Source organism: Chiloscyllium punctatum, chromosome 44 (assembly GCF_047496795.1).
Source record: "Chiloscyllium punctatum isolate Juve2018m chromosome 44, sChiPun1.3, whole genome shotgun sequence".
NCBI classification, from domain to species: domain Eukaryota; kingdom Metazoa; phylum Chordata; class Chondrichthyes; order Orectolobiformes; family Hemiscylliidae; genus Chiloscyllium; species Chiloscyllium punctatum.
This window is the reverse complement of record NC_092782.1, coordinates 31,760,797-31,832,885: the sequence shown is the minus strand read 5'-3', so window position 1 is coordinate 31,832,885 and position 72,089 is coordinate 31,760,797. Positions and strand designations below refer to the sequence as shown.

Below are 72,089 nucleotides of genomic sequence, written 5' to 3'. Positions count from 1 at the left end.
AAATGCAAAAAGCAGCTTCAATTTGGCTAACCTGGTCATACTGTTGCATCCGAATCAGATGATTGTGAATTGATAATGTAGGCTCTGTGTTTTACCAAGGCAATCTGTATAGTCAGAGACGCTGCCTTTTGAATGAGATGTCAGATCAAGCCTAGTGTATTAGTTCAAAAAAGTCTTCTGAAAGTAGTCAAAGAGAACAGGCAGTTCTAGTGTCTTGGCCAAAATTTATTACTGAACCAAGCTCATCAAGAACAGATCAATGGTTATTCATCGAATTTGCTACAGGTAAAATGTTGCTGTGTGCAAATTTGTTGCCACATTGTCCAATCAAAATAATGTGCTGCATTAGCACTGTTAAGACCACTGTTCACATGTTGTGTCTACAAACTGATCTTGCTCAAGATGATTTTGCTGAGTAACATGAATTTAAATATCTGAACTCCATTTCCAATACAGGGGTTCAGGTGCATAATTCTTTGAAAATTGCATCACAAGTAGACAGGGTGGTTAAGAAGGCATTTAGCACACTTGCCTTCAATGCTCCGACCACTGAGTATAGGCATTGGAATGTTATGTTGAGGTTGCACAGAACGGTGGAGAGGCCACATTTGGACTGCTATGTACATTTCTGGTCACCCTGCTATAGGAAAGGCATTATTAAATTGGAGAGGCTGCAGAAAAGACTTACAAGAATATTGCAGGGATTAGAGGGTTTGAGTTATAAGGGGAGGCTGGATAAGCTGAGGCTTTTTTCACTGAAGTGTACAAGGTTGAAGGGTGATCTTATAAAATCATGAGGAGTATAGATAATGTAAATAACAAAAGGTCTTTCCCTAGGGTGGGGAAGTTCAAAATTCAGGGGCATATTTTTAAGGTGAGAGGAGAAAGAATTAAATGGTACCTGAGAGGCAGCCTTTTCACACAGTGGGTGATCTGTATGTGGAATAAACTGCCAGAGGAAGTGATAGATGCAGGTACATTTACAACATTTAAAAAAATATTGCACAAGTACATGAATAGGAAAGGTTTAGAGGGATATGGGCCAAATGCAGGCAAGTGGCATACTTGGTTGCATGGATGAGTTAGACCAAAGGGTCTGTTTCCATTGCTATATGAATCTATGATATAGCACGTAATGTTGAAAAGGGCTCATCTCATCGTGAACTTACTGCTGTTAATGGCTGTGGTAGGCATTAAAATTTTGCATTCTTTACCAAATTACAGCCAGCTAAGGTTAAATGGCTTAGTTTATGGATTGGAAACTGGAGGACATGATGCAGCAAGGAAGGTTGCTCCTAGCTGGAGGAAAGATCCGCTTACATAGAAACAGAGAATATTCAACCACAATTCACTTGAAGCACTCTTTCAAACAAGCACACAATCTGTTTGGAGGCTTGGTCAAAGAGTAAGTAAAATTGAAACTTTATTTTTGCTCAAAGAGCTTCTGACACATTTTCTCATTAGATGAAATGTAGCCTTCTATTATATCACTAGCCCCAGTCATCACATCAGAATCAACTTTTGCCTTTCTTTTGCTGTAGTTACCTCAAACTTCAGTTGAGTAGTAAAAGGATTAATTACTTGTTTACATTAAGAATCAAAATTATCACATTGAAAGAAACAACCATTGTAATGAGTTGAATGCATCTTTGTGATTTATACCTCTCAGTCCTGGCTGAAAATGGCAAGAGAATGTAGGTTTGAGAAGGTCCATAGTGCAGGTTCAGTTGGTAGCTCCAAAGCTGGGACAGGTTTGGGTGGCATTGTGGCACAGTGCTGGGCAGCACGGTGGCACAGTGGTTAGCACTGCTGCCTCACAGCGCCAGAGACCCTGGTTCAATTCCCGCCTCAGGCGACTGACTGTGTGGAGTTTGCACATTCTCCCCGTGTCTGCGTGGGTTTCCTCCGAGTGCTCCGGTTTCCTCCCACAGTCCAAAAAATGTGCAGGTTAGGTGAATTGGCCATGCTAAATTGCCCGTAGTGTTAGGTGCAGTGGTAAATGTAGGGGAATGGGTCTGGGTGGGTGCGCTTCGGTGGGTCGGTGTGGACTTGTTGGGCCGAAGGGCCTGTTTCCACACTGTAAGTAATCTCATCTAAAAAAGGTTAAGTCGTGAACCTACAGGAAATCCTCCCTTAATTCAAATATATTTCTGTTAAATGAAAAGCTTCCACAGAGGGCAAGGCTTGTCACAGTCTTTGATACAACTTGAAACTTATAAACCATCTCTCATAGTTAAAGGTGTGAGTGTGAGTGTGAGTGTGAGTGTGAGTGGGTGAGTGTGAGTGTGAGTGTGAGTGATGCAAACCCATTGTTCACAAAGATATTGGGTAGAAATATAGGCAACATAGCTTTCTCTGATGTTGAAGATTTGAAGGTCTTTCTGGAAGCACTTAGCAGATTTGGCAGCATTTGTGGAGACAACAGACAATTTAATGTTCCAATTCTGACATCCAGATCCATGTGCAGTGACCTGTAAAGGTGGGTTTTGCATCGTGACTGAAAGTTGGCAAGTTGCATCCTAGAGTTTGTGCATATTTTTGATGATTTCTTTGAGACAGTATTTTTGAATGATTGTATGAGCAAGGTGCATATCCCCAGTCTTAAAACTTATATGTGGGAGCTGAATGTGAGTTTCCATCCCCAATGAACAAGATTCAAACTGAGTTCACAAATATGCAGGAGGATATTTGCCCTCAAGTCAACCTGCCTTTCAGTAGCTCTCACACTCTTTTATAACATTTGTTGAAATTGACAAAAAGTTTCTCATGTTTTTAGATAAAAATCATGGATCACACTATTACCACATTGCTGGTCCATACACAAAACAAAGGTCTAAAATTAATTAGGATCTTGCTAACTCACAGTATGCTTCAAAAAACTATTTTTTCTAATGAGAATTTCAGAGACAGCATGGACAGTATATGAACCAGCCACTTAGAGCAAAAGCATGACCTGTGTTCCTTAGTCACTGCAGGAGTTTAGTGCAGACATACACTTTTTTGTAAAAGTGGAGTTCTACACATCTGTCTTGTGAGTGACTTTTATATAGACATCTGTTTTCCTTTGCATGTCCATTTTCAATGGAAGTCTATTGATGGGTTACAGTCCATTCCCTTTAGCTATGCATGACTCAGTGGTGGTCCCTGTAGTTACAGTACAGTTTAGATTTTGACTCTATAATTCAGACCAGATTCAGAATTGATGAAATTTCTTATTTAGCAAATAGAGGTAAGTTGTATTGCTGGATGTAAGGCAAGGCTACCACCATGTGGTAATCAATAAACACTGCAGGCTTGCTAAAATTAGTAGTTCCTGAAGATATGTTCTACTTTCATCTTCCCAGATTAAAATATTAATAACTTTTTTCTTAGCAGCTAGAACAATTACTCATTTCTACCAGTACCTCACAGATGAATATTTTTACGATTGAAGGCATTCCAAAGAGCAACATTCCGAAGGGTCTGTTTCCGTGCTGTACATCTCTATGACGCCATAACTCTATAAATGCTAAAAGCTGCCAGTATGGATAATTTGGAGGCACTTTGTGCCACTGAGTGTTGATTGCAGGCCTTGCCTTAATGCAAAAATGGATAGCGTACATGAACATTGCTTAGAAAAGAAAGTTCAAAGAATGTATATTGATGTTAGCAGCAGTTCAGTGAAAACTCTTACACACTTGGCCTGGAATCTCCAGGAATTGAAGATCCAGCTGCAGGGCACTGGTGTATGCAACACTGGAGGAAAATCACAGAGACTTTTGATTTAAAAAAACCCTTTAGCAGTGTTGAAAATGGAGTTAAAGAAATGGGGGTGTGGATGGACAGAGGCTATTTGAATGATAGCCCATTCGCATAATGAGCTATTTGGCTTTCCAGTTGGCATAGTGTGTCAACAGGATGGACGTGTTGACTGGCTAATGGCTGGCACATAGGCCACCACCCTCAGTGTAGCACCTTTACCTGCACACCGGACACTGGAGCACATAATTCTCCACTGACATTGAGGGAAAGCTTCTGCATAAGTACATGTCTTTATAGAAGATAATGATTGAATTACATTCAATCACTTTTCATTCAATCATGGATTCATCTTTAAAAAAAAACGACTGAAGTGCCTAGGTTTCTGGTTACATACACAGGCACAGTTGCATAAACATTAAGCAGCAGCATTTCTCAGACCTGGCACAATGACCTTAAATAAGTCATCAAGGTTGGTAAATCAAGTCTCAAATACCATACCTCATCAGCTGCACCACTAACTTCAATGTGCCACATCCTTATCACTCACCTAACAACATTGTCTGTCAATCATGATCCATAGCTAATATTCATAATTCATCTCACCCTCATTCTCTTAGATCTGCTGTAAACAATATATCCAGAACTCAGTCTGTACACTGAAGACAGATATTTAACCATGGAGGAAACCATGACCATCATCAGTGAAATGGCCAAGAGAAGGCCGGTGTAGTCTGGTCCTTGCTACTTACATGCACCCAAACTCTACATTTTACTGTTGTGAGTCAGGATCCATTTTTACCAACATTCTCATCCCATCCTTTATAACATTTATTTCTTCTTTTTCACTTTGTCTGTCCATTTGAAATGCCAAGTACGCAAGAATATTTAGCCCTGAATCTTAGTCACCATACAGCCACATCTCAGATTAGATCAAACCCATTTACCTCTACTTGTGTGATTAATGTGGATGCCTAATTTCATGTTTTAGCACCTGTTGGTGAAAAACAACTTTGGCTGCTAGGATTAGTGACATGATCATTTTAAATAGACTGTCAACGAGGTGTAATGATTCCTCATTAGTCCTCAAGATGTTTTACAACAACAGTCTTGCATTTAATCTAATACAAAGTCTAAAAACAAAAATGGATATCATGCTAAAAATAATTTAGTTCTTCAGATATAATTGGAAACACAGTTTTGTCTTCTTGTCGCATCACAGCCATTTGAGCTTACTAATGGATCTTGCTAGAACTTCACTATGGCAACAGTGTCCTTTTAATGAACCCCTATTTGAGGGTCACTAACTATGCAACTTGATTTCTACAGTGCTTTAATGTCCACACACTTTATTGATTTTTCATGAAATCTGAGACATTAGCTTCACATTTATGGCAATCCAAGAATTTCCACAGAAATGGATACGAAAGCTAGAGCACAAGTCAAAAGAGGAGTTGTAATTGTATCTTCCACGTTTTCGACAGAGTTCAATAAAGTGGAATGATTTTACATCTTCTTATCAGGAGTCACACTGTCTGATTTGTAAACTTGCCCACCCTGAAATCAATATCCAGAGAACAGACAAGTACTCAACCACTAGAATGGGGAAGTTACTTCTGTCCGACAGACAAGCCTGACCCCATCGACACAGACATTACCCAGTGAACTGGGTAAAGAAGTGCCATCTGTCAAGAGAATATGGTCGAATGTGTATAACCTCAACCAACAACATTGACGAAGCATAACATTTCATCACTGTGCTTTTAGTCTTGATAGTACAATTTTGCAAGCTTGTCTTTAGCTAAATAATTATTCTGCAGAGCTCCTTCAGACATTGATTGAATTATGGGGTATTTTGCCCCTTCTGTCTTTAATTGAAATTTTAAAAGTGATTAATAAGTTTGGCAAGATCAGGATAATGGAGTTTTTCTTTTCCTCTGTAAGTATCATCAGTTTTTGATCTTATCCAAAAATAGAGAAAAATAAATTAGAGACAAAAGTTGCTTTCTGATGACTCTTAGTGAGCCTTCCACATCCATCAAAGTTTTACCTGCACATCCACCAATATCATTTATTGTATCTGTTGCTCCCGATGCGGTCTCCTCTACATTGGGGAGACTGGACGCCTCCTAGTAGAGCGCTTTAGGGAACATATCTGGGACACCCACCCTGTGGCCCAACATTTCAACTCCCCCTCCCACTCTGCCGAGGACATGGAGGTCCTGGGCCTCCTTCACTGCCGCTCCCTCACCACCAGACGCCTGGAGGAAGAACGGCTCATCTTCCGCCTCGGAACACTTCAACCCCAGGGCATCAATGTGGACTGCAACATTTTCCCCATTTCCCCTTCCCCCACCTCACCCCAGTTCCAAACTTCCAGCTCAGCACTGTCCCCATGACTTGTCCTACCTGCCTATCTTCTTTTCCACCTATCCACTCCACCCTCCTCCTTGACTTATCACATTCATCCCCTCCCCCAATCACCTATTGTACTCTATGCTACTTTCTCCCCACCCCAACCCTCCTCTAGCTTATCTCTCCACCCTTCAGGCTTTCTGTCTTTATTCTCTCTGCCTAAAAGAAGGATTTTTGCCCGAAACGTCGATTTTACTGCTCCTCGGATGCTGCCTGAACTGCTGTGCTCTTCCAGCACCACTAATCCAGTGCTGTGCTATAGGCCTCTCTTGTAAAGTAACAGCACGACATGGGGAGGAAGGAGAATCAAACAAACTGAAAAATATATAAGAACAAAGTTGGGACATATTGTCACAGTGGCATTCAACTCTTCATTAATAACAAACAATGGGGTAAAGTTTTGGCTCCAATAACATGGCACAGCATTGACCCAAAGAAAAACTAAGCCCATTTACGACTGTTGATTTCAGTCAATACAAGCAAGGAATCCTGTAGGCTTAGTTTGGTGACTTGGATTTTTATCTCGTGCAGACTGAAAATAAAAACACAAGTCAATTTCTGACAGTGTGAGTGCAATAGCATATAAATATTCAATACTTGGACATCTTTTTGAGTTGACACAAGGATGCATTAAAGTGTAGAGGAAAGATATATCTGTATTGGGCAATCACTGTTGCACAGCAAAGCAGTTGACACTTAACTGTCCTCTGGGCAATCAGGGATAGGCAATGAATGCTGGCCCAGCCAGTGAGACTCACATTCTGTGAATGAATTAAAAAAGGTTTTGCCAGTTAGCATCAACATATAGTGCTCTACTCTATTCAATATTCTTCTGTTGTATCTTTTCATACTTTAGCTATCCTTTTGGTCAAACACCTGCAGTAAAATGATGAGGTTAGCACTAATTTCAATAAGGGTTTTAGTTCAGCTTTGGTTGAATTAAACAGGTTGTAAGTCATAGCAAGGATTGAGGTGTATTTGCACCAACGTTTAACCAACAATCAGTGCCAGAAGAAAAAAGGTGTCTGTTTTAATCTTAGTTAACTAAGTTCCAAATCTAGTGTTTCAACTTCATGTCACCAACCATTGCTATTAATGTAACAGAACAGTACACTGTGACTCAGGCTTTCTGAGTGGCTCAACTGAATTCAAGGAAGAGTTGTATTGAACTGTTTCACAAGTGAACAATGTGTAGCTTATCTACGTCACTGGTATGGTCTTTTTGGTGTAAATATCAACCACAGATACATTTTGCTTTACTTTATATTCACTAACAACTTCATTTTTCTGTAGCAGGTCTACTTATATTGTAATCCAAGTTATTTTTCTTAAAGTAATCATGCACAGGCTGTGAGCATTGCTGGGTAACTGTCATCCATCCCTTCTGGACCACCTTAGAAACTTGCTTAACTATTTCAAGGAGCTGTTAAACGTTAATCATATGCTATAGCTCAAGCTTTATACATGCAGGGCTAAAGGTAGATTTTCTTTTATTCAGTCATTGGTTGTTGGCATTACTGGCTAGGCCAGCAACTATTGTCCATTCCTAGTTGTCCATGTCTCCTTTAACCCGGAGACCATTTGCTGTAGGTAGACCTACAATGCCATTATGGGGGAAGTTCCAGCATTTTAACTCAGTGACAGTGAAGGAACAGCAATATATTTCCCAAGTCAGAATGGTGAGTGGCTTAGAGGGGAAGCTGCAAGTGTTGGAGTCCATGTACATAGATCCCTGAAAGTTGCCTCCCAGTTGAGAGTGCTGTTAAGAAGGCATACGATGTGTTAGGTTTTATTGGTAGAGGGATTGAGTTCCAGAACCGTAATGTCATGCTGCAACTATACAAAATCTAGTGCGGCCTCACTTGGAATATTGTGTACAGTTCTGGATGCCTCAGGAAGGATGAGGAAGCACTGGAAAATGTGCAGAGGAGATTTATCAGGACGTTGCCTGGTATGGAGGGAAGCTTTTACCAGGAAAGGCTGTTCTCATTGGAAAGAAGAAGGTTAAGAGGGGATTTGATAAGAGACGTACAACATGATCAGAGGCTTAGATAGACAGTGAAAGTCTTTTTCCTAGGATGACGATGCCAACTTGTACGATAGGCCATAACTACAAACTGAGGGGTGATAGATTTAAGACAGATGTCAGAGGCAGGTTCTTTACTCAGAGAATGGTAAGGGCGTGGAATGCCCTGCCTGCCAATGTAATTAACTCAGCCACTTTAGGGAGATTTAAACAATCCTTGGATAAGCACATGGATGATGATAGGATAGTGAAGGGAGATGAGCTTAGTTCACAGGTCGGCGCAACATCAAGGGCCAAACAGCCTGTTCTGCGTTGTATTGTTCTTTGTATCTTCTGCCCTTGCTGTTCTCAATAGTAGTTGTGGGTTTGCAAAATGCTATCTAATGGAGTCTTGGTGAATTTCTTCACTGCATCTTGTAGATGGTACACACTGCTATAGCTGAGCATCGTGGTGGAGTCAAGTAAGTGTTAATTGATGTGGTGCCAATCAAGCAGGCTGCTTTGTGGTTGGACGGTGTCAACTTTCCTGAATAGGGATTCAGTGACAGCAATGCCATTGAATGAGGAGTGATGATGGTCAGATTCTCATTTTGCACTTGTGTGGCATGAATCTTACTGTCGCTTGTCAGCCCAAAATGGATATTTTCTGGGTCTTGTTGTATTTGGGCACAATGTAGATTTCCTTCCCGAAAAAGACAGTATTTGAGATTTTTACAATAATATAGTGGCAGTGTCTTTTAGTCACTTTTTTTGCAATAGTTTGTTTTGATTCCATTTTTATTTAGTAATAGTTAACTAACTTTGAAATCATTGTTCCAGACCATTAATCTAGGCTTTAGATTACCAACTCATTATCATAACCAAAGGTGACCATTCCAATTAAAACTATCAGTCTCCTATTGAAGCATCCCCATCAAATCTTCTGTAGCCTACTTGAAGTCTATGCACTTTGCTTGCATGAGACACAAGGGAATATCAACCACTTTCAGATAATAAAACCTTCCTTGCCCACAGTTTATTCAGTTGTCTGTGGACCATTTATATTTTGCACTTTTGTTGCTCCTCTTTTTGTTGGAACTTCAGCTGTACTCTCATGATCTAAGGCAGCTGGTACAGGGGTGGGGGGAGGAGATGCTGCTTATGACCAAAGTGGCCATTAACAGGTCTAAGCAGTGGACCATGGACCAGATTGTACTACCCAACTGCTACCCTGTTCTGTGGCTATGTTTGCACCTGGGCATTCACCAACACGCTTGATGTTTTCAGAAAGATGTGGCACCATGGTATTTCAAGTATATTATTTGCCCTCCATTAGAATTACATCCCATCTCAATTTTTTTATTGTTGTTGCACTGACCCTAATGGGAAATATGTATAATTTGCCTTGAGGGTCCCTATTGGTATAATGGTGGTGGTCCCTGCCAATGTCAATGTCAGAAGGTCTGGTTCAAGTCACATGTCTTAAGATTGATTACATAAGATCTAAAACCACCCTTGCATCCTTATGTGGCTCTATGCTTGAAAGCAGAAATAGATAAATTATCAGTGAGAACGTCATTAAGGTCCTATTGGACTATCACAAAATATCTTAGTGGTGATCTTAGGTAAAGAGGAAAATAATAAAAATAAAGCTCAGTAATTCTTTAAAAATTCACTCATGGATGTGGACACTTTTGGCGAGGCCAACATTTATTGTTCATCCCTTTCTCTTTAGAAAGTAAGCTACCTTTTGAACCACTACAGTTCTTAGGGTGTAGGGAAAACATCCACTTCAGTTCAGGAGGGAGTTTTGGGATTTTGATCCAGCAACAGTGAACGAACAGCAGACTGAAGTATGGCTTGGATAGGAATGTTGCAGATAAGAGTTTCCAAGTAACTTCTGCTGTTGTCCTTCTAGGTGGTTGAGGTCATAGTCTTAGATGGTGCTGTCAGAAGAGCCTTGGTGAGTTGCAGGGTGCATGTAGAAGGTTGTATATGCTGCTGTCACAGTGCATCAAAGAAGAAGAAAGTGATTATGCAAAGTGGTGGATAGAGTGCCAATTAAACTGGCAGCTTTGTCCTAGTTGGCATCAATTATCTTGACTGATGTGGGAGTTATTATCATTCAGGCAAATGAAGAGCATTTAATCACCCTTCTGACTTGTGCCTTATAGATAATGACCAGCCTTTCAGAAGAGCATAAGAGGTACAGTTAGTAAGTTTGCAGATGACACCAAAATTGGAGGTGTGATGGACAGCAAAGAGGGTTACCTCAGATTACAACAGGATCTGGACCAGATGGGCCAATGGGCTGAGAAGTGGCAGATGGAGTTTAATTCAGATAAATGCGAGGTGCTGCATTTTGGGAAAGCAAATCTTAGCAGGACTTATACACTTAATGGTAAGGTTCTAGAAAGTGTTGCTGAACAAAGAGACTTTGGAGTGCAGGTTCATAGCTCCTTGAAAGTGGAGTCACAGGTAGATAGGATAGTGAAGAAGGCGTTTGGTATGCTTTCCTTTATTGGTCAGAGTATTGAGTACAGGAGTTGGGAGGTCATGTTGTGGCTGTACAGGACATTGGTTGGGCTACTGTTGGAATATTGCGTGCAATTCTGGTCTCCTTCCTATTGGAAAGATGTTGTGAAACTTGAAAGGGTTCAGAAAAGATTTGCAAGGATGTTGCCAGGGTTGGAGAATCTGAACTACAGGGAGAGGCTGAACAGGCTGGGGCTGTTTTCCCTGGAGTGTCAGAGGCTGAGGGGTGACCTTATAGAGGTTTACAAAATTATGAGGGGCATGGATAGGTTAAATAGGCAAAGTCTTTTCCCTGGGGTTGGGGAGTCCAGAACTAGAGGGCATAGGTGAGAGGGGAAAGATATAAAAGAGACCTAAGGGGCAACCTTTTTCACGCAGAGGGTGGTACGTGTATGGAATGAGCTGCCAGAGAATGTGGTGGAGGCTGGTACAATTGCAACATTTAAGAGGCATTTGTATGGGTACATGAATAGGAAGGGTTTGGAGGGATATGGGCCGGGTGCTGGCAGGTGGGACTAGATTGGGTTGGGATATCTGGTCGGCATGGACGGGTCGGACTGAAGGTTCTGTTTCCATGCTGTACATCTCTATGCTCTAAGACAGGAGGGGAGGTATTCGCCCCAGAATTTCTAGCCTCTGACCAGCTTTTATCACCATTGGAATCTATCTACCTCTCCCTTAAAAATAGTTTAGAACTTTCTTCCTGAAACAGCAGAATGGAAGCAGAGTTCCAAACACTCGCTATGCTCACAGAAACATTTCACTTCAATGCTGCTTTGGTGGATAACCTTTAAACAGTGATTCGAGATTTCCTGCTAAAAGCAAACATCTCTTTCACTTTTACCCTGTCAAGACCCCTCAGAATTGTGTGTATTTTAATTAAATTGCAATAAATGAAAACATTCTATTAGCTTTCCTAAAAAATGGTAGTTCCATTGAATGGCAAGGGGCGATGGTTAAATTGTCTCTTCTTGGAGATGGTCATTAATTACACAACTGCCAGCCAATGTTACTTGCCAATTATCAGCTCAAACCTAAGTGTTGTCCAGGTATTGCTGTGTATGAACAGAAGCTACTTTAGCGCATGGTGCTGAATATTGCGCAATCATTAGCAAAACGTTCCCAATTCTGAACTCATGACAGAACAAAGTTCATTGATACAGCAGCTGTTTGGGCAAGGACATGACCGTGAGGAACTCTTGCAGTGATGTCCATGGGCTTTTGGCAACGACAACCAAGTTCCTATGTATTTGTTACAACTCTAAACCAAATGAGAGTTTTGCCCTGACTCTCATTGATTCCATCTTTGCTTTGACTCCTTGATAACAAACTCATATTTACTGACAACACAGCAGATTTAATAACGGCTCCAATTTCCCAACACAGCAAAGTAGCTTATGATGCTGGATGCCCAGTTTTGTAAAGGTACACAAGTGAAACAGTGCAAAATGGACAGGAATATTTTCTGTTCAACATGTTTGTTTTGTACACAAAGCTATTTACACAAGCCCACAAACTTAATTCTTGCATTAAATATAAATATGGATTAGAGATTTGAAAATGAATATCAATTTTCCAATTAACTGCAACCCCAAGAATTCTCTATTCCAACATACCTACAACATATTTGAGACAATTGACACACATTTAATATTACGTTAAGCCATTTGAATGCAGGAGTGCCACAAACATTATTAAATAAGATTTCACTTTGCAGAATTGTTAATATCAAACACAAGGATCATAGTTCAATATAGACCCATTTTACAAATGCAGGTTGATTACAAACAATACCTTTTTACGTTAGACGGGGAAAAAAGGGAGTGAAAAATACTGGAATTGACCAACAAGTGAGTCAGTATTGAGGAGAATCAGAGATCAAAATGACAATCTGATCATATATAAATTAGTAGTTACAGTGAGAAAACCAGAATTACCACTTTATAATGTTCATTTAAAAACAACTCAACCTGTAGCAAACAAAGGTATAAAAATCACAACAAAAACAAAAGGTACATTCAAAGGTCAACTAAAAACTATTTAGAATTTAAATTTGCAGAAATGAGACTCAGTGCTCTTCGTATAAAGAGCATGTATCAAGGTTATAACTGTTAACCTTCCAGGTAGACATACAGACATCAAAAGCACTACAGTAGTTTTTCTTTCTTTTATTGACAAATTTGTTCCCATTAAAAAAGGACAAAGTGAAACTAAACACTTGTGACACAAAAAAAACCAAGAGCATTTTGACCCAAGTAGTTGAAAATGGAAACAGGCCCGGAACTGGCAGCTTTTGGTAATGTAAACAGATCCCATTGGCAACATGTTCAACTTTCTGGTTGAAAAATAACTTGTTTCTCATTTATCAATAGCAGTCCTTTTCAAAATATAACCACAGATTTCTATATACGAGAATTAATATGTTAAGCAATGCGTCAAAGATCTTCATGAGGATCAACATCTGCAAGAGCTTCAGGTTCGACAACATTCTGATCTTCAGAATCCTTCATTTCTGCTGCAAAATAAGAACAGTTATAAAAGAGAAAAGTTTCCATTGTCAATATTGGTCATAGCTTGGTCTAATAACTGATAGGTTTGTTAAGTCATTGGATGACTTTCTGACTTTGAGAGGGATAGTGTAAATTGTACGATAGCAAGTTGGCAGTCCTCTTTATGTCTCTCCTGATTTTTATTTCAACTGACTTCAAGAGTCAAATTTAAAATTACAAGACCAATAGAAGAAGTGAGCACAGCAGCCATCTTGAAGGAAAAGGTGCCGGAGAAACTGAAACAGTCTGAAAGTGGATAAATTACCCAGACTGGATGGACTACAACCCAGAGTTCTGAAGGAGATAACTGAGGAGAACATGGGGGCATTGGTAGTGATCTTTCAGAGTCACTGGAATCAGGGAAAGTCCCTGAGGACTGGACAATAGCTAATATAATACTGTTGTTTAAGATGAGTGGGAGGTAGAAGGCAGGAAATCATAGGCTGGTTAGCCTGACCTTGGCCACTAGTAAGATTTGAGATTGTGCAGTACTTGGAAGTGCATGATAAAACAGAGCCGAGTCAGTAGGACTTTGTGAAGAGGAGGTCATTACTAAGGGGATCGATGGTTATGGGGAAAAGGCAGGGTAATGAGTTTGCAAAACATTGATGAGCCAAATGGCATTATTCTGCTCCTATATCCTATGGTCTCCACAGAAGCAAAAGTAGGCCACTCAGTCCATTCAGTCTGTATTGCCATTCAATGAGATTATGGTTTATGCAATAATCCTCAAATGCATTTTCCTACCTTTCCCATATACCTTGTTCCTTTATTGTCTGTTCATCTCAGCCTTGAATATACTTCATAACCCAGCATCAACAGCTTTCTGTGGTAAAGAATTCCACAGATTCACAATGCACAGAGAAGAAGTTCCTCCTCATCTCTCTTGTACAACCCCTTATTCTGTGAATATGCGGTTCGGTCCCACACTCTTGCACACGGTGGAACAACCCTTCCATATTTACCCTGTCAAGTGCCCTAAGAATTCTGTGTGTCTCACTAAGGGCGCTTCTCATTCTTCTGTATTCCAATGAGCATAGGCCCAACATACTCAATGTAACAGGCTTCTTCTTTGAAAAAAAAACACACTTGGTGAACTCATCTGAGTTTGCACACAGATTGGAATAAAAATGGAAGTCAGCATTGCTGCTGCTCCCTTTGATGGCTTTATCACTTTCCTGCTGAAAACAAACCAGCAAATTCAATCTACACAACGTGTGCCGCAAATTCATATGAACAGATTTCAATTTATATTTTGCATCCAGTGAATGAACAAATTTAAGCTCACAGTTAATCTCCCTTCTTCCCAGCTCAGGCACATGCATATTATTGAAAAGACTGAGTGCACCACAAATAACTTGAGTGAAAATATCTGACAGTGGTACTGGTTTGGTCAGGCGTCAGAATACAAAAAACATACAAGGTGGTTTAAACCAGTAGAGTTAAACAAGTTAACAATCAAATCCTTTACAGTGCAGCTGAATTTTAGAATAGCAGTATTTTTAAACATTGTTAACACCAGATCGTCTCTGACAGTTAAATCTATTCTACTTACTTCCCTCAGCGGTTTGTCATATTGGTTTCTAAGTTAAATAAAAACACAAGTGAAGGCTTTAAACTTATTAGCCTACCTGATACTTTTATTTCTACACAGATTCCTTCTTGTTCTTTGTAGCCTTCACTGCACACACATTTAAAGCTGCCTTCAGTGTTAATACAGTCTTCATTTTCACGTGTACATACTTTATCATCCATGCTGCATTCATTTACATCTGAAGATAGCAAATATGAACAAAATTCAAAACAATGAAGACTACATTTTTTTTCATTAAAGGAAGTCCAATGCACAATGCCAGCCAGCTTTATGACTAGCCCAGTGTAAGATTCTCTTCTCTCAATTGTCCTTTACAAAGCAATGATCCTGATTGGGGAAAGTGGGTATGCAAAAACATTAAAAAGGCAAATAGGAGTTAAGTGCTTAAACAGTTTCAGTCTTTCTTTAGTGTGTAACACCATGCAACATTTGTGAGAAATTATTTAAACGGAACAGCAGTAAAACAATTTGGTTCTTCAGCATCATTTATGAAAGTTAGCGTTGATAAAATTGTTACTCAACATGCTCTCTTTTCCTTTGGAAAGGGTATATCAAAAACTCTTAAAAAAAACTTTATAGCTCCAATATACTGTACATTGGAGTAGGATGGGACTTACATTCCCATAAGGAGAAATTTCAAATCTACAATGAGTCGATAAGAGATGCAACCAAGGAAATGTCAAATATTTCCCCACAAACAAAGAGGGTCGGAAAGATAAGAGAATCGACCTGGTGCTCTTTTGTATGGCCAGTTGAGAAGCAACATTATACCTACAAACAGGTTTTGTCTCAGCCAAGATAATGCACATCTCCTTGTGGAAACGTATAGAAAAAAAACTGTAGCCAATAACAATAATAATAATAATAATAATAATAATAGTGAATCTTGATATTAATTGTGTGGACAAGCATCTCATCAATCCTATGGATCACCAGGAAGTCACTAACTAACATCTTTCCTCAAGTTTCACATCTGATAGTGCCTGTAACATTTATAGCACTCTCAGGCTAATTTTCATTGAAATGTAAAATTAAATACAATAAATGAACAGAGTTTGAAACTTGAGTTGGAGGAGAAGAAGGAACAAGATTAAGACACTTTTTAAAAACCTACGTTTAGAAATCTCAGAACAGGATGAAGTGATAATGAAAAAAAAAATCTGATATACTAAGTAGCATAATATTACTTAGAATGAAATGGATCATTTGCTCAAATAATAGCTACTAATATGGTCAGACCAGAAATGTAACAGGTGGTTAAGGTAATGCTCAGGCAGCACTGGGCTAACTTAGATCAAGTCTGCATTATTAAATGTACTATTGAATATATTTTGGCTCCATCCATAAATTGTCGGCTGAATATTTTTAAGCAAATCATGGTCTCCTGTATGAGAAGAGTTAACTCTCATGAAATACACACACAAAAAAAAATGGCCCTTTCTTGCTTCCTCTTCAATTTTCAAATTGTCTGCTTGATATAACCAGTTTAAACCAAAATTCAGGAAGTGATTTCTCCATTGAAGAGATATGATCCAAAAAAATCCCCACTGGCCATTAAACATCAGTAGCATGAAGCACATGCTACTCAAATCATTCTACGCTGATCTCATCAGCAATAAGTACATTCCATACCTATGCATTTTTGCTCTTCCAATGTGTACCCAGTTGTACAATTGATGCATTCTTCTGGGCTCCCTCCAGTACATGCATCACAAGCAACATCACAAGCTGAAAAGTATGAAAAATAATGTTAAATTGGCAGAATATTACAACAATAGATCAACTAACTTTAAAAGCTCAAACAACAATTTATGCAACTCCTTACAACTGAAACTTTTATTTCAATTTTAGAATAAATAGCATTGATATTTATACTAATTTCTTTTGGGTTACATTTTAATAACTCTCTGCTGTGTCCACATGATCAATTCATCACAAGCATGAATTAAAATTGCTCCTATTTTTAAAATATATGCTTGCTGTGAGAGTTCACATGCAATAATTTGAAGGATTACTCTCATTTGAATTTTACACTCATATTTTAGGACAGCGTGTCTAACCTATTCCACAGGAACACATTGCAATGCAGAGTTTTCACAAATTGAGCATAATGTTCAATCAGCATTTATATATTTTTCTTAAATTGTGTCTGAAGGTTTGAAAGTCCTGTTCTTTAGTCCATTGCCACACCAATGTTATGCATCTCAGGTATGATGATGGGTATGAATGTGATGTCTCTTGCAGTTTAATTGCTTTTAAACACTTATTTATCACTATTAAGCTGAAATGATCACTTTACTACTTCTCCAGAATTATAGTGGGATAGCTCAAGAATTCTGCACTGTAAATCCCATGACGCACACCTAAGCACCTCTTAAAATGAAAATCTTGGGCACTCTTGAAGTTCTGAGCTGCTGGACACGGCTATAACTTACCTTCATCTGCTGGCAACTAATCAAGAAGGTTTTAAAATCGTTTTCTGGAGGTTACATGTCCTTGATCACTATGTTTAATGTTTACTGATTTCTTAAATAAATATTGTTGCTGCAAGCTCAGCCTGCAATTCAACCAAAACAGACCTAACCAATAGTTTCCCTTAGTTATTTAGCATTATATGCAGAGCTTATCTTTTCTTCAGATATTTATATGGTTGCCTTTCCAGCATGGGTCATTAAATCAAGAATGAGAAATCAAAACAACTCTTTTTTTTCTCCGTTCCAGAGATGCCCTGACCAATTACTGCAAGTCATGTTCCTTAGTCCATTGCCACACCAATATTATGCATCTCCAGTATGATGATGGGTGTGAATGTGATGTCTCTTGCAGTTTAATGGCCTTTAAACACTTATTGATCACTATTAAGCTGAAATGATCACTTAACTACTTCTCCAGAGTTATAGTGGGATAACTGCAAGTAATTGGTTATGTATACAGGTTATTTGTGCACAATTTACATTTGAGAGGTTTAGTGAAACAAAGTTTGAAGTGACTAACATACCTTCACAGGAGTAGGACCCTTCTGTGTTTGAACAGTATGTGTGTTGTTTACAAGGTGTGGTTTCTGCCAAACACTCATCAACATCTACAATAAGTGGAAAGGTTCAATTATACAGTGGATAAGAGAGCAAACAATCTTCAACCTGGAGAACATGCTAAGTGCAAGAGCTGGTCTTTAAAACACTCATGTGCAACAGTAACATTACAAAAAAAAGAACAAAACAACTGAGGATGCTGAACATCAGAAACAAAACCAAACAAATTGCTGGAATATGTCATTAGGTCTGCCAACATCTGTGAAGACAAATCAGCATTAATGTTTCAGGTCTGATGACCCTTCTAAACAAATGATGGTAGCTACGAAACAGTTGTTTATTTATGCTGAAGATAGGGTAGTGGAATGGGTAGGAGTAAATGATACGTAGAAAAGAGTTGGAGTAGATAACTGTCAGCTTAGTAGAATGAATAGTTGCTAATGGGGAGTGTCTAATAGCATACCATGTGATAACAATGTGTATCGGGGTTGGGGAAGGGACATGGAAGAAAGTACCTCAAGCCCTAAATTGTTGAACTCCAATATTGATTTATTAATATTACAAACATTAGAAAGGATAGTCATTTTGCTGAAATGAGTTTGAGCACTTTCAACACAATCCCCATCAGAAGCACATCCACAATAGAACTGCTGCCAAATGCCACTATCTTTTTCAATCTTAGTCAAAGAAGCATAAAAAACTTTCATGTAGAAAGTGCTAAAACCTACACTGATGTAATGGACAAGTTCTGCTAAGTCTAGCTTCATGCCCATTGCTGAATACTCTATTTGGCTAGATTCCAACAATGGGTATGTAGAGTGGAAATAGTTTCTACCTCAACTGGTATATTAAAAACAAAAATTACAAAATAGTTCATTACAGAACCCATTAAAGTAGTTTCAGAGCCTCCTCCATATGTGACAGGTGACCCATTGTCCACTGAATAGTTAAAATGGAATTTTACCAAAGGCTCTATATTTATTATTAATTATTATTATAATAATACAATACAGCACAGGAACAGACCTTTCAGAACACCAAGCCTGCGCGGATTCCTAATCTTCATTTAGTGCGTTCCAAGCACCCACTAGCCTTTGAAATATTTTCCATGCACTTCTCCGCTAAATTTTCCCCCTCTCACCTTGAACGCATGCCTTCTTGTAATTGAGCTATCCACCCTGAGAAAAAGCCTCTGACTATCTACCCTATGTGTACTTCTCGTGACTTTGAAGACCACTATCAGGTCACCCCCTTATACTCCCTCTTTCCAGTGAGAAATAAAAATCAGTTAATCCAAACCCTCCTCATAACTAAAATTTTCCAGATTAGGCAATATCCTGGTGAACCTTCTCTACACCTTCTCCAAAGCATTCACGCCGTTCTGGTCGTGTGGCAACCAGAACTGTATGGAATATTCCAAATCTGGCCTAACTAATGTTTTGAACAGCTGGAACATTACTTTCCAACTTTTATATTCGATGCCCTGGCCATTAAAGTCAAGCATGCAATATGCCTTCTTGACTATCTCATCCACTTGTGTTGTCACTTTCAAGGATCGATGGACATTGACATACTGAGGGATCTGGGTCAATGCTCCTAAGGGCTCTGCCATTTATTCTAAACTTCACACCTGAATTTGATCTTCTGAAATGCATCACCTCGCATTTGTCTGGATTAAACTACATCGACAATCTATCTTTTTCCCATTGTGCCCTATGACAAACCTCCTCACTATCTGCAACTCCACCAATTTTTATTAAATCAGACCACCTACATTCAATAAATCTCACTTGATTTTTTTTGCAAGATGTTGCAGATAAATTGACTACAGTTAGGTTTTTAGGGAGCCTTCTAAGAACCTTCAAATACAAGATTTAGAATTAAGCTAAAACTAGGTTTTACAAGAAAGACCAAGAAACTTGATAAAAATTATTAAACTGGAGGCATTATACGTGCATGTGAACATGATTGGAGGAAGGTTAGAAACAGAAGGCAACCAATGAGAATCAGCACTTGGATAATTGTTTGTAATCGGGTTTTGAGAAGACTTGTAGCTCAGGTTGAGGTTCTGGATGCAGGTTTGCTCACTGAGCTGCAAGGTTCATTTTCAAACATTTCGTCACCCTGCTAGCTAATATGAAGCCTCTGTCCGGGGGCTCACTGAAGACGTTACCTAGTATGGTGATGAAACGTCTGAAAACGAACCTTCCAGCTCAGTGAGCAAACCTACAACCAGAAATTGTTTGTAATCTCGAAATATTATGTGGATAAAGAGAAACTATGGATATTGCAAGCCAATCAAGCTTAGCAAGGATGGCAGTGCAAGAGATACAGCAAAAAACTGTGAAGTGATTTGCATTCGCTATTAAATTGAGCACACATTTGGATCACTAAAAGAGAGGAATAAGTATAATGAATGGAGTCATCACCAATTAACAGAATAAAATAAAGAAATAGAAATATTAAATTGGTGCCCTTCCCTAAACAGAAATCAAAATTAAGAGTAACAATTTATGGCGTAGCAACATATTCTTCTGTTCAGAATTCAATCAAATCAAGACTATGATATGTTTTGAAATGAATGGTTTTCAGATGAGAGAGGAAAGATTTAAAAGGGACCTAAAGGACAACATTTTCACACGCGTGTATGGAATGAGTTGCCAGAGGAAGTGGTTGAGGCTGGTACAATTACAACATTTAAAAGGCATTTTAGATGGGCATATGATTAGGAAAAGGTTTAGAGGGATATGGGCCAAATGCTGACAAATTGGGCTCGTTTAATTTAGGTTATTTGGTCGACGTAGATGAATTGGACTGATGAGTCTGTTTCAGTGCTAGTTATCTCTATGAATATTTAAATGATATGAAAATTACGGTCTGGTATGGTGGAGACACGTTTAATTGAGACATTCAAGATGGTATTGCATGATCATTGAGGTAGAAATATTGTGCATGGGTACAGGAAGAAAGCAGGACATCGGTGCTAGATAATGTGCCCATTTGAAGAGCCGTTGCAGGCATGATGGGATGAATGGCCTCCTTCAGCGCTGTGACATTTATGCAATGTCTACCATTTAGTAAATGCTACATAAATTGAAAGCAAGTACACAATAAACATACTGTGAGCAATTGATCACTGTAATGCGATATTTGGATTGTTTCTGACAATGAATCAAGCAGTTGCAATTTGGTATTTTGTCAATACTTTCACAAAGTACATTCATGTCATCTGCTGGTAGAAAAATGGTATTACAACCATTTCTAATTAAATCTGTCCTGAATGTGTTTTTAATAACAAAATCTTCACTTACAACACTTCAAGACTATTCAATCTTCTACCAGTCCTAAATTATTTCTAAAGTACCATAAAGTTGAAAGGGATTTAAAAAGGTGTAGTAATATTTTAAAATCAATTAAAACAATCCAAGTAACTAAGTCTGTGAAACTATCAATTACAAAGGAACATTTGGAGAAATCTTCAGTCCATGTTAATCACAAAACCAACTGACTGCAACAATTGGAAGTTTAGTGACTGATAAATTGTGCTGTCCTTTAAGTTTATATAAATATTATTACAGTAAAGCTAATTGCATCATCAGCATTGAAGCATTTAGTTTGTTCGTGTCTGTGGTGCTAATGAATTCTAGACTTCTCAGACTTCTAAAAATGGGAGAGAGAAAGTAATATACCACAATGATCTGTACTGGAACAGTAAATGCATGCTTACCTACGCAAGTAACACCACCTTCATTAGTGCCAGTTTCTATCCAGCCACTTGCACATTCAGTGCAATTCTTGCTTGATGGACCAGTACACAGTTTGCAGGCGAGATGACAAGCTGTACAGAGTTCATAATATTTGTTACTTGCTTTGAGGCAGATCTATCCAGCTAATATATTGGTCTTAAACAATAACAAATATAAGGAATGGACTCCACCGCTATGCCAATCATGTTTATTCAACTGCAGCAATTCTAAATTTCATTTTCCTGCCTTTAAGTAAAATAACTTGCATTCATATAGCAGCTTTCACAACAGCAAAAGCATTTTACAGCCAATTGATTTTTTTTTAAAAAGTAGTCAGTGCTGCATTGTGGGAAACACAGCAGCCAATTTGCATTCTCTGTCTTAATAACCAATTCTTGGTAAGTATTCAATATTTGAATAATTATGCATGAAAAATTTGCCACTTGTAATGGTAATCCTCAATCTGGTACAAATTCTTCAACTAATGAAAACTACATTTTCTATGAAATTTTCCACAAACTTCCAGAGTTTTGAAATCCTCCATCAGATCCCAGCTGAATACTCTAGTACAATCGAAGTTTCACAATTGTTCCAACCTATACATTCCTGTAATCTTTAATTACTAGTATTATTCTAATGACTCACTGCTATCTAGCCCTTTCAACCATTTGGCCCATTAAACCTCCTCCAATATTCAATACAATCTTGGCTGACTCTCTCTCACACCCTTGTACCAATCAAACATCTTTAATTTCTAGAAAAGCACTCATTTATTTCTTAAATATATTCAGTGACAGCCTCAAGTAATACAAAATCCCATAGTTTCACCACCCTTTGAGTTTCTCTTCTTCTCAGTTAGAAATGGCCTACTCCATATTCTGAGACCATGATCCCTATTCTATAATCACAGGTTTGAACAGAAAAAATGCCTATCCAGCCCAATAGGTCCAGATCAATGTTTACCCTAGATACAAACCACCTTCCATCCTCCTTCATTTAATGCTGGTTATCTATGCTTCTATTCCTTTCTCCTCTCATGTTTTATCCAGCTTCCCCTGAAATGCAAAATGCTATTCGCCTCAATTAAATTTTGTCATGCAGAAATTCTATTCACTGTTATAATGAATAAATTTCTTTGAATTCTCCGTTGGATTTATTGGTGTTTTTCTTATGGATCGGCCCCCAAATTCTAGTCTCCAATGCAAGTAGAAATACCGGGTGGGATTTTCCTATGCCTGGAGCTGCAAGGGCAGTGCCAATAAAATTGGGGAAATACAGTGAAAACAACAAAAGAAAAATCAGAATCTCAACACTGAGAAAACAAGAGTCAGTGCTGGCAAATCACCAGCTTCTCCACATCCTCACAGCTGTTCTAACACACCACATCATGACACTGGGGCTTGGGAACACTCTGACTCTAAAGTTGACAGTTTTACGAAACCATGCAGGGCTACTGTGGAAGAGTCAAGAGGTCTCCTCAGAATGACTGGAACACTCTAGCAGAGTCCTGAAGTATAGCTCAGAAGGCGTGTGCTGGATCATTGTACATGCTCTCCTCTACGCAACTGGAGTGGACAAACATGGGTACAGGGTGTGGAGAAGAAATGTCCTGGGTGCAGAAAGAGTTGAGGGAAATTGACATCAGTCTTCAGAGAATGAAGATGAGGACGATTATCAGAACATTGACGGGGATGGTCGTCTAAAATAATGTGACAGAGCAATATATTGAACTGGAGAAGGCAAAGAAAACTACTCCCAGGATGAATGAGCTGGGTTCAATTAATAGTGCAACATCACCCCCTCCTAGTACAAAGGATATATGAATCTGCAGTTCATGGTGTTTTCTGTTGTTGAATAAATGTTTGGTTATCCATCTGATTAAATGTTTCATATTTTCAGTTGATCTCACTTTCAAGTATCTACTTTTACATGATCTACTAACATTAAAGAAAAAGCCTACTGAGATAATGCAGTAAATTACATGGCTAAGCACAGGGAGCTCTTAAAACTTCAATCAGTCCATGATGCCAGAGTGTTTGTAGTGAAGTGCCTCATGATAGGCAGCTCCCGACTTTCAACATCAGAAAAGCTAGGTTTTTAAAATGGCGTTAATGGTGTAAATGCTGCAAAGTCCCAGCAGTGGCAAACACTGTCCCTTCTCCTGGCGATTCAACAAGAAGGATGTCATACAGCTCAGTTGGAGAACTAATGAGCTGAAGTACAGAAGATTGCATGAAAAACGTCACACTGAGTCAGAGCAAACCAAGCGTCATGTATCTCATTTGATAAAACACCTTAAGTGCAAATAAGAAATTCAGCTCAACACCTATGTACCTTCTCTATCTAACACACAGATAATCTTTTAGACACCACTAGGTCATCCCTCAGTTTCCTGATGGGTATAATCCCTTATCTTTGAGGACGATGGCTCAGTGGTTAGCACCGCTGCCTCACAGCACCAGGGACCCGGGTTCAATTCCAGCCTCAGGTGGCTGTCTGCGTGGAGTTTGCACATTCTCCCTGTGTCTGCATGGGTTTCCTCCAGATGTTCCAGTTTCCTCCCACAGTCCAAAGATGTGAAGGTTAGGTGAATTGGCCACGCTACATTTCCCATAGTGTTCAGGGATGTGTAAGTTAGTTGCATTAGTCAGGGATAAAAGTAAGATAGAGGAACGGGTCTGGGTGGGTTATTCTTCATAGGGTTGGTGTAGACTTGTTGGTCTGAACTGCCTGTTTCCACACTGTGGGGATTCTATTCTAATTCTTCTTGCACTTTCCACAGTTCTTCTACATATGGAAGTTGCATTTTTTAAAGAAGTTCACTCATGAGCATTGCTGGCTAGTCACTGTTTATTGCCCACCCTAGATATGTTTGAGAAGTTGGTGGACAGTTGCATTCTTGAACTGCTGCAGTCCATATGCTGTAGGTAGACCCACAATGTCCTTAAGAAAAGAATTCCAGGATTTTGACCCAGCAACAGTGAAGGAACAACAACATATTTCCAAGTCAGAGTGGTGAATGGCTTGGAGAGGAACTTGCAGATGGTAATGTTGGCATGTATTTGCTGCCCTTGTCCTTCTAGAAATCAAGTAGTCGTAAGTTTGTAAGGTGTTAAGGATCTTTGGTGAATTTCTGCAGTGCACCTTGTAGAAAGTACAAACTGCTGCTACTGAACATCAGTGGTAGAGGGAGTGGATGCTTGTGCATGTGGTGCCAATCAGGTGGGCTGCTTTGTCCTGAATGGTGTCAAGTTTCTTGAGTGTTGTTGGAGCGGCACATCCAGGCAAGTGGGGAGTATTCCTTCAACACTCTAGACTTATGCCTTGCAGATAGTGGACGGGCTCTGGAGATTCAGGCAGTGAATTACCCGCTTTAGTATTGCTAGCCTCTGACTTGCTCTTGGATCCCCAATGTTTATATAGTGAGTGTATTTGAGTTTCTAGTCAATGGTAATACCCACGATGTTGATAGTGGGGATTCATTGATGAGTTGGTTGGATTGTCTTTTCTTTGCAATACACATTTCTTGGCATTTCAGTGGTGCGAATGTTGCTTGCCACTTGCGACTTCTGACCTTACGATGGAAGGAAGGTCATTAATGAAAGAAAGTTGGAACAAAGACATTATCCTGAGGAACTCCTGCAGAGATGTCCTGGAGCTAAGAAGATTGATCTCCAAGAACCACAACCACCCTGATTTGTGCCAGGTTTTACGCAACCAAGAGAGAGTTTGTCCCCATGTACCCATTGATTCCAGCCTTGCTCGGGCTCCTTGATGCCACACTCAGTGAAATCGAACCTTGACATCAAGGGCTGTTGTTCTCACCTCTGCAATTCAGCTCTATTATGCATGTTTGAACCAAAGTTGTAATGGGGTCAGGGGTCGAGTTGGCCTTGGTGGAACCCAACTGGGCGTCAGTGAGCAAGTTATTGCTAAGCAAATGCTGCTTGATAGCCCTGTTGGTGATACCTTCCATCACTTTCCTGATGATCATGAGCAGACCGGTGGGGCAGTAATTGGCTGGGTTAGATTTGCCCTGCTTTTTGTACACAGGACATACCTGGTCAATTTTCCATATTGTCGGTAGATGCCAATGAGTAGCTGTGTTGGAACATCTTGATTAGGGATGTGTCAAGTTCTGGAGCACACGTATTCAGTACTACTGCCAGAATACTGTCAGGGCCCAAAGCTTTTGCACTGTCCAGTGACTCCAACTGTTTCTTGATATCATGTAGAGTGAATCAAATTGGCTGAAGTCTGCCATCTGAGATGCTGGGACCAGTGGAGGAGAATAAGATGGATCATCCACTCAGCATTTCTTGCTGATGATTGTTACAAATGTTTTAGCCTTAACCTTTGCACTAATATGCTGGGCTCTTCCATCATTCAGATGGAGATATTTGTGGAGGCTCCTCCTCTATTCACAACTGGATGTGGCAGGAATGTTTGGTAGTTTCACCAGGTTGATACCTCTATTTTAGGTATGTGTGGTGTTGCTCTACTATGCAGAGCTACCAACATACTCTTCAAGTTTAACTTAATTTCTCTGCTTTTCCATTCTATTCCACTAGAAATGAACACAAACACTTTGTACGATATTTTTAAATGGTCTAATGAACCTGTGCTTCTAATCCCTCACCTCCATCCAAGGCCCTAAAGGAACCTTCCACATCCATCAAAGTTTTACCTGCACATCCACCAATATCATTTATTGTATCCGTTGCTCTCGATGCGGTCTCTTCTACATTGGGGAGACTGGATGCCTCCTAGCAAAGCGCTTTAGGGAACATCTCTGGGACACCCGCACCAATCAACCACACCGCCCTGTGGCCCAACATTTCAACTCCCCCTCCCACTCTGCCGAGGACATGGAGATCCTTGGCCTCCTTCACCGCTGCTCCCTCACCACCAGATTCCTGGAAGAAGAATGCCTCATCTTCCGCCTCGGAACACTTCAACCCCAGGGCATCAATGTGGACTTCAACAGTTTCCTCATTTCCCCTTCCCCCACCTCACCCCAGTTCCAAACTTCCAGCTCAGCACTGTCCCCATGACTTGTCCTACCTGCCTATCTTCTTTTCCACCTATCCACTCCACCCTCTTCCCTGACCTATCACCTTCATCCCATCCCCCACTCACCCATTGTACTCTATGCTACTTTCTACCCACCCCCCCACCCTCCTCTCATTTATCTCTCCACCCTTCAGGCACTCTGCCTGTATTCCTGATGAAGGGCTTTTGCCTGAAACGTCGATTTTACTGCTTCTCGGATGCTGCCTGAACTGCTGTGCTCTTCCAGCACCATTAATCCAGAATCTGGTTTCCAGCATCTGCAGTCATTGTTTTTACCTTCTAATTTTAGTCATTAGCATATCTGTAACTTCATATCCCTCTGATCCTATAACCCATTTATAGATTTATTCACCAAGGTGTATCCTTACACTTCCTATCACAGTACTGCACCATACATTTCTATACTGAATTCTGTGTGCTGGTCACATACCCATTTGATAAGTTTGTTATTGTCTTCTTATGTGTTGTTTCAGTCCTCCTCAGTACTAACTACACCCCTCCTCCTTTGGCTGATTACCTTTCATCCCTAGGACCAAGCTTTGCCTATCAATGCAGACAGACGCCAAAATTCTGTCCCTCTGAACTTGCGAATCAAGGAGGTCAAAGGGCCATGCTAAATTTGGGTTTCCTTCAGGTGTGAATCACTTCTGCACACAGGTCCCAACTGGCAACTTTAAAAAAAGGTCTGTAAAGCGAGGAAGATGCTGGATACATCCAGTCCTACTCTGTTTTCTATTTTGTTGGCTGTTCATTGTTTCTTCTCTCTTGGCTTCACATGTTCCAACTTTCAATCTGAGTCTACCTCAAAGTGTCTTTGAAAGTATCTTCCATGAATCAAATAGGTTTTTCTGAAATGCGGACAACCCGAACAACATGCAAGATTTCAACTTTAGTCTAATCAACATCTGACGTAAGCTCAATATGAATTTTTTATTTCTTTATTCAGTAACCTAATGTATAAAACACAAGATTCTGTCTTTCTATCTGCTTTTCACCCTCATAAGTTAAAAAATAATGCTTCTAAATCTCTTTATCACGGTGTTCCATCAATCGGCTCTGACTTTTAAGTCCCACAGAACTGAAAAGACATTTCGATCCGATACTTGAGAAAGTGTCAAACTAAGATGTGGTCTGCTCTCTAAGGCAAATACAAAATATCTCATGACACTACTCTAAAGATGAAGATAGTCTGTTGTCCTGGCCAAGATTTATCCCTCAAATAACATCACCAAAACACATTTGAAACATGTTGTCACACTAGTATTTGTAGGAACTTTGTGAACTTTCCTTTATTACAATGATTAGAATTAAAATGTACTTCATTGACTGAGATCCTGAGATCATAAAAGTGCTACATAAACGCAGATTTTCTTCCTTTTTCAATGTGGCCAGATAACTTTTTTCTATTTGTTCTACTCCAAAACGTAATCTCTTAGAATTCTATTTACTAACTACCTGTCCACTTGGAGATTTTTTTCCTGTAACTTCTGGCATTTGTTTGCACAGGCATGTGCCTATCCAACTTCTGAGTATCAATGACACTACAGCAAGACACCTTTCGAAAAATGATACATTGGAATCAGAGGCACATACTGGGACTGCATCAAAAGGGGGTCAGGGGTTTCAATTTAGTGCACACACTTGCTCATTATTATATTTGAGATATCTGCCACAGGATTCTGGAAATTAATGCAAAACACCATCTAACATTTAATGCTGAAGATTTACTGCTCCCACACTGCAAACCTTTGGACATTTTAAGACCACTTCCTCAGCTATACATCATATAAAACTTCTAAATTCAAAAATAAAATAAACAGCTTGAAACTGAAACATTTTCATCACAAAGCAGAAGTTAATTGTTAATCATTTCCTTTGAAGAAAGATCTGGATTTTCTTTTTTTGGTAGTTTCAAATGAGTATCTGATTACTGAACATTTAACATCCCCAGTATCAAACATTCAGGATATGGCTATTGTAGCATAGTGTCTCTCTAGGGCAGCACAGTGGCTAGCACTGCTGCCTCACAATGCCAAGGACCCAGGTTTCATTCCACCCTTAGGCGACTGTATGGAGTTTGCACATTCTCCCTGCATCTGTACGGGTTTCCTCCTGATAGTGAGATTTCTTTGGTTTTCCACAGATTGGCAATGCTAAATTGCCCATTGTGTCCAGGGATGTACAGGACAGGTGGTTTAACCATGGGAAATGCAGACTTAGAGGGATAGGATAGTGGGGTAGGTCTGGATGGGCTGCTCTTCGGAGGATTACCGTGAGCTCAATGGCTGAATGGCCTGTTTCCACACTGTAGGGATTCTTATCCCAAAGTTTGAAAGTCTGTTCCAGTAATGTGTCATAACGTTTCTGAATCTTAACGCTAAACACTACACCACTAAACAAATTACCAGGTTAGTTTTTCATCACTACTTGTGGGACACTACAGTATTGCACAAATGAGCACCATGTTTGTTCACTGATCAAATGGCACAACTCAATAAGTAATCAATTGATGGTGAGCCACTTTGGGGTAATCTAATGATGCTAAAGAACTGACTGAAGAAAACTTACATATTCAGTTCAAACTTACCAGTGCAAAGAGAATAGGTTTCATTCTGGAATTCACTGTAATAACCGTTTGCGCAGTCTAGACAGTCTTCGCCTTTGTATTCCTTGGTACAACTACAAGAGCCATCACCAGTCCGTGTACCATCGCCATTGCATGAACCATGCCCATTACAGGGTCTATCAGCACCGCCAGGACATTCTTTAAACACAAAATACACCTTATTAAACACACGGGAGCCACTTGAGAAATAGAGGTTGATATTGTAATTTGCTGGACTTCAAGATATCACTGTCCATTATTTTAATCTCTCCTAAGCTAGTGATGCAGAATGGAATAGTGTTCCAGAGTTAATGACAGGTCTCCATTACATCAGCCTAATGACTGTTCTGTATGAGATTGTAAGTGGAGTAATAACAACCTTTTAGACTGTGGGAGTATTTAAATCAAACTTTCTCCTCACATGCAGTTACTGTCAATGGCCACTAGATACACAGTGATCCAAGACGGAAACTCCAGTTATTATCAATGTACAAAACAACCAAAGCCCTCATTACTATCCTTGCTGTAGCCAGCTCAGCAAACACAAAGGGTACACACACTTGATCCATATCAGTCAGAAGTACAGCACACTGCATTTATCTATGGAGTCATCAGGAAGACTGATTAATGTCCTGTCTAAAAAACTAAAGTTACAGTAAATAAAGCAGATAGGATATTTTAGTCACAATGTACTTACCATGCTGGATATGTTTTAGTTTTGCTAACAATAAAGACACAACAGAATCACATACAGCACAAAAAAATGTACAATAATGATTCCGAAAAATACTAATCAAGCAGGTCCACTAATGGCATGTGAGATAACATGTGGTATTTGAGATGGATGGCCTGCTGATGTGGCTGATCTAAGTGTTTCATTTGGCAACAGTGCCCCTTAGATGCAAACCGCTATCAGATGACCTGTGCGAGAAAGTGTTTGGGCGTACTCTTAAAAGTGGCTAGTCAGCCAAGTTCATATTTATTTTTGCAAGGTTTGTGAAGGTTCGTAGCTCAGGTTGAGGGTTAGGGTGTTGGTTTGCTCACTGAGCTGTAGGTTTGATATCCAGACTTTTCACTACCTGGCTAGGCGACCTCCAAGTGAAGCGAAGCTGTTGTCCCCTGCTTTCTATTTACATGTTTGTCCTGGATGGGGTTTGTGGTGATGTCATTTCCTGTTCGTTTTCTGAGGGGTTGATAGATGGTATCTCGACCTATGTGTTTGTTTATGGCGTTGTGGTTGGATTGCCAGGTCTCCAGGAATTCTCTGGCATGTCTTTGCTTAGCCTGTCCCAGGATAGGAAATGACATCACCACAAACCCCTGGAACCCCATCGAGGACAAACATATAAATAGAAAGCAGGAGACAACAGCTTTGCTTCACTTGGAGGTCGCCACTGATGATGTTACCTAGCCAGGTACTGAAACATCTGGATATCAAACCTACAGCTCAGCGAGCAAACCTACACCCTAAACCCTTTCATACTTATTGTTGAGCCTCATACCAGAAAACATTGCCAGTTGGATGAGGTATGAGGACAGCCAATGCCAGTGAAACCATACCTCAACGTGAATCAATGCCCCCTGTATAGGATGCAATAAAATTGAAGTAAGAGAAAAATAAAGTCAGTTCATAACTGCACATGGAAAATACAACATGTGAAAAGTAATCTCCCACTCCAGTTATCAGTCAAATACAGTTCAATAGAGACAGCATCTATCAGCTTCTATTTATTCAGGATGTATGCACCTTACAGTTGAGCCTAGACTCTATTTTAAAGTCCACTTGCTTTTAATGATATTGGATATTAACCTGCTGTGAGAAATTAAAAGCATGATGCACGTAAACATTGTTTACAAGCTGACCATTCACTGCTGTCTATCAGCCCTGGATATTAAATAAAAATACCAATCAGGGAAGAAGCAGGCAAAATTAAAGAAAACAAAAACAACTGTAAAGCAGGGCTCAACATGCAAAGGGGTGGTGGGTGAGTCCACCCCTAAAAGTGCCTGGGAAAAATCGATTCCAGGGGGCAAGCAATCAGAGAAACGTGACCCTTGTAAGTAAGTGTAAGGGAATCACAGGCTTGTTCTCTCCTGCGTAATGCTGATGGGCTCACTAGTAAAACTATCAGCAAAAGCCATCAGAGAAACAACCTGGGGCTGGTGAAGCAAGCAGGGATGTAAATGCTGATGATGGAAGGTTTAATAGGGGAGGGTCAAGATGCCTTTTTACCTGAGCCAAGAAACAGCCACTTTTATTTTGTTAGGGCTGGAAACCACTCTTTTGGTGAGGTTGCCAGCTGCAAGGTCTTGGGGAGGTGGGAGGATTTGGACGGCAGAAAGACTGCATAGAAAATTGGGAGAGGGAGACTGCGAAGAAGTTAAAACAATTTTAAACTTATCAACAGAGGAGTGCTCCGCTAACTGGAAATCAGACAAATTTGATATCACCAAAGTCCTGAATTACTTGCAAATGAATGCAATTTCTACATCTTTTGTCCAGAAGCTACTGCATGGGGAAAAAATGCAATGGATGCTGTTGTAATGAACACTCAATTGTTAAATTTAAATCTGAAATTGAGATGCAGTAAGAATTGCTTGGTTAAAATATTCCAGCTCTGTGAACATGCAATGGAATCATTAGCTGTGACTTGTAGAGTATGTTTAAGGTGATGGTTTTGTGTTGCAGAAACATGTATTAGTGGTTTTGAAAATAAAACTTGCCAACTTACGCCTGCGGCCTTGCATAAAGCTAAATACAGCAGTATCCGAGAAATGAATGCTTTCCCTGTGGGTTGTAAATTTAATGTTTAATGGACAGTTAGTAAATTAGGTTATTGATGAGTTCTTCTAATTATTATGACATGAAGGGGAACCCATCTGTTAATTAAACTAAACACCCAGAAAAGCTCACCTCCTCACGTAATCTGTTAAAATATAAGTGACAGAGAACTCCCAAATTTCACTAAAGAAAATAATATCAATTTATCTTTTCAACTCTATTCACTATTCTAAGTCCCCTTTTCTCTTAATTGCTTATTATCTACCTCCAACTCTATAACAATATGCTGTTCCAATAAGACACTTATTAAGATTACATCAACTTAATTTCAAAGCCACACAGCCGCTGTTGGCTTCATTGCTTTTCTGCTTCTGGCCGAGGATTTCCCTGGGTCATTTTCTTTCTTTTAACTGCAAATATGTTTCATATGAAAAGGCTTCTTTGATAGAGAGTATTTCCTAATTTCTTGGAGAGCAAGATGTTAGATCTTCAGGCTTATCTGTCTCGATGGCAGTTGCTTTCTCTAATTTTCAAAATGCACATATTTTTATACCCCAACATCGGATCATGTCATTAGTTCGATGTTGGCAAAACAATAAATTCACATTCGATTCGGTTTTAGTATCCTGGGGCAAATTTAAACTGATTTGATGACAATTTGAATTTAACCAAACAGCAACCAAAACTTAAGGATCTATTTCACAGCCAAATGTTACATATTTTCGATTTTCCAACACACTCTGGGACTGCCATCTAGTCTTCTACATAGGTGCTTGTGAGTTCTCAGTTCAGAACAACATTCTCTTTCTCATGAAGGTACAGTACACACTTTCAACTTCATAATGTAAGTCTATTGCTGTATGAGTCTAAACACCACATATGTCAACAGAAGTACAGAAATTCATGTTACTATTAATGCTATGTCATCTAATAAAGGAATTAGTTTGAATGAAAAGGTAATCCCTATAAAATCTCAAGAGGAGTCACCAAGAAAAAGAAAGTTTCATGTTATGTTATAAAATACCCATTAATTTGGCAAATCAATACAATTAATTTGTTGAGTGGAATTTTACTCTCCATTTCTTAATAAAACCCCATTGGACTGCTTGGAACATGGAACTGTTAATTGGTGTTTATGACTACTTCATTGCTTCAAATAACATTTGGTCTCTACTTTAATCTGGTGTAGTGTTTGTCAGTCAGCAACATGCTTTGCATATGGTTCAAAGTAAATAAACGGGTCTTAATAACATAGGATCAAATTTTCTGCTGGCCAGAGATTTATTGTGTGAACATAGATCAGAATTGCACAAGAGGGTCCCTGCGGAATTATCACCGTAGCACACGCTGAAGGAATTGCCCAGGAAATTGACTTTTCCAGAAAAATGAGAGTTTGGAGGATTCCAATGAAATTAAGCAAAATAATTACGCAGGCTGCCTTCGGATCTGTCCCAAGCTCCTGGTCCGGCACCACCGACATTTGATTAGATCCCATCATCTCCCTCTCACGAGAAACCATTCTCTACTAGAACAAACCAAACAGCTTACTGGACCCAACCCAGTGCTAGTGTCAAAACTCCCAGCTTCATCAATTACCCTCCCCACCAAGCTAACCCGTGTTCTCCTACCATAAATACCTATCTGTCCCCTTGACAGCTGGTATCATACCCTCTCCCCAACTCTCACCATATCCAGTGGCACCTATCCATCTGGCACGCTGCTTACCTGGCCCCTACCACCCTAACCATTTGGCACCCAAACCACCCAACACCTTAACATCACACTTGCCCTGTGTCAGCAGCTATCAAAGTGGCTACCAGGACCATTAAACTTCAAATTATGGCAACTGACTGCTGGGTAAAGGGAGAGTGGTTTGCCTTCCTCTTACAGTTCTACATTACAAAACAAAGCTGTCAGAATGGAATGACACCTCCAAACTTCTGAGGGGAGCTGTGATCAGAATCTGCTCTCAGATCTGCAGAGCTCCCTTCTTTAATAGAAAATGGCCTGTGTGGCAACCTATAGGGATTGCCTCTCATTGAGAAACAGATTATGGAAGGAATCTGCCGAACTATAAAAGAGAGGTTAGTTAAGCATTCACACCATTGAAAAGGGCATTTTATTAAAATGCACTAAGGTGCCAGACATTTGTTTCAGGAAGAAACTAATTGTACAAATTTGAACTGAATTAAGACAACGTTTAAATCATGTTACAAATGATGCTTATAAATGCTCAGAAAATGAATTACAGTACCAACGCAGTCGACACCAAAGGTACCAGCAGGACAGCAAGCTTTAATTGTATCCACGCAAAACCAGAGGAAGAAATTAGGATGATTTTTCTGCCTGCAGTTAAAAAGAATGATTTTAAACTTGAATGAAACAAAGTGATCATATACAAAACAAAGAAGGTGATTCAGTCCATTTAGCGTGTACTAGCTTTTGAAAGGATTATTCAATTCATACTATTCCTTTCAAGTTTTCCTGAAATTCTTTACATATCCATTTTCTTCTTGAAAGATGTTTTCTGACAAACACTCAACACAATTACAGCAATTACAATATAATAATTAGTCCTTCAGTGAAAACATCATTAGGCATTAAATATAAAAGTTATGAAACATGTCACTGAAGTCAAACCTAACTCCATTTTGAATAGATACTGGACAAAAATAAAAGAACATTGTAACCGATTTAACACAATACCAATAATTTTGTTTATTTTTTTAATTATAATGTTTGGAGGAATTTATTTGTTTTTGAACCAGTTTAGGAATGATTCTGGTATCCAGACACTTCAAAATTCTGGTCCACTCAGAACCTATGAAATGCACTAGAAATCAGTTCAATTGTTGAAAGGAATTTTTGAGAAGTAAAAATCTGTACAGTCTTTGTATTTTAATAAAAATTGAAATTTCAGATCCATGAAGAAAACTGCACCAGCGATCTTAGTGAAAAAGAAACAAACTTTTTCTGTCACTCAGATTTTCAACGAAGCAAGATTATAATAATTCAAAAAAATTGTCAAATTTTTTTGAGTTATCCTATCTCAACTAATTCAAACATAGGTCACTTGAATTAATCTCATCCTCTCTGTGTTAGAGAAAATCAAATCAAAAGTAGAACCAAACTTGTAACATGTTACTACTAATCAGCAACTCCTCTTGGAAAACAAGTGCATCTAGATGTTAGATAGAGATATGGTCAAATCAGAAGTGATACCTTAAAAAGTATTGCTTACTGACAACGTTGGCACAGAGCAAAGTACAGTTTTATAGTGCTTGTGTTGTAATAGATTTCAAAATATTTTCTAATCTAATTAAGAAATGTTAGATATGAAGTCGGAGAGAGAATAAAAACAAGACCAAAAAGTAGGGAGCAAAGTGACAAAGAAGAGAAAGGTAGCCACACAATTCTTGAGATCAAACTTGTACTGACTGCGTATACAACCAATCGTGAAAGGAAAGGGAGAGAACAGATGGAGTGAGAATCAGGGCAAGGAAAGTATATGGAAGCACAAGAGAATGTTACAGACTCAAAAAAAAAAATCCAATTATGTCACAGATTTAATAATGAAAAGAAAATTATTTAATAATTAAGAAACTTACATTGTGAACCACCAACGCTCGATATACTCTTCATTGGTTTCCACCATAAGATTACATTCAAATTCAGAATTCTCACACAGGGACTCTATAATCTCTACAAGACGGGTCTCACTAAATTAAAAAGAATAGTTAAGATCAAAAATAATATTCTGCTCAAGTACCCAATTAACAATCCTACCCTCTGATTTAAATGTGCAACATTCCAAAATGTATATTATTCTTCACATAATTGTATTGTTTTAGAAATTCTATTATCGCGCAAGTATGTAATATTGTAACTACTTTCGTTTTCCGCACATTTACTGAACTCCAGTAGCTCAATTTGGTATTAATTAGATACAAATAAGTGAAAGTAACTCAATTCCTTGACACAGGTGTTTGTAAAAAACAAACTCTATGCCACATTAGAATGGTCAAGTCTGGAGATACAAAATCTTAGAGAAATATTTCAACAAATGAAGCAAGACAAGGTGGAGTTCGTTATTATTGTGCAATCCAAATTTGGAGACAGGACTGAAGATAATTGTAGAAGTCATTTCAATTCTTAATATTTATTGTACACGAAGATATTTCTAAGACAATTCAGAAGGAGAAGTCTTCAAAACATTATAGGCCAAACAATGTGATGCTTACAAAGTTACCCCACAGCTCAACTTATTATAATCTTCATTCATACCTACCTGAATTCATACTTTGACAAATACCTTTCTTCCCAGTCTGTATTTCCACCACCAAAATTCTTTCTGGAGGTATCTTCTACAGCCTAATTTTGAAAAATGATCATTTTCAAGTAATTTTGTACTTTATCTAGTTGCAAATAACATAGACATTAGGGCGGAGATATACTACTAATACTGCATTTTGCTTTATCTATCGACATTTGTGCACCATTTGACCCATTATTACTCAAGTTTGAAGCACAAAAGTGTTTGCATCACTGTCCTCTCAATCCCAAAGCAATATTCTCAGGCACATATACATTCTTGATCAACTCTTGAAATTAAACAGAGAGCACAGTTTTACTCAATACAGTTTCTGCAATCTATTTGTTTATCTGAAAGGATTCCTCCATCCCCAACAAAAAGAGGAATTTTTAAAGCACTGATGGCCCAAATTCCAAAATTGTATACAACGGATTAATTGGAGCAGTCAGCTACTGGATAAGGCATGAAGGTGAGATGAAAAATTACATTCAAAGATGTTTCTTCTCCTTTCACACCTATTCATCATTAGAGCATATTCGAACTAGTTTTCAGGGCTATACTATCATAAATCAGGTCTTGCCCATTAGCTGGATCACTGACTTAGGGACCTCTTTACTTCCTCCTCTCTAAAATACTCCAGTAAAAAGTTTTAAAACCATCCAGAAATGAACAAACTATATAACATGTAAATAGTTAGGATCCAACACATGATTTAACTAGCTATACCATGGAGAACAAAACTATTGGCTGCTTGCCCACAGAGTAATTAAGCATCATGTGTTAAATTCAAATCTTGTATAAATATTAAAATCTAACCAAGACAATGCATACACTTTTTTTAATGCAATGCTATCTAAAAAAACAATACATCAAAAGAAGTTAAAGTGCTATTGTTCCTTACTTGTTGAATAATGAAATGCCTGTTCAAACAAATAAGAACTTTATTGTTGAACTCAAGCTAATCTTAGATTCAAGAAACATGATCTGGACATTCAGGAGATGTAATCATACATTAATGATAAAATTAAAACCACTCAAAAACTCAAACACACCACTGAAAATTATGTGTTGTTCTAACCTTTGAGATGAATTTGCATGGATACACATACATTACAAGGAAAACTGCCAAAATAACATCATTGAACACTTTACTGCTCCACTGTGAAGGACATATTTCAAATTCATTTTGGTGTATATACACAAATCTTAATACACTAGTTAAGCATTTATAAAAAGAATGAACAGGACATTCAGCTCAAATAGAATCATACAGCACAGAAACAGATCCTTCAATCCATCCAAATTATGCTGACCATAATCTCAAACTAAACTAATCCCACCTGCCTGAGCTTTACCCAGATCTCTCCAAACATTTCTTATTCATGTACTCATCTATATGTCTTTTAAACATTGGAACTGTAGCTGCATCCACCACTTCTTCTGAAAGTTTATTCCACACACAAACCGCTTTCCGTGTAAAAGAAAATTAGCCCTCGTCTTTTTTAAAACTTTTTCCTCTCACCTTAAAAAATACCCACAAGTCTTGAAATCCTCCACTCTAGGGAAAAGACACCTGCCATTCACCTTATCTGTGCCCCTCATTATTTTATAAACCTCTATAAGGTCACCTCTCAACCTCATATGCTCCAGTGAAAAATGTTGGAGACAAAAAAAACTGCAGATGCTGGAATCTGAAGTAGACAGGCAAGAGGCTGGAAGAACACAGCAACTCAGGCGGCAGGAGAAGGTACAGAAGTCGATGTTTCAGATGTAACACTTCTTCAGGACCCAGCCTATCCAGCCTCTCCTTGTAATTCAAATCTGTATCATTGAATCAGATCATACTTAATCTGTATTTTAACTCAATGTACACAACTTAATTCTAAATTTCTTAATAGTTTTTACATAACAAAAACCTTTCACATTGTTAAAATGTTCAAATAGGCCAGCCTTAACATTTTTAAGAGTTCCGGATTTATTACACCTTTCATCTGAAGACGTGTTTCACAACATCACTGCTGAACAGTCTAAGTCTAACTTTTAGAATATGACCTTACATAGTCCCTGCCAATGTTCCCGCAAACACTTTCAATTCATCATTTTGGTCCATCTCTGCATTTCTTAACATCTGTACATTTTTACTGTGATTCGCACTTTAACTAGTTAATTTTTTTTTGACAATTATATACCCTATAACAGCCAGATTTATCAACGTTAATGTGATAATAACTTTCTATTTACAAGGACCAGTCACGGGTGGTGGCTATTTAAACTGTTGCGATTTTGAAACAGTAAACAGCATCAGGAACCAGAAACAGGATACGTACTCACCTTTAAGAAATTGCTTGCTATCTTTTTGCAAGTGGGACAAGATAACTTGTCATATGTTGATGACAGACAACATACCAGCAACAATCCAAGTAACAGAAGAGTGTGGAGGCTTTTGTTGGACCAAACCATTTTCCGACTATGTCTATAATACAAACTTCAAAAAGACTCGGCTGAGAAAAGGTAAGAAAGGACAACAGCCAGTGGCAGTGCTTACGTACAACTATTTCACTCTGAATTATTAACTATAAAGTCCAAAACTTTAATGCAGGGTTTAGTCTGAACTGAGTTTCTCTAGCAGTATGCAGGTGTGTGCGGGAGTGATCAGAAAGTTCTGAGCAGTTAACCGTTGCCTCTGGATGCAACAGCACAGTCCCAAACTGTGGCAGCAATCAAGTGATCAGGATAAAGCTAACGGTGCCTTCTTCTCTGCAGTGAATGGCTGCAAGCTGTCTCCTTCCTCAGTGCAGGAGCTGCAGAGCCATTGAGTGGTCGGGAGCTGTCCTTGTTCACTGTACCTGAATCCAGCCCCGGGCCACGCGCTACACTAGTCGCTACACTGCCGGCTACACTCACCGGCGTTCCAATACAGGCACTCCGGACGTTCCAAACCATACAGCCCACCTCCCTCCCGCCACCCCATTGGTCCACGTCGCTATCCATCAGCGGAACCGCCAATCAGCCTTCGACACGCTTAGAGCGTTCGCGCAAACACGTGGAGGTCCTCTGGCAACTGAGCGGGTGGTTCAACACACAGGGCTGTGTGCAGAGAGGAGCGAACGCAAATAAACAACAGGCACGACAGATTTCAGCATGAGCACAGATTTGTGTGTCAGCACTGGCAGTTGGATACTCAGTGCATAAATGAAGATCGAAAGAAAATTATACAAAGTTTGAAGGGTACCCATAACAACAGATCTGCATGTTTGCAAAGCAAAAAATGTATCCGTCAATGCAAACAAGCAAATGTGTGTGGAAGTGCAGACCGACGCAACAAAATACTATCAGTACAATAAGAATCAGATCGTCTTAAGGCTGATAATGCAGCAAAATGACCGTAGGTGGATTGAAAAAGGCCCGAATTTAACGTGGATCACCAACAAAATGTCGGGCTCAGTCTGAGCCAATGTAGATTGTGGGCTGTTACATCCTGTGTAGGTCTCCTTTGAACTGGATGTTGTTTCCCGTCATTCGGGGGAGGAGGATATTTAATTCATTTTCCCTTATTTTCTTGTACAGCTTTTTGCTTGAACCGCGTTTCCTCCTCAGGTAGAAACGTGGGATAGCCCGATACTGAATGGCTCTGCGATAATTAACATAGACCAGATGCAATGAAATATCTGCTGACTGTAGGCGGTTTCGGGCAGCCATTGCAACTGAACAGTCATTTGATTATACTGTGTTCGTGGGACTGGAGCTCAATTTGGGCTTGCATTGCTGCTTGATCTCTTTGACTGTCGTTTGCAGATAGCGAGGGTTCTGTCTCATCGCATTCCAACTCTGCTTGGAAGCAACATGGCTGAGAGAAGCCAGGATGTGTACAGGGAAGGATTGCTGCTACTGCTCCTTGTTCTGCTCGCTTCCCTCCATCTGCTAATCTGTCCCTTCACTAAAGTGGAAGAAAGTTTCAACCTGCAAGCGGCGCACGACCTGTTATACCATGGTCTGCAACTAGACAAGGTACTGACTCCTGGGAGCTTAAAGATTGCACACCAATTTCTCCACGCTGCTTTCCATTTCCGTTTCTTACTGAGGCGCTTCTTTTTTTTTGTTTGTAGTACGATCATCATGAGTTCCCTGGTGTTGTTCCAAGGACCTTTGTGGGACCACTGTACCTTTCATTGCTGTCTGCGCCAGCTGCTGCCATTCTGTCAGCTCTACATGTGTCCAAGTTTTACTCGCAACTTGTAGGTATGTTTAACCTATTTTTAAGTTAAATTTCACTGCAGTCAATCTTTGCAATTGGTTTCGAAATTGAGAGAACTCTTGGGAATGATTAAAACACGTTCTTCAACATACTGCAATTTGGACATTTTGCATTAAACTTCAAGAGATTTAGTAGAACCTTTTACGTAGCCTTTGCTTTTGTTACCACCGAGAATATATATGTAGTTAGAGTCATACAACAGGGAAACAGCCTTGGATCCAACTCGCCCATGCCATCAAAGTTTCCCAAATGAAATTAGTCCCATTTGCCTGCATTTGGCCCATATCTTTCAATATTTTCCTATTCATATACCTGTACAAAAGTCTTTTAAATGTTGTAACTATACTTGCATCCACCACTTTCCCCCAGCAGTTCACTCCACATAAGAACCACCCTCTGTGTGGCAAGTAGAACTGTAGACGATTTTCCAAAAGTGGCCTTATCAATGTCCTGTACAATGGCAATATGACATCCTAACTCTATTCCTTTGAAGATATTATATCCAGTTTTAGTTCCTGTATATATCATGTGAGATCTGCTTATGTAAATAACCTCACTCAAATTTGACTGAGACGATGTGTACTATACATAGTGTTATTTTAAACAATACCTAAAATTTCTCTGCAACCATTTCAATGAAAATACTCAGTAAATATTCCAATTTAATATTTAAATCTGTGAATCATTACAATTAATGAATATCTTGACAATATGATCTTGTATTTCTAAATATAAATTGTACTCCACTAAGGCATTCGGAAAGGTTCCCCATGGGAGACTGGTTAGCAAGGTTAGATCTTATGGAATACAGGGAAAACTAGCCATATGGATACAGAACTGGCTGAAAGGTAGAAGACAGAGGGTGGTGGTAGAGGGGTGTTTTTCAGACTGCAGGCCTATGACCAGTGGAGTGCCACAGAGATCGGCGCAGAGTCCACTACTTTTCTTCATTTATATAAATGATTTGGATATGAACAGACGAGGTATTGTTAGTAAGTTTGCAGATGACATCAAAGTTGGAGGTGTAGTAGACAGCGAAGAAGGTTACCTCAGATTACAACAGGATAAATGCGAGGTGCTGCATTTTGGGAAAGCAAATTTAGTCGGACTTATAAAAGTGGTAAGGTCCTAAGGAGTGCTGTTGAACAAAGAGACCTTAGAGTGCAGGTTCATAGCTCCTGGAAAGTGGAGTTGCAGTTAGATAGGATGCTTTCTTTTATTGGTCAGAGTCTTGAGTACAGGAATTTGGAGGTCATGTTGTGGCTGTAACAGGACATTGGTTAGGCCACTTTTGGAATATCACATGCAGTTCTGGTCTCCTTTCTATTGGAAGGTTGTTGTGAAACTTGAAAGGGTTCAGAAAAGATTTACAAGGATGTTGCCAGGGTTGGAGGATTTGAGTGAAAGGGAGAGATTGAATAGGATGGGGCTGTTTTCCCTGGACTGTTGTAGGCTGAGGGGTGACCTTTATAGAGATTTATAAAATAATGAGAGGCATGGATAGGGTAGGTATAGAAGGTCTTTTCCCTGGGGTGGGGGAATCCAGAACTAGAGGGCATCAGTTTAGAGTGAGAGGGGGAAGATACAAAAGAGACTTAGGGGCAACCTTTTCATGCAGAGGGTGATGCGTGTGTGGAAAGGACTACCAGAGGCTTGTACAGTTGCAACATTTTAAGTGGCATTTGGATGGATATATGAATAGGAAGGGTTTGGAGGGATATGGGCTGGGTGCTGGCAGGTGGGACTAGATTGAGTTGGGATATGTGGTCGGCATGGACATGTTGGACCGAAGGGTCTGTTTCCGTGCTGTACATCTCTATGATCTGTAGTTACTATTGATTCAGCTTATAGCAAGCCTTTCATGGCCTGATTCTGAGTTTGACCCAAAAAACTCTTTATTTTGATATTAATAAAATCAGAAAGTACTGTCTCGGACTGCTGAAGAATATATGAACAGACAACCACAGAGTACAAATAGGCCACTCAATGCTGCTCTGCCATTCAATAAGATCATGACTGATCTGATTACTTCATATTCCTGTCTACCCTGATATCCCTACATCCACTTATTTATCACAAGTCTAATCTACCTCTGCCTTAAAAATGTTCAGTGTCTGCTTCCACCACTTTTGAGGGAACAGTTACAAGTACTTGCAATCCTCTGTAAGAAAAGGTTTCTCTTCATCTTTCTCTTAAATACACCGTCCTTCATTTGTAAATGGTGACCCCCTACTTCTGGAATCTCCTACAAGAGGAAACATCTTGTCCAAATATATTCTATGCAGATGCTCAGGATCTTATCTGCTTCAGTTGTCATCACTTACTCTGCTAAACTCCAGTGGTTACATGGAGAAAGTGAGGGCTGCAGATGCTGGAGATCAAAGTCGAAAAGTCTGGCACTGAAAAAGCACAGGAGGTCAGGCAGCATCTGACAAGCAGAGAGTAGAAGTTTCGGGCATAAGCCCTTTATTCCTGATGAAAGACTTATGCTCAAAACATTGACACTCCTGCACCTGTTGTGTTATCAGCAAATTTTACAACCATTCCTTTGATTCAAGTCTTTTTTATAATTGTAAAAATTGAGGGCCCAGCACTGATTCTTGTGGCACACCATTCTTGGTAATCTAAAAATGAGATATTCTTGCCTTTCTGTGTTTCCTGTTAGCTTGCTAATCTCTTATCCTTACGAAAATGTTACCCCACACCATAAACTCTTATGTTATCTTATGATCATTTTGATGTGCACCTTATCAAATGTCATCTGGAAATCCAAGTACAGTACATCCACAAGTTCTCTTTATATTACAGCACAAGTAACTTCAAAGAATACCAGTAAGTTGGTTAACCATGTACCTCTGCTCAATTACTTTGAATTCTTCTAAGTGCCCTGCTATAATGTTTTCTCATTATAACTTATAACATAATACATATGACAGTGATTAAGCTAACTGGCCTGTCGGTCCTACTTTCTGTCTCCCTTGTTAAGTGAAGGAGTTACATTTACTATTTTCCAATCTCATGAATCTTTTCCAAATCTAGGGAATTTTGGAAAATTAAAGCCAAATCAATTTTCACACTGGCCACTTTTAAGACTTTAGGATGAAATCCATTATGACCTGTGGAATTTTCAGCCAGCTGCTCCAAAATTTGTACTCTACAATTTCTCTGATTATAATTTTCTTGAGTACCTCCTGCTCTTCCTTTTTTTTAATTAAACTCAAAACTCTGTCTCCACAGGCGCAGTCAGACATACTGCGTTTTTTCTTAAGCACAACCTGTTTTAGTTTTAGACCTATTTAAGGCAGAAAGGTGGCTCAGTGGCTAGCACTGCCTCCTCACAGTGCCAGGGTCCTAGTTTCAATTCCAGCCTTGGGCGACTATCTGAATAGAGTTTGCACGTTCTCCCCATGTCTGTGTGGGTTTCCTCCGGGTGCTCCGGTTTCCTCCCATAATTTAAACATGTGCAGCTTAGGTGTATTGGCCATGCAAAATTGCTCGTAGTGTTCAGGAATGTTAGGCGCATTAGTCATGTAAGTGTAGAATAATGGGGAATGGGTTTGGGTAGGATACTCCTTGGAGGGTCAGTGTGGACTTGTTGTGCCAAAGGGCCTGTTTCAGCCCTGTAGGGATTCTATGATTCTGTGACCTCCAGCACTTCAGTTTAAAAGAGACTCGTGTATGCAATGAAGAATCCCTACAATGTGGAAGCAGACTATTTGGCCCATCAAGTCAGTACTGACCAAGCAGATTCACCTCCCTACCCTATCCTTGCATTTCCCATGGCCAGTCCACCTAACCTGCACATCTTAGACTATGGGAGGAAACTGGAGAATCCAGAAGAAATCACGCAGACTTGGAGTGAATGTGTAAACTCTGTAAAGACAATTGTCCGAGACTGGAATCGAACCCAGGTCCCTGATGCTTTGAGGCAGCAGTGCTAACCACTGAGTCACCGTGTCATCCGTACATATAGTTTGTTGGCTCTGCAGAATGCCTTGGTCATATTGCTGTCTATGGTAGCTTATTGTGCATAAATTGACTATTATGTTTCCAACATTACAACACTTCAATACAGGGGTCAAAGTAATTTTTCATTGTTAAGGACTATTTTTACATTCTCACTTCCTGTTTTCCGAGATATCACAGTATTTAAATGGTTACAAAATAACAGGCATAACTAACAAATGTTTTCTTTCGTCATAACTTCCACACCAGAACTAAAATTGCTGGGGGGACTCAGCAGATCTGGCAGCATCTGTGGGAAGAAAACAGAGTTAACGTTTTGAGTCTGGTGACTCATTGCACTCAAAACAGTAACTCTGCTTTCTGCTGAGTCTCTCCAGCAATTTCTGTTTTGTTTTTGTTTCAGATCTCCAACATTTGCCATTCTTTCATTATATTACCAACACACTTTTACACACAAAGTTTAAATACGCCTTCCGCAGATGAAGGAGGTCATAGCTATTGCAGTTCAATCACACATGTACAAAATTGGAACATTTTAACCAGGCAGGTTCAACCATATTTATGTCATCTTGGATCTCAGTCTCAGTGTCCATTGCAGTCAGCTCCGCTACTTTATTTCCACAAGTATATTTCCTGAAGTTACACAGCCCTAAACTAAATCTTTCACATTTATTTGCAGGGAGTTCAATGCCTCATGTTTTGAAATGTTCTTGTATTGCAGTTAAGTATTCTGATGTTGAGAGGTTTAAAGCTGTTACCTCTTCTGTGCAGGCTTTCTCTTATCTGTTTCTCCCACCACCCTTGCAATCTCCATACCCACCCAACCTTTCTTCTTCCATCCTTCCTGCCGTCGTCTTCTATCTCCTCCTATATCTTGTGGCTTTCTTCTCTCCACTCTCACCTCATGCAGACTCCTTCTGTGCTCTCCCCAAAACTCCTGCTCTCCTAACCACAACTTTCCCCCCATTGAAGCTTCTTTCTTCATCCAAGATCCCTCTTGCAGTTTCCTTTCCTACTCCACCCATCACCTCTGACTTAGAAGTCTCTTTCAACCTCCTCAAAACCTCTTGTAACATCCTCCTCCTCCTCCCACTTCTGTCCGTCTGCCTCAGGCTGACATTCCAACTGGGACCAGCAAGCAGAATCCTTTGATCCAATAAAAGGCAGCGCCAGCAAAAGGTGTCACCTCACTCTGCCAACTCCCAGCTGCAGCTCTTGGACCTTCAGATCCTCCTCTCTTCCAACAGTTGACTCCACATACTGGCCAAAGATGGCTTTACTCTAGATCCTAGGCTGGTGACCCCTCGATGTCTTAACAGTAATGATATTATTGAATATTATTATTAATAGTGATTAATATTAGTGACTTCCCTAACTGCCCACTGCTCCTCCAGTTACAGACCATTTCCCTCCGAGGTTCAGCACAGGAGAAAAATCAATCTATGACTGGTAGAACAGTTTCTCACAATTTCAATCCTTTTCATTATGGGGTGACTTTCTTGTTGGTTGATCGTGTGAGTGAATTTTCCCAGGAAATTTGGGGACTTTCGAGAGTGTCTCTACCAATCACCCTCATGTATTTTGGGCATCTCTTCAAAAGTTACCTTTTTGGTTATAGAGTGACAGCGGTCATGATGCTGTATTTATTTTTAAATAAATCTATTCAAAAATATGACACATCTTGGGGCAGGTGGAACTTGAACCACATGATCCTTCTGAAAGATGCTGGATGACTGTGAGTGTTTCTTTCTTTCTGAATTATATTATTACTGGTCAATGTCTTTGACTGTTACATGTATGAGATCTGAACTCTTCAAACTTTAATTTTTACAAATATCATATCAGCTTACTTGTTACTTTTTGGTTTTAATCAAACCCCTCTTTTGTTTTTCTTTTTCTGTACCTGATTTGAAATTGAATTCACTCATGCTAATTTACACTCCTGCTTCAGCCTTTTGCTGTTAAATTCACAATCTTTCAATCTGATTGCTGAGAGAAATTAACAGTTGCTTGTTGTGCTCATTCAAGCCCAGATGCACTGTTTTCCTTGATGTGACGTTATCAACTTGTATTTTCAACAACTTAGTGCATGTAAAATCTTAAATTAAAAACACAAGTGGAATCTAATAATGGCAGATGTGTTCCATACCGTGCTGCAGTAAGTCACGGATGATGATCACCCATCTATTAACAATTATAACTGGAAGCCATTGAGTACCAGAGAATTGAAGATGCACAGTTGTTGTGATTTCTATTTGTTTACCAACTAGAAGCGCTCATCAATCTGTAACTGGACTATGCAATAAATACTCCTGTTAGTTTATTCTTATCACTTTATATTCTTCCAGAGATGGAAGACCTACTAATGAAAGAAAATGTGATTGGGTCTTGTTCAGCTTCCATAGTTTTCTTTTCAACAGTTCGAGGATGCCTGGGTCTTTGTGTGATTTTTGCGCTCTGGAAGCTTCAGAAAGAAGTTAGAAAACAGTTTGGCTCAACAGTAGCTTCTCTTTACTGTTGGATCTCAGCAACCCAGTTTCATCTCCTCTTCTATTGTTCAAGAACTCTCCCAAATACAATTGCATTTCCTTTTGGTGAGTGCAGCTCTGAAATTCCTTTTGGTTGTTCTTCTATGGATATAAGGTAATTAGTAAACTGGTTTGCCACTGCAGTAAAGTTTAAAGTTTCTACAGTTTACTAATAAGGTTTGTAAAGTCTATGAGAAAAATGATTCTGAAATGTGCATGTTCTTGACAGAACTTTTATAACATTTATTAAAAATCTTACTAAATAATGAAACAATGTAGTAATGAAATTAAACATACCAAAATAGTTGAATGCATGAATTGAAATGAATGCATGAATTCAAATACTTCTTCTAAAGGCTTAGCAGAAGTGTAAGGGTGAGGGACCAGGCAGTGATATTGAATGCTTATGCCAGAGCAGACTCCATCTTTGGTCTACACCCACAATACAGTATTACATGGAGTTAGATGTTTAATTAAAAATAAACATGTTTAATGGATTGAAGTTCAATACTTTGTCAGAAAAGGAATAACTTACATTTATATGGCATCTTTCACAACCTCAGAACTTTGCAAAGCACTTCATAGATAAATAAGTTTAAGTGTAGTAACTGGGAGAACATATTTAAATGGAGTCATGAACTCATTCATGTTCATAAGAGCCTTAGTTTTAATTTTTTAGATTAGATTACTTATAGTGTGGAAACAGGCCCTTCGGCCCAACAAGTCCACACCGCCCCGCCGAAGCGCAACCCACACATACCCCTACTTCTACCCCTTACCTACACTACGGGCAATTTAGGATGGTCAATTCACCTGACCTGCACATCTTTGGACTGTGGGAGGAAACCGGAGCACCTGGAGGAAACCCACGCAGACACGGGGAGAACGTGCAAACTCCACACAGTCAGTCGCCTGAGGCGGGAAATGAACCCTGGTCTCTGGCGCTGTGAGGCAGCAGTGCTAACCCACTGTGCCACCGTGCCGTCCACAATCAGAATCAGAATTAATGTTTCGTTTGAAAGTCAGAACCTCCAACATCACAGAACCTGCACCAAAATGTCAGCCTAGATTGATTCTTCTAATGCTAAAGTGGGATATGAACCCACAGGTGAAGAGAGTGATACAAATGAACCAAGACTGACTGGTGAAGACAGGCAGAATATGTAAGAATGGAACTGTGTTGGACAAAAATCAAATTGGAAACTTACCTCAAATATTCATATGCAAATATTTTATGTCTGGGGAAAGTTTTTCAAATAAAAATGAAACTTTTTATTGCCGTATTACCTTTATGGGACATATCAGGTTGAAAACTGAATATTTTATCTGTGTTGCAGTCATCTTGGCCTTCACTGCCTGGATGCAACAGAACTATGGCACCTTTATTTGGTTTTCAGCCTTATCCATCATTGTGTTCCGATCTGAGCTTTGCATATTCCTCGGCCTCATGTTGCTGCTATCAATAGTGAATCACCGTATTTCTATTTTCAAAAGTCTGTGTCATGCAGTACCAGCTGGTTTGGTGTGGTTGGGTAAGTAACTTCCTGTTTGTTTCTTGACAACGACTTAAATTTAAATACATATATACAACCAAATAAATATATCCAGTGACATCCAGTGTTTTGATTACAGGTCTGACTGTGTGTGTGGATTCTATATTTTGGAGACGCCTCTTATGGCCTGAGGGAGAGGTACTTTGGTACAATACAGTTTTGAATAAGAGCTCCAACTGGGGATTATCCTTTACATGGTTTTTCAAATCATTTATAGAAGAACTCAAAAACATTCTGAAAAGAAAAGATATTTGTTTTAATTGTGATTTGATTTCACTGAGAACATATTGGGATATGTTGATTGACATACTTCTACGTAATCAGTGATTACTGTGACAATACTAAACAAACTTTACAATTATTTATCTGTTAATGTGGGACTCATCACACAGTGGAGAGAACAAAATGCGTAGATAACACCATAATGACAATATTCTAGCAAAGGAAAAAATCAGAATGAATGAGAGTGATTCCAAAAGTAAACCTGGAAGCATAGTGGTTATGCTGTTGGACTAATGACCTGGAGATATGAGTTCAAATCCCATTATGGTAGCTGTTGAACAGAAAGTTCAGTTAATTGAATAAATCTCAAATGAAGTGACCTTGAAATTAGCAGATTATAATTCAGTTCTGGATGATTGATTACTGTTCACAAATTAAGCTTTGCTTATTGTTCTATACCAGAATGCCAGATATTGAAAGATGGGATTGGCACCTTATCTTTAGAAGTACATATTATCAACACACTTCCAAACCCCACAACTTCAATTTGCTGTTATATTTTGGAGCATAACCGAATCTCCAGTTGATGCTTACTAACTAAATCCTAGAAATACTCAAATACTATACAATTAACTAACCTGGCTTCCAGGTAACTCCAAACCAATATCAATATAGTTTATTCTTACCTTTCAGTTCTTTCAGACTGCTAAAAAGACAAGATAAGAATAAAACGAGATGGATAACTCAATATCACAGCAGTATGGCAATACCAGTCAGAGCTTGTGTGAATACCATCTTAATTATTACTTGTAGATGTTCATTTTCTCCTTATTGCCAGCATTAGGTATAAAGGAAAACTATTATCAGGCCCATGCTTCAAATTTTAATGTTCATTAGTAAATAGAAAGCTATGTGGGCAATATTACTTTCCTATCACCTACACAAGCACTTCATTAAAAGTAATGAGGGCAGGAATTTTACCCATATTCTGAGAGATGTTTATGAAGTTTCTCACATTTTAATGTTCTTTTATAACCTGGAAATTTTCTAATTGCATGCACCTGACGTAGTGTCAACTACTGAAAACAAATTTTAGGAATTGAACATTTAGAGTTTGTGATTTATCATTCAATAAAGTCAGTATACAGAAACGTTTGAGCTATAAATGGAGGATTCCTGACATATGTTTCTAACAAGTGAGATATTGTGCCAGGAACACATTATTATACATTTTATCCCAAAATCTTTATCAGTGTACTAATTGTTGGGTTCTATGATATTCAGAGAAGTGTAAACTATTCAACAAACATCCATTCTGAATTGCTTTGAGATTGATCTTTTCATTTAAAACTTTCATTTTAATTGTGATGCAGGTGGAACTAGTTCATATGATCAGTTAAGCACATAGTCCGTGGGCTGGTTGGATTAGAGGGGGAAGATTAGTGTTCAAAGCAAATATAGTTTCTCTCTTAGAAATTAGTATAGAACAAATCAGGGAAAGCACAGTTACCTTGGTGTAATAGTGACACTTTCAAACCAGGAGTATTTGGTTAGTAATTTAAAGGTTTTTTTTTGAAGTTGTGAAAGTCTAAGCTGTCAATTTTGTAAGAATCAGTTGATGAAGACATTACAATCCATAGAAAGGAACTTCGAAGTATCGGTTAAATCAAACTTAAAAAGCTGATATATCGATAGATTTCTCGCAGTTTGAGCCTCTGTAAGGATAGTTAAAAAGTGCACACTCCTTGATAGTTAATACATGAAAAGTACCATGGGTGATTTGGTGGTGCGAAAAATGCTGTTAAATTGTCTGTCATAACACTTCCAGATGGAAGGAATAAAAAACACTGTGATAAAATGGTAGTGTTCCTACCTTTGAACTAGGAAGTCTGGGTTCACACTGCAAAAATGTGCACTTGTGTCTTTGCATAAATTAATTAGGAAATATCAAAGTATATAGTTATTTCGTGTCTCGGAATTTGATTTAAATCCAGTTCAGACTGGTGTTACAAAGATCTGGCTAGAAACATCCATGAAATAATTCTACTTATTAATGTAAGAAAATATTTTAAAAACAGAGATGAGGGAGATTTTTTACAGTATCAAATTCATAATGTCTCTGACCTGGGAGTATTGGAAACAATTCTCGAAGAAATTTAAGGATTCAATTTTAATTCTGAGTTTGACATTCCCTCACTACTTTTTGTCCAATTGATTGATTTGCCTGCAATGCCACATGTTGGTAGAGTAATTTTTTTTTAAATTTATTGACTTAACAAATTCCAATCTTTTGGCATTTCCTTAACTGAGCATCTATTCAGACATCACCATTTTTCTGGTATTTTTACTCAGTGCTGCCCCGTGCTCTTGGTTGCAGCATATTATTTCTGCCTCTTGGTGCTAGGGACCAGAGGAGTTGGAGGTTTCTGTTCCCCACAGTTGGTTTCATCTTCTTATATTCATTCCTACCTCACAAGGAGTTGCGCTTCATAATCTACACTTTTCCTGTTTTGAATGTAATTGCAGCAATAGGATGTTCGCACATGTAAGTATTAAATGGCATTAAACTTAAAAGATCATTTTTTTGTGTAACTCAAATCGTTTTATAGATGAGGTTGAAGATTTATTCTACAATAAAATTGGTCTTGTTGTACTAGTATTTTTTTTAGAATTGTTATAGCATGTTTCAACATGGGCTTAGAGGTAAATGGATCTGTAGTACTGAATAAGTGTGCAAATTCATTCTTATCATTATTTCCCCTCCAAGTATATTCATTCCTGTCAAAGAAGCAGATATGTGTCCATGTAATCCAATTGGAATGGACTGTGAGATGTACAAAAAAAGAATTGTAAGGATCTCACTTGGGAATATGTATCTTATTCTGAGTCAGATTGATGTTGTATTATTTACATTCTTGTATAACATTACTTTCAGTTTGACAGAGTGCTGTTTTTTAAGATTATAGAAAGGAATGAGACATAAATTTTCTGAACCGAATTGATTATTAAAAACCTACTCTTAGCAGAATAATTGCTTCCATTATGCATGTGAAAAACTGGAAGTATACCATTAATACCTAGAATATTAATGCAAAAGCATGGATTTTAAGTACATTGTGACAAGGATGGTTTCTGGGATGGAATGTATGGGATACAGCATTTAATTCTCTGGTGATGATGATCACTGTTAGCCCTAGAATGTGCAAGGTAAAAACAATAACTGCAGATGCTGAAAACCAAATACTGGATTAGTGGTGCTGGAAGAGCACAGCAGTTCAGGCAGCATCCAAGGAGCAGCGAAATCGATGTTTCGGGCAAAAGCCCTTCATCAGGAATAAAAGGGTAAAAGCCCTTCATCAGGAGTAAAAGCAATTCCTGATGAAGGGCTTTTGCCCGAAACGTCGATTTCGCTGCTCCTTGGATGCTGCCTGAACTGCTGTGCTCTTCCAGCACCACTAATCCTAGAATGTGCAGTCTGGCTTCAGCTTTTCACCCCATGTGTAACAGCTTGGATGAAACTATAGAAAGTTGTACATCTATTTCTAGAGGATTCCCAATTTACATTTCTAACAGGTGGTGTTCTGTGTCAGGAAAGGATAATTGTAAATGACACATGACACTAAATCAAAAGATCATGTTTACATGGATGGGCAAAGAAAGTTGCAAAATGTGAGACTAAGTGTGTGAGCAAAATTGTAGAAGGTACGACTTTGACGTGGGGAAATAAAAGGTTTGGATTTGAGGAGAAAAAAAAGACAAAATAGAGTATTTTATGAATGATTACAGAGTCAGGGTTGTGGGGAAGCAAATGACCATGCATACGAATCAGTAAAAGCTAGTGCGCAAGTACAAAATTAATCAAAAAATGTAAATGTAATGTGGACCTTTCCCTTATACTGGGTAATCAGTGATGCCAAGATACTTCAACTTTGCAGAGCATTGGTGTTGTTTTGTCGAGGATAAATTTTCAATTTTGATCGCCAAATCTTAAGAAATACAAAGTAGTCTTGGATGGTATATGTTGCAGATTAAGTAGAATTATACCAGACCTTAAATCATAAGTGCAGATCAATAAATTTGGCTTTTATCCCCTTAATTTTAGAAAGTTGACGGGTGATCCTATCACGGCATTCAGAATGAACAAATTTGATAAGATAGGTACGAAGGAATAATTGCTACTGTTAGGGAAATGCAAAACAAAATAGCATAAACTTAAAATTAGAGTTAGGCCTTTGAGGGTGAAGTCAGAATTATGCTTACACACAAGATAGAAGAAAGTTGGCATGTGCTGTCCCAAATATCTGTGCATTTAGAAATGTTCAAGACTGAAGTGGATTGAAATCCTCTAAATCAAATTATCGAACGGTATGGAACAAAGGTAGGTAGTTGATGTTTTGAGGTACAGTTTGATCCTAATCTAATTGAAGATTGGAACAGACTTAAGGGCCTGTGCTTATGTGCCTAAATGTAATGAATGGTACAAGCACATTACTAATTATGTATTTTTTTGTTGCACAGAATGATCAATTACTACAAATCCTTACTATATAAGTTAGGATCTGTTGTTGTGATTGCACATCTACTTGGAAATGCTTGCTACACTGGGATGTTACTATATGTATCCCATCACAACTATCCAGGTGGAGTTGCCATGCAAAAACTACATAAGGCTGTGCCTGCAACAACAGGTCTGTTATTCTGCTATTATAACAAATCATGATGTAAGGATGCCCCTTGTAAGTAGATTCAAGAAATGTAGAGTGACTGGAGATTATCTTTACAACTGCATATATATGTTTAGATTTTCAGTACATCCCCAGGTGACCATGGCATATGAACATGTGGTAAGCTTCAATTCATTACATCATTTACATGATTGGTGGACACTGAAGGATATTGAATATCACAGTTATATAAAAAATAATTCTGCAGGAAATGATTTTTGATTAGGATAGGGTGACCATTCAGCATTTATGGTGTCTTCCTTTTGGGAAATGTATGACATTGGAAACCTTTGCAAAACCAGATGTAGGTATGCCATGATGTGGGAAAGAGGGATTCCACTTCATGGGGCATTGGCATCAGTTTTGGAACCGGGGGGATCTGTACTGTTGGGACGGTCTCCACCTGAACCGATCAGGTACCAATGTTCTAGCGAAGAGGATAAATAGGGTGGTCAGTAGGACTTTAAACTTCTGAGTTGGGGGGAAGGGAAAGTGAAAGCGAAAGGGAGTATGGAGTTAAATGGAAAGATAAGCAGCAGGATTGCATATGTGCAGGTGGATTTATACTTGAGGCAGACTGGGAATGCAGCAAAAAGGAAAGATAACTAAGGACATCTTATGACTTCCAATATCTCTAATGATAAGAAAGTTAGCATTAAGGCACTTTACGAATGCTACGAGCATTCAGGTAACAAAGCAGATGAACTAATGGCACAGATCATCGTGAATGATTATGATGTGGTAGGCGTCACAGAGACGTGGTTACAGGGGAGTCAGGACTGGCAGTTAAACATCCAAGGATTTTCAACTTATTGAAAAGACAGGGAGGTGGGCAGAGGGGGCGGAGTTGCCTTGTTAGTTAAGAACAAAATTAAATCAATGGCACTGAATGACATAGCATCGGATGATGTGGAGTCTGTGTGGGTGGAATTGAGGAACCACAAAAGCAAAAAAACCATAATGGGAGTTATGTACAGACCTCCTAACAGTGGTCAGGACCAGGGGCGCAACATGTACCGGGAAATAGAGAAGGCATGTCAGAAAGGCAAGGTCATGATGATCATGGGAGACTTCAATATGCAGGTGGACTGGGTAAATAATGTTGCCAGTGGATCCAAAGAAAGGGAATTCATGGAATGCTTGCAGGATGGCTTTTTGGAACAGATTGTCATGTAGCCCACAAGGGAGCAGGCTATTCTGGACCTAGTGCTATGTAATGAACCAGACTTTATAAAAAATCTTAAAGTAAGGGAACACTTAGGAAGCAGCGATCATAATATGGTTGCGTTCATTCTGCAGTTTGAAAGACAGAAGGCAAAATTGATGTAATGGTGTTATAGTTAAAGGTAATTGTGAGGGCATGAAAGAGGAACTGACGAAAATAGACTGGAAGCAGAGCCTAGCGGGGAAGACAGTAGAGCAAAAATGGCAGGAGTTTGTGGGTATAATTGAGGACACTGTACAGAGGTTCATCCCCAAGAAAAGAAAGATTATCCGGGGAGGGATTAGACAGCCATGGCTGACAAAGGAAGTCAGGAAAAATATTAAAGAAAAAGAGAGATCCTATAAAGTGGCCAAGAGCACTGGGAAATCAGAAGATTGGGAAGGCTACAAAAACAAACAGAGGATAACAAAGAAAGAAATAAGGAAGGAGAGGATCAACTATGAAGGTAGGCTAACCAGTAATATTAGAAATGATAGTAAAAGTTTCTTTCAATACATAAGAAACAAATGACAGGCTAAAGTAGACATTGGGCCACTTCAAACTGATGCTGGAAGCCTAGGGATGGGACATAAGGAAATAGTAGGAGAACTTAATAAGTACTTTCCGTCAGTCTTCACAGTGGAAGACATGGGTAATATCCCAACAATTAAAGGGAGTCAGGGGGCTGCGTTGTGTATGGTTGCCATTACAAAAGAGAAAGCGCTAGAAAAGCTAAAAGGTCTTAAAATTGATAAATCTCCTGGCCCTGATGGGCTACATCCTAGAGTTCTGAGGGAGGTGGCTGAGGAAATAGCAGAGGCGTTGGTTGAGATCTTTCAAAAGTATCTGGAGTCAGGGAAAGTCCCGGATGATTGGAAGATCGCTGTTGTAACCTCCTTGTTCAAGAAAGGATCTAGACAAAAGATGGAAAATTATAAGCCAATTAGCCTAATCTCGGTTGTTGGTAAAATTCTAGAATCCATCATTAAGGATGAGGTTTCTAAATTCTTGGAAGAGCAGGGTCAGACTAGAACAAGTCAACATGGATTTAGTCAGGGGAGGTTGTGCCTGACAAACCTGTTGGAATTCTTTGAAGAGGTGACAAGTAGGTTAGACCAGGGAAACCCAGTGGATGTGGTCTATCTAGACTTCCAAAAGGCCTTTGCTAAGGTGCCACATGGGAGGCTGCTGAGCAAGGTGAGGGCCCATGGTGATCGATGTGAGCTACTGGTATGGATTGAGGATTGGCTGTCTGACAGAAGGCAGAGAGTTGGGATAAAAGGTTCTTTTTTGGAATGGCAGCCGGTGACAAGCGGTGTCCCACAGGGTTCAGTGTTGAGGCCGCAGCTGTTCACGTTATATATCAATGATCTGGATGAAGGGACTGGGGGCATTCTCGTGAAGTTTGCCGATGATGCAAAGTTAGGTGGACAGGCAGGTTGTACTGAGGAAGTGGGGAGGCTGCAGAAGGATCTAGACAGTTTGGGAGAGTGGTCCAGGAAATGGCTGGAATTCATGTGAGCAAATGCGAGGTCTTGCACTTTGGAAAAAAGAATACAAGCATGGACTGCTTTCTAAACGGTGAGAAAATTCGTAAAGTCAAAGTACAAAGGAATCTGGGAGTGCTAGTCGAGGATTCTCTAAAGGTAAACATGCAGATTGTCCGTGATTAAGAAAGCGAATGCAATGTTGTCATTTATCTCAAGAGGGTTGGAATATAAAAGCACCGTTGTGCTGCTGAGACTTTATAAAGCTCTGGTTAGGCCCCATTTGGAGTACTGTGTCCAGATTTGGTCCCCACACCTCAGGAAGGACATACTAGCAGTGGGGCGTGTCCAGCAGAGATTCATACGGATGATCCCTGGAATGGTAGGTCTAACATACGAGGAACAGCTGAGGATCCTGGGATTGTATTCATTGGAGCTTAGAAGATTAAGGGGAGATCTAATTGAAAATTACAAAATAATACATGGCTTGGAAAGGGTGGACGCTAGGGAATTGTTTCCATTAGGCGAGGAGACTAGAACCCATGGACACAGCCTTAGAATTAGATGGGGTAAATTCAGAACAGAAATGCGGAGACATTCCTTCAGCCAGAGAGTGGTGGGCCTGTGGAATTCATTGCCGCAGAGTGCAGTGGAGGCCGGGACGCTAAATGTCTTTAAGGCAGAGATTGATAAATTCTTGATGTCACAAGAATTAAGGGCTACGGGGAGAATGCGGGTGAGTGGAGTTGAAATGCCCATCAGCCATGATTAAATGGCGGAGTGGACTCGATGGGCCGAATGGCCTGCCTTCCACTCCTATGTCTTATGGATGCAAGTTTGACTGTGCTAAGGTTAATATTACAGTTTTAATTCTTACAAATGTAGATTATGTTCTTTACATGCCTGTCACATTTATTTGGTCATACACCTGAACTTTGAATGTTACATGATTCAGTCTGCCAAAGGTGAAATTGTACAATTCAGGTCTTTCCTTCAATACATTATGCAACCTTGACTCAGAACTACAAACTTAGGAATATTTAAGCATTGTGAAAGAAAGAAAGAATTTGGTGGAAATGTTACAATAGTATATGAATTAAAACTACAATTAAGTGCCTCTTTTAAAATAAAAATAGGAAAGGGAGGGAGAATGAGGTGGTAAATCAAGAATGGACAACAAATTGTATTTTTATTGAAATGCTTTTATTTTAGTTATATCAAGTTAATTTTGCAACAATATTACGTGATTATAGTAATCAGGCTAATTCTATGGCACAAGAGTAAAAATTAGCTAGCACAGAACTTTTGAACTCCTTGCCAGTCAAAGAACTGTCATATATTGTCTAAGAATTGCTGTAACAAAAATCTGTAATTACCTCTTCAAAAAGTATTTCTGGCTAAGTTTGCAGACGATACAAATCTAGGTAGATGAACATGTAGCATTCAGGAGGTGGAGACTCTGCAGATGGATTTGGACAGTTTAGGAGAATGGGCAAAGAACTGACGGAGTACAACATTGGAAAGTGTGAGGTCATGCATTTTGGTCGGAAGAATAGAGGCATGGACTATTTTCTAAATAGGGAGAAAAATTCGGAAGTCTGAAATGCAAAGAGACTTGGGAGTTCTAGTCCAAGATTCTCTCAAGGTAAACTTGCAGATAGAGTCAGTAGTTAGCAAGGCAGATGCAATGGTGGCACTTACTTTGAGAGAACTCAAATATAAAAGCAGGGATGTACTTCTATGGCTCTAAAAGGGTCTGGTCATACCACATTTGGAGACTTTTGCGCAGTTTTGGGCCCCATATCTCAGGAAGGCTGTACTGGCCCTGGAACATGTTCAGAGGAAGTTCGTGAGAATGGTTCCAGGAATGAAAAACTTAACATGTGAGGAACGGTTGAGGGTTCTGGGATTATACTCAATGGAGTTTAGAGGATGGGGGGGGATCTCATTGAAACATGCAGAATATTGAATGGCCTGAACAGAGTAAATGTTTCCATTGGTAGAAGATACTAGGACCCAAAGGCATAGCCTTAGAGTAAAGGAAAAACCTTTTTAGAATAGAGATAAGGAGAAACTTCTTCAGCCAGAGAGTGGTAAATCTATGGAATTCATTGCCACAGTAGGCTGTGGAGGCCATGTCATTGGGTACATTTAGGACTGAGATAGATAAGATCTTGAGTATAAGGGCATCAAGGGTTATGGGGAAAATTGGGGAGAATGGGGTTGATAAACTTGTTAGCCATGACTGAATGACAGAGCATACTTAATGGGCTGAATGGCCTAATTTCTGCTCCTACTTTTTCGGGTCTATTTCCATGCTTGTTACTGACAAGAATTAGAGCATGGCAGAGTCAGCAAAGTAAGTTCTAAGTGACTTGTACATGCATACTCCATATCGTTTGATTTGTGATGGAGGATGAGCAACAACATGTACCAGGTCCTCAATTAAATCAATCAAGATACAAATACGATGCAGATATAATAAAACTGTAATAATTTGCTTTTATTGGAAAGCTGAATCACTGAATGGAGTTGCGCAAATTTGCGTATCTGATACATCGGCATCTGCTAGAAAACACCTCAATGTTTATTGTAATGGCTGATCAGATTCTAATTTTGCTCATGAGAGTGAAACACTGAGTAGAATCTAAATAATTTAAAAGCAATAATTTCTTGGAATTGGCCATTATATCACTGGGGATTTGTCATTACATTCAGTTGCAGAAATTAATTTTAGCTTTAGTTTAATTTTGTATATGATATTTAGCAGATGTTTTTGTTTATTTAGTTAAAACCTTATATTTTATTTACGTTTTCTTATTTATTGTTTAGCATTAGTGGCTGCTACTATTTGTTTGCATGCATACATGAGCTAGTATTCAAGGTAATTTCCTTTGGATTCCAAAGGTTTCATGGGGAGTTTACTGACAATTGATTTGTTGTTGTCTTATGACACCATCATTCTGAGGCTGGCCAGAATCCAGAGTAGTCAGATGTAATTTTCCTTCTTTTCTTTGGCTGAGAGAGTAAGAAATATATCAGGTGCTTGTTATGGTAAGTAATTTATAATCTTAGTAAAGTATCAACTGTATGAATTGCAGATTGAAAATTTGCAAGGCTCCAAGGAAATATCTTCAGTTGAATGTATGTAAGAAGTCTTATTTGATCAATACTAATTGCAGCTACCATTTCATGATCTATGATGGTGTAATTATTAACTTTACTTTTTGAATAGTTGAAGTTTCATAATTCAAAGTTCATTCAAACCATGCTGACAACTTTAGTTATGAATTTTACATGCGGTTATATTCATGGTCTCTAAAACTACAGATGCCTGGACAGACACCGGCATCCATTTTTCAAATATTATTCTATAATTTAACTGCAGCCACTCCACCACCACACAGAACTCAAAAATGAAACTAAGTCCTTCTTTTCTTAACACACATGATATAGGAACACAAATCAAAGCATACCTGATTCTGTCAGGGTTAGAATCCAAGTTTCCAAAAAAAAAGTCATCAAGCTTCACAATGCTTAATAAGAGTTATGAAATAACTTTCAGATGAATATGTTAGACGATTTTCTTAGTTTCACTGTCAACTACATTGTTTCTTCTAGATGTTTCAGTGCACATTGATGTTGCTTCTGCACAAACTGGTGTTACCCGATTCCTTGAACTCAATCCAAATTGGTGGTAAGTTAGTCCCTAATGAATATTCAATGTTTTTCATACTTACTGTAAATTCTACTGAAAAGAGGCTTTTTCTTGCTTCGAAGAATCTCATTCAAGTTACATTTATTGTCCCCTCCATTCTTTAGTTGTTTGGTTCCTCTGCATTTCGTTCCATTTCTTTCTGAATTCTGTTTTGTCAGTTTTCTTTATATTTAATGAAGTATTATTAACAATTATCAATGATTGGAAAAATATGTAACACTAATTCCTATACCATAATCAGTAAACATTTGAGTACTGCAAATAAAACAATACTTTTCAATAGGAAATTTAAGTTTCAAATTGTGCATGGCAGCTGGCATCAGTTTCTGTAATTTTTTGTGTTCTGCTGGAAATGTTTTAATCAAAGAGTTTATATAGAAATAAGAGTGGGAGTTTCAGACCCTCAAACCTGTTTCACAATTAAGTTCAATCACAGCTGATTTAAATCTTACTTTCATATGGATTCCATAATCTTTAATTCCTATGATATTAAAAAAATCAGTCTCTTTTGAGATTTTCATTAATGTTGCCACAGCTTTTTAGGACATAGTTAGAGATTTCCACAACTGTATAAAGAAGTTACATTCCTATACCACTCTCTGGTCAAGCTAGAGTTGCAAGGATATCTCCCCTTGTCTGGACGTACCCAACAAAATATTTGTAGACTTTCAACAAGGATTGCTTGTTAACTATGCACATGTGAATGTACACATATCAAGTGAAGGAAGGTTAGCATCTGCTTGTGATGCTTTCTACACTCCTTTAGTTAGGCCTGTATGTGCATACACAACATGTGCCTAGTCAAGTCAACAACTAAACCATACTCGAGCATTAACAATTTCCTATGGAAGTGGTAATCTTTGAAGACAAAAAATTGCCAAAGAAACTTAGAGAATCCTAAGAGGAGAAAAAGAATGACACTGGCAAGAAAAGTGACTGTGAAGTGGGAAATTAAAAGCATAATCATTCCTACAAATACTGGAAATTGTTTTGACATTTATCGCTAAACATAGAGATTCAATGGCCTTTGGGAATTCATTTAAAATCTAATGATGGAGAAGCCCTTAGGTTCCTGTTGATAATTGCTCATAAAAACACTGTTAAGTTAGTTTGGAATTAAGACTAGATCAAAAGGAAGAGAATAAACTGAAATACTTTAGTTAAGAGAGAGAGAGAGAGAGAGATGTTTGTCATTGAGACTGCACCAAGATACAGTAAGTTATGTCAATGAGAGTATGCTTACAAAGAGATATGTGCCAATGGACATGAGTGTGGAGAAGTCTGAGGTCATCCACTTGAACTTAAACAAAATAAATGGAAATATTTATTAATGCAGAGAAGTCTATGATGTGTAGAGGAGTAAAGGGATTTATATGCGTTCTCATTTGCACAGCTCAAGAAAAGCATTCCATTTTGGTACAAAAAGTAACCAAAATAGAACGTTAGCTATTTATTTCAAAGGGATTGGAATGCAGGAAGGGAGCTATGCTTAAGTGATACAGAAAACACTTTTTTAGAGCACAAAGACAGTGCTACTTTCTGAGACTGTAGATTGTGAAGGAGCAAAGATAGCCTTTAGTAGAGTGTTATGCTCTTCCTGTGTGGGAGTTTATTAGGAGTTTCCATATTACTGATGATTATGTCTGCAGGAAGTGTCTTTGGTTGTTAATCCTACCAGATCATGTGGATCGGTTGGAGTGGCAATTAGAGGCAATAAGGAATTTACAGGAACTAGGGGGTGTGATGGATGGCAGTAATCGGAAGGGAGAAAAGCCGCAGATACAGTCAGGTAGATAGGTTAACTCCACGAAAAGTAGGAGGGGTAGACAGGCAGTGCAGGAGTCTTCTGTGGCTATCCACATTTAAGTAATCACTTTTGGAAAATATAGGAGGTGATAGACTCTCAGGGAATGTAGCACGAACAGCCAAGTTTCTGGTATCAAAACTAGCTTTAATGTAATGAGGGGTACGTCGGATTGCAAGCAGTTAGTTGTGATAGGGGACTCTCTACTCAGAGGCACAGAGACGTTTGTGCAGCCAGCAGCAAAAAATCAGAATGGTGTGTTGCCTCCCTGCTGCCAGGTTCAAGGATATCTCAGAGGGTTCAGAATGTTCTCAAAGGAGAGAGGGACCAGCGGGAGGTAATTGTACACATTGGAGCTAACGACATAGGAAAGGAAAAGGTTGAGATTCTTAAGGGAAAATATAGAAAGTTAGGCAGGAATTTAAAAAGGTCCTTAAGGATAGTAATTTCTGGATTACTCTCAGTAATTGGGCCCAGGGACATAGTGAGGAAAGAGATCTATCTGAGACAGGTACAGTTGGAAAAGGGAGCGAGTCAAACAGAAGGGGCAGGCAGGAACAAGCAGAGAACAAAATAGGACTAATAAATTAAACTGCTTTGATTTCAATGCAAGATGCCTAACAGGGAAGGTAGATGAACCCAGGGCATGGTTAGGAACATGGGACGGCAATATCATGGCAATTACAGAAACATGACTCAGGGATGGACAGGACTAATAGCTTGATTTTCCAGAACACAAATGCTATAAGAAGGGCGGCGGGGTGGGGGGGGTGGTGCAATAGAGGAGGGAGATTGGCGTTTTTGATAAGGGATAGCATTTCTGCTTAGGCAGGATATTCCTGGGAATACGTCCAGGGAAGTTATTTGGGTAGAACTGAGAAATAAGAAAGGGATGATCACCTTATTAGGATTGTATTATAGACCCCCTAATAGTCAGCGGGAAATTGAGAAACAAATTTGTAAGGAGATTTCAGATTTCAGGAGGTTCAGAATAATAGGGTGGTTATGGTAAGGGGTTTTAACTTTCCAAATATAGACTGGGACTGCCATAGTATTAAGGGTTTAGATGGAGAGGAATTTGTGAAGTGTGTACAAGAAACTTTTCTGGTTCAGTATGTGGATGTATCTACGAGAGAAAGTGCAAAGTTTGACCTACTCTTGGAAAATAAGGCAGGGCAGGTGACTGTGGTGTCAGTGGGGGAGCACTTTGGGACCAGCGACCATAATTCTCTTAATTTTAAAATAGTGATGGAAAGGGATAGACCAGATCTAACAGCTGAATTGGAGAAAGGCTAATTTTGACTGAATTAGGCAAGAACTTTCAAAAGCTGATTGGGGGCAGGTAAAGGGATGGGCTGGAAAATGGAAATCTTCAGAAATGAGATAACTATAGAGTCCAGAGACAGTATATTCCTATTAGAGTGAAAGGAAAGGCTGGTAGGTATAGGGAATGCTGGATGACTAGAAAATTTAAGGTTTTGGTTAAGAAAAAGAAGGAAGCACATGTCAGGTACAGACAGCAGAGATCTAGTAAATCCTTAGAGTATAAAGGCAGTAGGAGTATACTTAAGAGGGAAATCAGGAGGGCAAAAAGGGGATATGAGATATCTTTTGCCACATAGGGTTAAGGAGAGTCCAAAGGGTTTTTATAAATACATTAAGGACAAAAGAGTAAATAGGTAGAGAATATAGCCCCTCGAAGGCTGTCTTGCTGATCTATGTGTGGAGCGGCAGAAGATGGGAGAGATACCAAATGAGTATTTTGCATCAGTATTTACAGTAGAGAAGGACATGGAAGATATGGAATGTGGGGAAATAGATGGTGACATCTTGAAAAATGTCCATATTACAGAGGAGGTGATGCTGGATGTCTTGAAATACATAAAAGTGGATAAATTCCCAGGACCTAATGAATTGTACCCTAAACCCCTGTGGGAAGCTAGGGAAGTGATTGCTGGGCCCCTTGCTGAGATATTTCTATCTGATAGTCACAGGTGAGGTGCCGGAACACTGGAGTTTGGCTAACATCGTGCCATTACTTAAGAAAGGTGGTAAGGAAAAACCAGAGAACTATAGACCAATCAGCCTGATGTAGGTGGTGGGCAAGTTGTTGGAGGGAATCCTGAGTACAGGATGTACATGTATTTGGAAAGGCAAGGACTGATTAGGGATAGTCAGTATGGGTTTGTGTGTGAGAAATCATGTCTCACGAACATGAGTGAGTTTTTTGAAGAAGTAACAAAGTGGATTGATGAGGGCAGAGCAGTAGACGTGATTTATTTGGACTTCAGTAAGGTATTCAACAAGACTGGTTAGCAAGGTTAGATCTCATGGAATGCATGGAAATCTAGCCATTTGGACAGAAAGCTGGCTTGAAGGTAGAAGACAGAGGGTGGTGTGGAAGGTTGCTTTTCAGACTGGAGGCCTGTGACCAGTGGAGTGCCATAAGGATCGGTGCTGGATCCACTACTTTTCGTCATTTATATAAAAGATTTGGATGTGAACTTAGGAGATATAGTTAGTAAGTTTGCAGATGACACCAAAATTGGACAGCAAAGCAGGTTACCTCAGAGTACAATGGGACCTTGATCAGATGGGCCAATAGGCTGAGGAGTGGCAGATGGAGTTTACATTTTCATAAATGTGAGGTGCTGCATTTTGGAAAAGCAAATCAGAGCAGGACTTACACACTTAATGGTAAGGTCCTGGGGAATGTTGCTGAACAAAGAGACCTTGGAGTGCATGTTCATTGTTTCTTCAAAGTAGAGTCGCAGATAGATATGATAATGAAGGCAGCATTTTTAATATTTTCCTTTATTGGTCAGAGCATTGAGTATAAGAGTTGGGAGGTCATTTCATGGCTGTACAGGACAATGGTTTGGCCACTTTTTTGGAATATTGCTTGCAATTCTTGTCTCTTTCCTATCTGAAGGATGACATGAAACTTGAAAGGGTTCAGAAAAGATTTACAAGGATGTTGGCAGGGTTGGAGACTGGAGCTGTAGGGAGAGACTGAATGGCGGGGTGGTTTGCCCTGGAGTGTCGGAGGCTGAGGGGTGACCTTATAGAGGTTTATAAAATCATGAGGGGCATGAATAGTATAAATATTCAAGGTCTTTTCCTTGGGGTGGGGCAGTCCAGAACTAGAGCACATAGGGTTAGAGTAAGAGGGGAAAAGGGACCTAAGGGCAACTTTTTCACACAGAGGGTGATGCGTGTCTGGAATGAGCTGCCAGAGGAAGTGGTGAAAGCTGGTCCAGTTATAGCATTTAGAAGGCATCTGGATGAGTGTATGAATAGGAAGGGCTCAGAGAGATATGGACCAAGCGCTGGCAAATGGGACTAGATTAGAATAGGATATTTGGTTGGCATGGACAAGTTGGACCAAAGGGTTTGTTTCTATGCTGTACATCTCTATTAGTCTAAACTTGGTCAGAATATTATTAGGTACTACTTTTCAGGCAAGAGTTACTGTGCTTGGATGGAGTACAGCACCAAATTACCAGAATGATACTAGATATGAAAGAATTAAATTATGAAGAGAGGATGTAAGAAAACTTGGTTTTTATTATTTCCTATTCCTAGATTATATCTCCCCGAGATTCTAAATTTGAGGAAATAGAAGAAAGGGTACAAAGGAATAATTTTCACCTGCAGGATGAATAAAAACAAACTGACATCCTTAAAATCAGAGCTAAGTAATTGCATGAAGTGGGAAATTGCATTTCTTTCACACAGAATAAAGGAAAAGGTTAAATAATTCTTCCTTTTTAATAACGTAGTAGAAGCAGAATTCAAAACTTTTTAAGGGTAATAGATTAATTTTGAAAGGAAATTTGTGAATAATGGGACTGTGATCTGGCATAAGTGAAAGAGGTAAATTAGGCTCCATTTCTGCTTGAACATTGTATGAGCAACTTTTCACCTTTTGGAAGTCATGGAGATGTACAGCACAGAAACAGACCCTTTGGTCAAACTCATCAATGCCAACCAGGTATCCTAACCTGATCTAGTCCTATTTGCTCATATCCCTGTACACCCTTTCTTTTCATATACCCATCCACATGCCTTTTATCACCCTCTGCATGAAAACTTTGCCCCTTTAGGTCTCTTTTATATCTTTCCCATCTCACCCTCAACCTATGCCCCCTAGTTCTGGACTTCCCCCACCCCAGGGAAAATACTTTGTCTATTTATCCTATCCATTCCCCTCATGATTTTATAAACCTCTATAAGGTCACCTCCCAGCCTCCGATACTACAGCCCCAGCCTATTCAGCCTCTCCCTTTAGCTCAAACCCTCCAACCCTGGTAACATCCTTGTAAATCTTTTCTGAACCCTTTCAAGTTTCACAACATCTTTCTGATAGGAAGGAGACCAGAATTGCACGCAATATCCCAAAAGTGGCCAAACCAATGTCCTGTACAGCCACTATATGATTTCCCAACTCCTATACTCAATGCTCTGACCAATAAAGGAAAGCATACGAAACGCCACCTTCATTAATCTATCTACCTGCGACTCTACTTTCAAGGAATTACGAACCTGCACTCCAAGGTCTCTTTGTTCAGCAACATTCCCTAGGACCTTACCACTAAGTGTGTAAGTCCTGCTGCAATTTGCTTTTCCTAAATGCAGCACCCGGCATTTATCCAAATGAATCTATGTAAGATTCTGTAAATCCATTTTTAAGATTAGAATCAGTCTGACCATTGTGGCCCAGACAGTCTCACACAGGGAGGCTCACACCTTCAGTACATTGTCTGGGCCAACATGACACCAATTGTTAAAGTTCACTTGAGAATGTAACTTTTAAAAATGTTTTGCGATTTCCAAATGAAAGAACTGAAACCAACATGGTCATTCTAACAGATGAGAGACTTAACAAACAATCCAGCTCTTTTTCAATATATAATTCCAGTTACATCACACTGTAAACTTTTGCTATAAATTCTGTATCTTATAACCTTATATTCCACAACCACCTGATGAAGGAGCAGTGCTCCAAAAGCTAATGCTTCCAATTAAATCTGTTGGACTATACCCTGGTGTTGTGTGATTTTTAACATTAAAATTAAACTCCAACTGCCATTTCTCAGCCCATTAGCCCATCTGATCAAAATCCCATTGTACTCTGAAGTAGCCTTCTTTGCTGTCCACTACACTTCCAATTTTGGTGTCATCTGCAAACTTACTAACTATGCCTGCTATGTTCACATCCAAATCATTTATGTTAGTGACGAAAAGTAGTGAACCCAACACTGATGCTTGTGGCATACCATTGGTCACAGGCCTCCAGTCTGAAAAGCAACCCTCCACCATCACCCTCTGTCTTCTACCTTCGAGCGAGTTTTGTATCCACATGGCTAGTTCTCCTTGTATTCCATGAGATCTAATCTTGCTAACCAGTCTGTCATGGGGAACCTTGTCAAACACCTTACTGAAGCCATATAAATCACGTCCACCACTCTGCCCTCTTCAAAAAGCTCAATCAAGTTTGTGAGGCATGATTTCCCATGCACAAAGCAATGCTGATTATCTCCAATCAGTCCTTGCCTTTCCAAAAAATGTGTAAATCCTGTCTCTCAGGATTCCCTGCAACAACTTGTCCACCACTAATATCAGACTCACCGGACTATAGTTCCCTGGCTTTTCCTTACCAACTTTCTTAAATAGTGGCACCACATTAGCCAACCTCCAGTTTTCCAGCACCTCCCCTGTGACTATTGTTGATACAAATATCTCAGCAAGGGGCCCAGCAATTGTTTCCCAAGCTTTCCACGTAGGGCGGCACGGTGGCTCAGTGGTTAGCAATTCTGCCTCACAGCACCAGGGTCCCAGGTTCGATTCCATCCTCGGGTGACTGTGTGGAGTTTGCACATTCTCCCCGTGTCTGCGTGGGTTTCCTCCGGGTGCTCCGGTTTCCTCCCACAATCACAAAGATGTGTAGATCAGGTAAATTGACCACGCTAAATTGCCCACTAGTGTTAGTGTTAGCAGGGAAATGGTTCTGGGTGGGATACTCTTCGGAGGGCTGGTGTGGACTGGTTGGGGCGAAGGACCTGTTTCCACACTGTAAGGAATCTAATCTATTAGAGTACACCTAATCAGGTCCTGGGGATTTATCCACTTGTATCCGTTTCCAGTAAAATGTTCGTTGTGGAATGGCCTCCTGATGTTCATTCCATCCAATTTTGAAGATAATGGAAAGGGAAAATTGAGTGACTGTACATCTGGATGATCCATAACTGCCTATTTACCACATGCACTAGAGTTTTGTGATTCAGAATGTAAGTTGTAAACAGTATGATATTTACATATCAAAGTACCTCTGATTAACAGAATCTGTGATATTTGAAATTATGTAAGAATTCTGTGACAGCCACTTTTTTAAATAGGGTATAACTGACTTTGTCCACAAAAGAGAAAACTTGTCCACAACTGAAAAATTATAAATTTGTGTTTTTCAGCATTAAGGAAATTCAAGAAATGTGGCTTAAATGTGTTTTAGTATGAAAAGATTCATCACTTTCATTTTCCCCCCTTTTGATATACAGGTATGATAAGAGGGAAGATCTTAAGCCAGGAAATGTTGGAAGTTTTGCACATACTCATTACCTAATGGAAATGAACCCAATATATATATCACAGTACAGAAACACTCACAGGATAATGTTTAATATTTCTGGTTTTAATGGGATTGGATTTAACTTATCTCAACTACCTCTACTTTATATTAAAACTGAGATAAAATTAGTTATATTAGAAAAAATATACACATATCACGAGAGTATGAGAAAAGGATGAAAAGTACCCAGATTTTCTAACATTCTTTAATAAGACTTACAGACAATGTACTGCTGGTTTTCATTTATTCAAGAATCTGTCTGCTTTGAGTGCTTTGAATTTGCTGTGCTGAGTGGATGCTTATGAAATAAAACAAAATTGACAAGAGTTTGCTGTTGAACTTATGGCAAGTTAGAAAACATGATGTCATCTAATTTGTTCATATACTTCTGTTTTTACTTAATTTCTAGTGTCCAGTTGCCCCTCTTTTTATTTTAAGATCCGCCTCATATCTTCCTTTGTTTAAATGTAAAACTATGTGATAAGAAACCTGCTTCTATCTTTACCAGTCCATACTTTTCCATCTATTGAATGGGTAGAAATTAGAAGCTGATAGGTTAAGGAATGGAATTTTAATTTGTTTTTCTAAATGTCAGCATTTACTACACCGCATAACTTCATGATAGTTATTCATTGGCTGTGGTTAGGCGACTTTTGGAATATTGTGTGCAATTCTGGTCTGCCTCCGATAGGAACAATGTTGTGAAACTTGAAAAGGTTCATAAAAGATTTACAAGGATATTACCAGGATTTGAGCTATAGGGAGAGGCTGAATAGGCTTGGACTGTTTTCCCTAGATTGACAGAGGCAGAGGGGTGACCTTTATAGAGGTTCAATAAAGTCATTAGGGGCGATGATAGGGTGAATGGACAAGATCTTTTCCCTGGATTCAGGGAGTCCAGAATTAGGGGGCATAGGATTAGGCTGAGAGCGGAGAGATTTAAAAGGGACCTAAAGGTCAACTTCTTCATTGCAAAGGATGGTACTGAATGGAATGAGCTGCCAGAGGAAGTGGGAGAAGCTGGTACAATTACAACATTTAAAAGGCATCTGGATCAGTACATGAATAGGAAGGGTTTAGAAGGATATGGGCCAAGTGCTGGCAAATGTGACTAGATTAATTTAGGGTATCTGGTTGGCATAGACAAGTTGGATCAAAGGGTCTGCTTCCGTGATGTACGTTTCTATGATACTATGACTAAGTAGTTTTGCATATAATAGTAGTATGATTTGTTTACAATCAAGTAAAGGGTGTTGGATCACTTAACACAATAAAAATGTTCAGTATAGCTATCTGAAGTAATAGGAATTTTTCAAGTAGTTTGAGTCCTTTAGAACCAAATAAATTGGACCAACTTGATTATTTCATCTGTTCTTAAAGCTTGTTAAATCTTAGACTGAAACTAGAAGATAGTGGAGCATAGATTTAGGTTGCAAAATCTGGTCTCAATCTCTGACAGTTTATTCCTATTTGAGGTTAGATATTCCTTATCCATTGTATTCTTCTGTCTTTAAATTTTGAAAGATTGGAGTTTGAAAAAGCCTTATTTCAGTCCTGGGTGAATTCTAAATCAAAATATTGTTATCCTTAGTAACTTGATATATGGGAACATATGCAACTCTAAAGCCACCATCAAATGCACCAAAGACATGCATGAATAAATGTAATTTTTTTTCTATAAAGACAACTTGGCTTATTAGAATGTACAGTTCATAATTCTGATCTCAACGACCATTAATTTATGGCTCTATTCATGTTCATGCTACTATCTACTGCAGTTAACTTTACAATATTCTTAGTATTATAAAGGTTTATTACTTATTATTTGTCTAAATCTGAGACAGTATGATTTCTTTCACAGGAACAAAAGCATGTTACTTTGACAATCTACATGTGTAATCATTTTTGTCTCTGAGCCACTGAAATGGAAATCAGTCACTGTCGATTCACTATAATATCTCAAAATCATGGAAAATAGTATTGAGGGTCCAATTTTTAAAAGGCTTTTCTACAGATTTTTTTATTGTTGTGAATCAGACTTAGTTTTCTTGAAAATAGACCAAGTCTCCTGGAGAGAACAGGTTATAATCCACTGTGCATTTGACATTGCATCCATGAAAATTCATATTTTTGCATTCATAAATATACAATTGTGGAATTGATTATAATGCTATTTATTTTAAATGGGCTTTCAATTGAATTTCCTTTTGAAAGATTGTTATTTACATTTGGATTGTATCTAGTGTAACAAGATTATTAAAGTTGACTTATTTGTTCGATTGTAGCAATTAACTCATCAATCCTAATTGATGAATTCCACAACTCATTAGTTCTGTAACTTCCTCTGAAGCTGCTTTAACACCTTACCTATGATTGAGCAGAGCGGGGAGGTAAGATCATTGAGTTCATCATTCTTAAGTGTTCATAATATCATCAACTAGATTAGATTACTTACAGTGTGGAAACAGGCCCTTCGGCCCAATAAGTCCACACCGCACCCACCGAAGCGCAACCCACCCATACCCCTACATCTACCCCCATCTACCCCTTACCTAACACTACGGGCAATTTAGCTAATACAACTATGTATTAACTATGCTAATACAAAACAAATATTTGAATAAGTTATCAAATGCTTAGTGAAAAATGTTTGAGATTAGACAGTTTGATAGTTGAGGAAGCAGATACTGAATGTGAATTCTAAGAAACTTCAGGCAGGTCCAATAATGGTGGGGTGAGTACCTAAGTGGTCAGAGTTGAGGAGGGAAAAGTTAGGGAGGGAGAAAGACATGATGAGATACAAATAAGTGGATAAGAAGTCTATATCTTTGGGGTGTTGGAAGACAATGCAGGCTAATAAGGGTAAATACATTCATAAATTTGGATGACCTGAAGTTCACTAAGGATATGGCATCAGTCAACTAATGAATCGTCAGGCGATTGTGGGAACCAGTAATTCAGTGCAAAAGACAAAGCTAAAGCATGAATCACTTTACTGTTGCAAGATCAAAATCCTTGAACTCCCTTCCTAGCAGCAATGGATGGACCTGCACAATATAGGCTGCAGTAGTTAAAGAAAGTGGCATGCCACCATATTCAAAGACAAGTGATAAACAGGACTGAAGGATTTCAGAAAGAAATTAGAGGGAGAGACTTTAGGGCGAGGAAGATTGGGATAGAAGAAAGATTTGATTTTGTGGAAGAGTAAGTAGGAGAACCAACTTCTTGATCTAGAATTCACTGATCATTTTCGCTCTTCAAGATGAAGGAAGAATTGTTAAGCTTGGCACTGGAGAGTTCCGGAGCAGTGAGTGATTGTTACAAAGCAGACTGAGGCCTGATACCATTAATGTAATGCCAATAAGAGCTGGTATTGCGTAGCTATGTGCCAGATACTCTTGATTCTGAAGTACTTCGATTTTAGGGAATGAAATGGGGCCAAATTAGGGGGTACCATCAAAATGCAACATTTTTGTTGGAGATAAAGGTGAGGGCGAATGAGTAAGCAAATCAACTGGACAGATATTGTTGCTGATGAAAAGTCAAGTCATGGGTCGATTAAGTGAAATGTAAGTGATTTGAAAGTTTTAATATATGGTTAAGTTAAAATGTTA

The 72,089-nt window shown here is 39.0% G+C and overlaps 2 protein-coding genes across 4 annotated transcripts; one reads left to right on the top strand and one right to left on the bottom strand.

Annotated features, from left to right (window-relative positions):
- Positions 1 to 12,845: 12,845 nt before the first annotated feature.
- On the bottom strand, positions 12,846 to 39,448 carry creld2 (cysteine-rich with EGF-like domains 2). 3 transcript variants are annotated; one of them, XM_072562581.1, is made up of 10 exons: positions 38,718 to 39,448; positions 36,363 to 36,445; positions 35,683 to 35,793; positions 34,329 to 34,420; positions 29,275 to 29,451; positions 21,596 to 21,706; positions 17,835 to 17,918; positions 16,469 to 16,564; positions 14,874 to 15,014; positions 12,846 to 13,208 (listed from the first exon to the last, which is right to left on the bottom strand). In XM_072562581.1, exons 1-10 carry the CDS (start codon positions 38,844 to 38,846, stop codon positions 13,129 to 13,131), a joined length of 1,104 nt encoding a protein of 367 aa, XP_072418682.1. In that variant the 5' UTR covers positions 38,847 to 39,448; the 3' UTR covers positions 12,846 to 13,128. The 3 variants fall into 3 exon arrangements, with proteins under 3 accessions (XP_072418682.1, XP_072418683.1, XP_072418684.1); XM_072562582.1 differs by having other exon boundaries at positions 12,846 to 13,205; XM_072562583.1 differs by having other exon boundaries at positions 36,387 to 36,445.
- Positions 39,449 to 39,472: 24 nt separating this feature from the next.
- Positions 39,473 to 70,751, top strand: alg12 (ALG12 alpha-1,6-mannosyltransferase). The gene is made up of 9 exons (XM_072562580.1): positions 39,473 to 40,394; positions 40,493 to 40,625; positions 47,028 to 47,201; positions 48,473 to 48,667; positions 48,768 to 48,871; positions 51,232 to 51,455; positions 53,429 to 53,598; positions 59,947 to 60,022; positions 68,405 to 70,751. The coding sequence occupies exons 1-9, from the start codon at positions 40,230 to 40,232 to the stop codon at positions 68,652 to 68,654; spliced, it is 1,491 nt and encodes a 496-aa protein (XP_072418681.1). The 5' UTR covers positions 39,473 to 40,229; the 3' UTR covers positions 68,655 to 70,751.
- Positions 70,752 to 72,089: the final 1,338 nt, after the last annotated feature.

What these genes read in the sequence shown, in the direction of transcription:
- alg12 (XM_072562580.1), top strand. Translation starts at nt 40,230, where the DNA reads ATGGCTGAGAGAAGCCAGGATGTGTACAGGGAAGGATTGCTGCTACTG. An exon ending in AGCTGGTTTGGTGTGGTTGG is followed by an intron (nt 48,668 to 48,767) that starts GTAAGTAACTTC and finishes TTTTGATTACAG; the next exon opens with GTCTGACTGTGTGTGTGGAT. An exon ending in GGCTGTGCCTGCAACAACAG is followed by an intron (nt 53,599 to 59,946) that starts GTCTGTTATTCT and finishes TGTTTCTTCTAG; the next exon opens with ATGTTTCAGTGCACATTGAT.
- creld2 (XM_072562581.1), bottom strand. Translation starts at nt 38,846, where the DNA reads ATGGTTTGGTCCAACAAAAGCCTCCACACTCTTCTGTTACTTGGATTG. An exon ending in GAGCGTTGGTGGTTCACAAT is followed by an intron (nt 34,421 to 35,682) that starts GTAAGTTTCTTA and finishes TTTTAACTGCAG; the next exon opens with GCAGAAAAATCATCCTAATT. An exon ending in AACCTATTCTCTTTGCACTG is followed by an intron (nt 21,707 to 29,274) that starts GTAAGTTTGAAC and finishes AACTCTGTACAG; the next exon opens with CTTGTCATCTCGCCTGCAAA.